We start from the raw sequence: 72,089 nt of genomic DNA, 5'->3' as shown, positions 1-72,089 counted from the left end.
TTTAAAGTATGATAAAGAATTAGCTAGTGTAACATCTTTTGGCAGACTGTTCCAGAGCCTAGCAGCTCTCACAGAAAAAGCTTGATCACCTTTAGATTTTAACCTCTCCGGAACAGTCTGGCTTTGTTCAATGATCTCAGACGCCGGTCTGTGTAAAGAATTAGAAGGTCAGATATATAATCTGGCGCCAGACCATGTTTTGCCAGATTATTCATGCCATGGTACAGTGCACAATAAAATAAAAAGACAGGAGGGAAAAGATTTCAGTCACTTGACCATGATCGGTGCTTCTGCTTACAGTGAAAAATGTTCAACAATATATAGAGGACAAAGACATCTCGATGTCTTTGTTGAACATTTTTTGATTTTGATTTTTTCACATCAGCCCTTTTTTTATACTTTTGCACTGTACCATGGCATGCATTGTTCTGATGTCCTGAATAAAGGGACTTTTTTTCTTTGCCAGATCTCAGCCTTGTGATGTTTTTTGGGGGGGATGGCTTGTTAGCTCCAAGTATGTGCGGGTGTCCTTTGACCCAGTTGTGTAACTTTACCCCTGACACCAAGGCACCCAACACAAACTTTTGCTCATGTTGCCTATATATGCCTGGAGTCATTGGCACAGTATCATCATAATTGGAAGCCAATGAAGGGAGGCTAAGATAGGGGTTATATGACTTCTCTTGGTTTAAATGCTGAATTTTAAATTAATTGTATGTGTGAGACATGGCTGTATAAAGAGAGTTGCAGTAATCAAGCCGTGATTAATTAAAAGCATGAATTACTATCTCTAGATCATTAGATGAAGAGAATGATCTGATTTTTGAAAGGTTTCTAAGTTGGACAGCAGGCTCTATAGACCCAAAACCAAGTACTGAACAGTAAATAGAAACCAGGAGAGTGACATGAGGCTAAAGTTGGAAGAAGCAAGATTGTATTAGGCTACTTGCATGTGCAGTGCTCATGTGCAGCACGCATGGACCGTCCCACCGACCGAGCGAGCTATAGACCAGCTGGTCTCAGCTAAAAATTACTCCAAGATTTCTAGAAGCAAATTTCACATTGAAATGTCAGCGGTTTGCAGCCAAATCAGGGATTCATTGTAGTATGATACTGTATTATGTAGCTACTGGACATTGGGTTTTTGCCTTGCTCTTCATTCCGAGAGACGTTCGTTCTATCTAGAGTGCATTGTTCATAGTGCATGCTCGGCTAAAGAACATGGAAATCCAAAGCACTGCTGTGTGAAGCTTTGCAGAGCTGGATTTCATTCGCCTGTGCTATTCAGGAATACTCATTCCATCTCAAGTGCAAGCCTCAAAGTACCCGAACTAGGCCTACAGCAGCGGAAGTCGAGAGCTCAGCAGTAAAATCTACAAATGATCCCCACAGACTCCTCACCTCAGGGCATGACTTAGCTTCCACACGGTTGGACATATTTAACACATAAAATAAGCAAGCCTCTGTATCTCAGGTCTGCATCTCTGTATCTCTGTTTCCCATTTTCCTCTGACACTGTTGGCCTGACAGCATTCATATTTGCCATGGATACCGGCAGGGGTCCGAACCAGATGGTGACAGGGCCGGATTTTTTTATTAGGTAGGCTAATTAGGGCTGCCTAAATGGCAAATTAGTGATAATTAGTCATAGCACTACCCACAGCAGCCAGCAGGTGGCACGCAATGTGCGCACGTATGCACGGGCACACACATACACACACACGGTACACAGTAGATTGTAAAGGGGACAGCTATTATGCACACACATCGACAACACTGTGCACAGGAGAGCCCTCTTCCCCCTCCAGGGCCCTGGTGTGTCCTGCGAAAGGATATTTGAGAGACAGTTGTTCCATGCTGCCAAAAGAGTTAGGCTCGCCAGCTGACTGGGGATTCCTGCTGAGTCGTATAAATCCCATTACCCACCATCTGTCGGTCCTGCCATCTTTAAAGTTACCCTCGCCTGGCAGGGACAGACACTCACCATCGATGCACTCATCGATTCAGCCGGCAATGACAACTTCATAGATGCTCACCTATCCTGCAAAGCGGCTCTCCCTCTCACCACGCTGGAATCCCCTCTCGCCAGTTCAGCCTGCGTCCCATTACACACCGCACCAAACCTATCACCCTCACTATCTCAGGAAATTGGAGGTGTTCCAATTCCTCGTACTCAAGTCTCCCAACGCCCCTCTCATTCTGGGTCAACCATGGCTGGAGTTCCAAGTCCCACACATCACCTACGGCCTGTCACGCACGGTGCCTCCGCGCTGCCCAAATGCCCTCTCTCCCAGACCAGACAGCTCCTGCGCCCCCTGACCTGTCCACTGTACCAGCGCTCTACCATGACCTGCGTGAAGCCTTCAGCAAGAAGCGCACCTACACTCTCCCTCCACACCGTCCCTACGATTGTGCCATCAAGCTCCATTCCAGTCCATGCCGTTTGGCCTCACCTGAACGACATCCTCCGGGACATGTTGGACCTCTTTGTGGTGCTCTACCTCGACGACATCCTGGTGTTCTCCAGGAGCACTGAGGAACACATCCAGCATGTCCGTCTCATCATCCAGCGTCTCCTGGAAAACCACCTCTTCATCAATTCCAAGAAGTCCACCTTTCACGCTCCCTCCATGGAGTTCCTAGGACTCATTGTGGAGGGGTGGGCAGACTCGGCCTGACCCTAAGAAGATCCAGGATGTCGTCAAGTGGGCTCAACCCACCAGCCGGAAGCTGCTTCAGAGTTTCCTCGGTTTTGCAAAGTTTTACCAAAGGTTCATCCAGGACTATAGCTGAGTGGCTGCTCCGCTCACCGCTCTCACATCCTCTCAGTGCCTTTTCACATGGACACCTGCAGCCTGACCTCAAGAGGTGCTTCACTTCCGTGCCGGTCCTGCTCCATCCCGACCTCTCGAGGCCCTTCACCATGGAGGTGGACGCCTCAGACACAGGCGTCGGTGGAGTCCCCTCACAGCAGTCAGTACCTGATCAGAGGATGCACCCATGCACCTTCTTCTCTTGCCATTTCATGCCGGTAGAGGCCAACTATGACATTGGCAACAGGGAGCTGCTGGCTGTTGTGGAGGCTTTCCAGGAGTGGCGGCACTGGCTGGATAGCGCAGAGCTCCCCATCACTGACGGGTTAGATCACAAAGCCCTGACAAGCCCTGTACATCAGGTCGGCCAGGCGGCTGAATTCCCGACGTTCTTCAAACGGTTCAACTTCCACCTCACATTCCATCCGGGGTCCAAGAACACCAAGGCTGACACATTGTCTCGACTCCACTCAGCAGAGAAGGACCCGTTCATTCTGGACACCATTCTCACCGCCTCCCAAGTGATCGGGGTGATCACCATGAAGTCGAGGCAGTGGTCAGGATGGCCCAGCGCAGTCAACCCGATCCAAGAACCAGACCAACCAACCGCCTCTTCGTCCCGGAAGCGGTCCGGTCCAGGGTTGTTCAGTGGTGCCATGCCAGCTGCTTCACCTGTCACCCAGGGGTACACCATACCCTCTCCTTCCTGTGCCGGCGGTTTTGGTGGCCCACCATGGCAGCAGACATCAGGGAGTTTATCACCGCCTGCACAGTCTGCACCCACATTAAGACTTACCACCAGCCACCGGCTAGCCTACTGCAACTTTTTCCCGTGCCTAGCCACCCTTGGTCGCACGTCACCCTTGACTTTGCAACCAGTCTCCCCCCTTCTCATGGCAACACCATCATCCTCACCATCGTGGACCGGTTCTGAAAGGCCATGCACCTTGGGGCCCTCCCCAAGCTCCCCTACTCGGCTGAAACTCCAGATCTCCTCACCCAGCACGTCTGCCTCCATGGCCTGCCCCAGGATATCGCGTCTGACCGTGGACCCCAATTCACGTCCCAGGTCTGGAGGGTATTCTGTGCCGGGATCGGGGCCACCGTCAGCCTCTCCTCGGGTTACCACCCTCAGACTAATGGTCAGGCAGAGAGGGCCTACCAGAGTCTGGAGTCGGCTCTCCACTGTGCCTCTTCCCTCCACCCGTCCTCCTGGAGCAGGGACCTGCCTTGGACAGAATACTCATTGAACGTTGGTACCAGCGCTTCCAATGGCAAGTCGTCCTTCTAGTGCGGCCAACTCCACCAGTGCCGCCCATTAGGGCTGCACAATTAATCGTGAATTAATCGAAATCGTTATGACCTCCGCAATTAACTAATCGCAAAAGGCCGCAATTAATGTGATTAATAATTTTGCTTTGAATTGAGTGTGCTAGGACTGCATGGACGAATCACAGGCGCTTATGCTGTCTGACTAATCACATGCGTTCCCGCTGAGTGCGCTGTGCATAGCAATTTCACTGAGAAGAAGACAGATAGCAATAGGTCAAGACAAGTGTCACAAGAGTACCTGCAGCCATGAGTAGTGAAAAAATGAGCGAAAACGAGGTCAGTGAGTTAGTAGCAAGAAAGGGATTAACGTCTGTGATTTGGGAGCATTTTGGTTATTATATATTAATATTATATATTAAATATTAATCACAATTATTCATCGCAATTACCATTTTGAAGCAAATAATCGCAATTATTATCTTTTGTCATAATCGTGCAGCCCTACCGCCCGTGCACTCCGCTCTGCTCTGCGCCAACGAGCGCACGAGCCGCGGTGCCAACGGCAGACGCACTCCAGCCCCGGCGTATCAGCCCGGACAACAGGTATGGCCCTCTTCCACCAACCTGCCTCTCAACATCACCTCCGGGAAGCTGGCGTCACGTTTCATCGGACGGTCTCGATGATCATACTAGTCTCCTTTGACCTTTCGTGTTTCAGTGTTACTCATGACGTTTTTTACGTTAATCCTCCAGACCCAGTGCAGTCCCTGGCTTGTCTGCCTAGCTACCTCTGGACTGATACTTGGACTCCCTGACCCCTCTTCTGGACCTCAACTATACAACCTTGGATTACGGATTGTTTGGACTGTGTTTGTTGATCACCTGACCCCTTTTTGATGATAGACTCTGATTTGGATTACAGACTTTGTTGCCTGGTTGCCTTGTTCACATTAAATCGCCCTTTGGGCATTTGCATTTTTCTTCTGTCTCCTGTGTCCTTGGGTCCTAATCAACACAGTCATAACAAGAGGTGGCCAATTAGTGATTGCATTCTCCACTGGGTATCAGAACTAGTACTGTACAGTCTATGACCTAACCATACTCTGATCCTCTATCTAGCATGAAAATATCTGATCTGTGTTGTAAAATATGAAACGGTCTACAAAGTATAATATGTAAAACTATTCTCAAACACTATTTACATTTTTCATAAGGAGTGTGTTTTATGGTTCAGGCCACTATTTTGTGGTAACTTTATAGAAATTAAATCTGATGTGGTGGAATCATCATCAAATTAGAACTCCTAATGCCGTCTAATTTATATCTACTGTATCACATTAAAGTCAGTTAGAAACATTTGTATTTTATTGTCAGTGGATTACACAGATGCCTGGTATATCATGTGAAATATGTGTAGGTTAATTATTAAAGTATCAAGTCAGTTTTATTTGTCCCTTACACATCATACAGATATAATATGCATTGAAATGTAATAGTACAGTTAAGTACATGCTATCAGTAAACCTAAAGCATTTTTGTTACCCATGAAGGTTGGAATAACTGTATGACTCAATAGGAACTTACTGTACTATACCATCTATACAGCAGGCATAGGCCCATTCAATTTTAGTATGGTCGGAACGTAGGCTAACCAGTTAATCAAAACTAAGTAGTGAAATAAAATTAATAAAAAATTCAAGCCATTATAAGTTTCAATAGTAAAAAAAAAATCCTTAACTTCGCCACTGACAGAAAAAGGCCCTAAAATAAAATGTCATGATAATATTTGCCCACTGTACTGATTATGTTGCTATTAGCAGATTGGTTACGAGTTGTTTGTCGACACCAATGCTTAAGTTAGTATATAACAATAAAATAAAACAAGACCAATACATGTTTTGTCTCTTGATGATGCTGTCATGTCGCCTTCATGTTGTGATGTGTCCAGGTCATGTACTCTAGTAGCTCCTTCAGAGTCCTCCTGAGTTGTGTGATGTCCTCACAGGGGGGTTGGTTTCAGATCGGTTGCCCCTTGGCTTCCTAGAGGTTCGGTGAGGGGGGTGGCTTTGTTGAATTTCTGACCCTGAGTTCCAGATACTGACTTGCAAAAGTACTTTTTGGCTCCGGCTTTAGCCGACTACAATAAGCCAGATTGATGTGAGTTATTGTCAACGTGATAATTAAAAAACGCAGTGATGGACATGGCTAGGATAGGGGCCAGGACAAGGGCGTTACTTTAAATCCTCTTTGAAACTGGGGCTGTATGTTTGCATACAACTTCAACTCAGAGACTTGCATGCCTTTATTATATAAGCCTTCCTAAGAATTGGAAACATGGACACATCCTGACGGACTTGTGGAGACAGTGTAGAGAACCACACAGCTTGGCCACAGTTGACTTCAAGCCAATCCCAGGTCCATTTAGCTGAGTGTGCTGGACCAGGCTAACCCCCTTCCCACCCCAAACCCGCCCCCCAAAACCCCATTGCTGTGTCTCCAGGGGTGTGACAGCAGTATGTGGGTCAGAGCTGCTCCCTGAGGCCGACGGCCCCCGGGGCCCCCTGCAGGCCGGCCACAATAGCGCCCCCCCGGGGCGGGTGCCATAGCTGGGATTCCCTGGCGTAACCGGGACACCCCTCGCCCAGGGCACAGACACACTGGCAGCAGCCGCACAATCAACTCATCAATCTGTGAGGGGGAGTGGCGATGACAGCGAGCAGAAAGACCATAACAGCCACTGCCCCCCCCACCACCACACACACACACCTCCATGGATTGGACAGGCCCACCCACCAGCGCTGATGGTCTCCAGCTAATCTGACCAAGACCAGAACTCAGGCTCCATGGTTGTCCATAGGGAATGCCGGCATCACAGTAGACTAGGCAGATTACTCGGTAGATTTGCACCATCACTAATACAGGACCAGAGGTACTGGTAACTCACTGGAGATTGAATATCGCTCATATGGACTGACACCTGTCCAGTACTGTTTAAGAGTACTGGAAGCACTTAGTCTACAGCAAATGGTTATTTCTGTGTTATATATTCCAATAATACACCCATAACTTTAAATAAAATTCAAAATGAAGAGTAGAGTATTGCATTAATCTGACTGTGCTATACTCAAATGTTATGGAAACTTCATAGACCTATATTGTAAGTTTTTCTGTATTAAAATATACACTCTTTCTAGGTCTTTGTGATATATCTGGAATAATCTTTATAATTTTGTTCAAATCTGAATGTGTAAAAAAAAAAAAACTCAAAAGTTCATCTAACAGAGGAAGCTCAAACCAAAGCCCAACATATGTCTCCCCCTGCTGGGCACCTGAGGGTATGGCACACGGTCAATAAATAGAGACTGATGATTAGATTAAATAGATGATATTGGAAGAGATCATAGATAGATGTAGTGGTACATTAATGGATAGCAACTCTCTGAGTCAAAACTATTGAATTGGATGAATAGCATTGTGAAATCTTCAAAAACCTGCCCCACATTTTGCATAGCCCATTAATAATTCGCAAATGATTTGTAAAGAATGAGTTATATCGGGGTGGCATTTGGCTCGGGAGGTTAAGTGGCCGGCTGGGGATAGAAAGGTCCAGAACTTTTACTGTTGTAAATCATTGCATAACATGGAACTCAGTGGTATAACTCAAAACTGGTAGAACTGTTGTTTTGTTTTCAACCACAAATATCGTGATTCAAATTATTTAGATTAAGATGTCTGATTAAGAAAAATCTTTAAAAAAAGTATAATAAATTATTATTATTAATATTATTGTTATTATTATTGATGTGCTTTAGGATTTTATTATATATTTATACTAATACTAATACTACTATTATATGATTGTGTGTGTGTGTGTGTGTGTACGCGTGCGTGTGCATACGTGCGTGCGTGTATCGCCCTAAATTGGCCCATGCTACACCCTTCATCGAGTTTCATGAAAAGAAGACTGGTAGTTTTTGCATAATCCTAGTCCAAAAAATGAATGGAGGTGACTGGCCATCCAGGCCATGTTTAGGCGCCTCGTGTTAGCAGGATTGCCTCGTACCTCGCGGGGGCGGAGGTAAAAATGACTGGAGGTGAATGGGTGGCTGTATGCTTTGGCTGTATGCTCGGATGACAGCCGGCGGGGGGCAATGCGGTGCACTCCGTGCTCTTCCCCCGCACACCCCAGTCCAAACCCCGTGTCTCTAGCACCCCCACACAGGGAACTGGCTTCATTCTAATTTTGTTTTCATTTGTGGATTCGGATCCATTCCTAAATTTAAAGGATTGTAAGTTGGTTCATGCTACACCCCTTTACCAAGTTTCATGAAAATTGGTGAGGTAGTTTTTGCATAATCCTGGTTCAAAAAATGAATGGAGGTGAATGGCCGGCCGTGTGTGGGCAGCCCATGGACCCTCCCCGTGCTATGGATCCGCTCCAAAATCGAATGGGTTCTAAGTTGGAACATTCTACCTGTACACCCTTCCACCATGTTTCGTGAAAATCGGTCCAGTAGTTTTTGCATAATCCTGCTAACAGACAAACATGAACACAAATTCACACACACCCACACACACACGCCAACGAAAACATTACCTCTCACCCTGCACTGTCGCTAGGGTGGAGGTAATGAGAATGAATGTCAATGATAATATCATATGAAATACAGATCTCGACCATGTCCCCACTCACTTCACAACGTCTCACCTGAGGACCGGTGATGGATAAGCTCAGTGAGATAAGTCATGTTGAGTTCAACCACATGGTGATCCTTCTCTTTCAGCAGGAGTATACAGACAGACAGACAGACAGAGAAGACAAATGGCACAACCATTTAACTTGACTTGTATCTATAATGTCCACTATATGATCACGGTACATGATTTTCACTCAGAGAGAGTAGCCGGCAGCTTGACTGGAGAGTCCATGACGGCAGCCATGTTGTTGTTCTTATCTTCCTCCTGGTGTTAAGTGCTTGAGAGCTTCAGCCTGGTGCACAGCTTCTGACGGCACACCAGATGTGTCTATAATGACCTCCATGTTGACCTCTTCAGTGGCATTGATCACGTCCTTGATGACTTTGATGGCCTCCTCAGTGATTTTGGTGGCCTCTTCGGTAGTCTGTGGCTCCAGTGCCAATTCATGCTCCTTCTCCTGGACCATCTCACTGTTTGGATAGAGTTACAGGCTGAGGTGCTGCAATCCATGGATATGATGTTCTCAAGGTTCTTGCCTCTGCGGGTCAAAGGTCAATCAAGGTCCACACAAGTTCTCAGGTGACATCCAGAGGTCTTGTTTCTCCAAGGTCAATTCCAGATTAAATGGCCTCTTGAAGACTATAACTGTAGTAAGAAGTAAGCACATGGACTCGGCCGGGGACTCGGGTAATGGCTAGGAAACCCTCCGATCATCTGGATGGAGTTGCTCAAACTGAGGATCCTGATCTACTGTATGATCAGCCTCAACATGGTCACCACGACGACAGGTTCCTGAGCACAGGCTCAGCATAAGCAGTTTCATGTTACAACCAGCAGAGGGCAGGCAGCTGCTGGTCATGATCCCAGGGATCTTGGTAGGTTAACAGATTTGATCCTCTTGAGGCATCAGAGAAACTTATGAAGACACTGGGCATGTCCTCATCTTCAGTCACCTGGACCCATGTGAAGAGATCTAGGAGCTTCAACAACATCTTCATATAGGGGACTGATCTTTGTTGATGTCCATGTTGTTGAACGTTTGACCGATCCAGAACAGGGATCAGCATCCTCTTAGTAGTGGCGTCTTGCCTTCTTGGTCACTGGTGAGTTCCTTCCATGTTGAGCTCTCTCTGAAAGATGGGTTCAAACTGTCTCAGATTCACTGGGTCAAAGTCAATGTTAGGTTTACAGTGAGGGAAATAATTATTTGATCCCCTGCTGATTTTGTTAGTTTGCCCACTGACAGAGAAATTATCAGTCTAAAATTTTAATTATAGGTTTATTTAGACAATGAGAGACAGAATAACAAAAAAGAAAAACACACCACAAAGTTGTAAATTGATTTGCATTTTAATGAGTGAAATAAGTATTTGACCCCTTCGCAAAACATGACTTAGTACTTGGTGGCAAATCCCTTGTTGGCAATCACAGAGGTCAGACATTTCTTGTAGTTGGCCACCATGTTTGCACACATCGCAGGAGGGATTCTGTCCCACTCCTCTTTGCAGATCCTCTCCAATTCTTTAAGGTTTCGAGGCTGACGTTTGGCAACTCGAAGCTTGAGCTCCCTCCACAGATTTTCTGTGGGATTAAGGTCTGGAGACCGGCTAGGCCACTCCAGGACCTTAATGTGCTTCTTCTTGAGCCACTCCTTTGTTGCCTTGGCCATGTGTTTTGGGTTATTGTCATGGTGGAATACCCATCCACTACCAATTTTCAGTGCCCTGGCTGAGCACTTAACCAAGATTTGATGGTACATGGTCCCGTCCATCTTCTCTTTGATGTGGTGAAGTTGTCCTGTCCACTTAGCAGAAAATCGCCCCCAAAGCATAATGTTTCCACCACCATGTTTGACTGTGGGGATGGTGTTCTTGGGGTCATAGTCATCATTCCTCCTCCTCCAAACACAGCGAGTTGAGTTGATGACAAAGAGCTCGATTTGTGTCTCATCTGACCACAACACTTTCACCCAGTCCTCCTCTGAATCATTCAGATGCTCATTGGCAAACTTCAGACGGGCCTGTACATGTGCTTTCTTGAGCAGGGGGACTTTGCGGGCGCTGCAGAATTTCAGTCCATTACGGCGTAGTGTGTTACCAATTGTTTTCTTGGTTTCTATGGTCCCAGCTGCCTTGAGATCATTGACAAGATCCTCCCGTGTAGTTCTGGGCTGATTCTGCGTTGTCATGATCATTGAAACTCCACGAGGCGAGATCGATGGTTACGTATTGTAACCCTAGTTCTATGAGTGGAGCGGAGCCCCACAGGGCTAGCTCCTATTGGCTAGCGAAACCCAGCTAGCTACATTGACTGAAGAAAAAAACATACACGCACCTGTGTCCAACCAGGTCCGGTGCACCACTGTATAAGCGGGCTACGCCCGCACATCTGCTCCTAACCGAAATTTTCAGCGAGCAGACTGCGGGGCAGCAAGTCTGTTCCCTGTGGGGCTCCGCTCCACTCATAGAACTAGGGTTACAATACGTAACCATCGTTCTATTTCGTGGAGCTCCGCCCCACAGGGCTAGCTCCTATTGGCATAAGCGGAGCTACACGACCGCACCATACACTCTTGCTGGCCCCAGTAAGGGAAACCAGTCAGGACACAAGCCAGGGCTCCAAGGCGAGACCATACTAACAGTTGATCCGACCCAAGCACTGGCCCCACCCCGCCACACTCAGTCTATCACAGCCGAGGGCAAGGAGAGGTACGTGGGGCGAGAGCTGGACCAAAGCGGTTACTCCGTAACAAGCCCGTCCCAGCCTCACACATAAACAGGAACGGAACGTCACTAGACGGGCCCGCTCCTACCTTAGCTGAACCGGTGAGACCTGAGTGAGTCACGTCTGCTTTCCTAGCAGGAAAAGACCCCGCGGCTCAAACCGGTTCTCCAGTAGCGGCGAGACCTGCCATGGTCAATTCTGACTCTTTCACAGAAGACCCGGCGACTCGAGCCGAACACCTACATGAAAAACCCTGTCTAACGCTGGCTCGCACCGGCGGCTGTGTTTAGCACAGATGACGCCACAGAGACAGAGGACATGGATAAAAGGTAATAACGGACAAAAGGAGACGGGGACGACCAAGTCGCCGCCGCACAGATGTCCTCCACTGACACACCATTGAACAGGGCAACTGACGTGGCCACACCCCTTGTGGAGTGTGCCCGAACAGCACCAGGCAGAGGACGACCCGCAGTCACGTAAGACTGGGCGATGCCCTCACAGATCCAATGGGAGAGACGCTGTTTCGACAACGGAGAACCCACCTTCCCTGGGCCGTGGCAAACCAACAACTGGGGGGTGGTGCGGACCGCAGCCGTGCGCTGGACGTAACACATCAACGCACGCACAGGACACAACAAATGCAGGCGGGCCTCTTCCTCGCTCGCATGAGGTGGAGGATAGAAGGCTCCCAGCTCCAAATCCCGTGCCCTATAGGCGCCCCGGACCACCTTCGGAACGAAAGATGGATCCGTGCGCAACACAGCTTTGCTCCCATCACCCGTGATGAGAAAAACTGTCAACGCCCTCAGATCACTGACCCGCTTGCCCGACGTCAGAGCAAGGAGCAGCGCGGTCTTAATCGACAGCCACTTGAGAGATATCCGCTCCATTGGTTCGAACGGCGCTTTACATAGCGCATCCAGAACCAAGAGCAAATCCCAAGGCGGCGCCGCAGCCTTACGCACAGGGCGAAGACGGCGCGTGCCGGCCAGGAAGCGTTTAACCAGGGGATGCCCGAAAACCGTAGTTTTGGCGAACCCCTCATGGCATGCGGAAATAGCACACGCATACACCTTGATAGTGGATGCTGCCAAACCGCCACCATGACCCATCAGGTGCTGAAGGAATTCCAAAATCGCCTCGACCGAGCATGACTCGGGAGCGAAGTCCCTTTCCTCACACCAACGCGCAAAAGCAGCCCATTTGCCAGAGTAAACCAAGGCAGTGGAAGCCGCGCGCGCGCTCTGAATTGTACAGATCACGGCCGGAGAGAGTCCCCTATCAGACAATCTCCGCCGTTCAAGAGCCAGGCCACCAGCGGCCGTCCCAAGACTGGAGGTGCGCAAATTGAGCCCTCCGCCTGGGACAGAGCGTTCGGCCAATGAGGGATGTGCCACGGTTCTACAGTAGTCATGGCCATCACTTCTGCATACCATCTCGCCCAGTGGCGGTCCGGCGCTATCAGTATCACTGATGCACCCTCCGACCGCACCCTGGCCAACAATGGTAAAATCAGCCCCATCGGCGGGAAAGCATACAGCAGCGCCCCCGGCCAGGGGGCATGCGCGAACGCATCCACGCCCAGCGGAGGCTGGTCCTGCTGTCTCAGAGAGAACCAGAGGGGACACTTCGCGTTCTCTCTCGAAGCAAAGAGATCCACCCCTGCTCTGCCGAACCGGGTCCAGAGCTGAGCCACTACCTGAGGATGTAGGCTCCACTCGTCCGGGTGAGGCCCGCCCCGAGACATCAGGTCCGCCCCGACGTTCAGACGGCCGGCAATGTGCCGCGCTGTCAGTGACCGGAGATTGACATGAGCCCATCGCCACAGCGTTACCGCCAGACGGTGAAGCGCTGGCGAGCGGACTCCCCCTTGTCGGTTGACGTAAGCTACTGTGGTCTGGTTGTCTGACCGCACCAGCACATCGCGCCCCTGTACCAGGTGTACAAAGTGGCGCAATGTCAGTAGCACCGTCTCCAACTCCAGGAGGTTGATGTGGCGCCGTTCTCCGACGGCCCACAAACCACCTACGGCCTGGGACAGACATGTACCACCCCAGCCGCTTAGAGACGCGTCTGTGAAGACAGCGACGTGAGCCGACACCCTGCCTATTGGAACACCGTGCGCTATTACGCGCCGGTCCCTCCAATAGTCGAGGTCTGCTGACAACGACCCCGGCATCCGCACAAGGCGCCGTCTGTGCCTCACAGGGTCCAGACGAAGCCGCGCGAACCATCTCTGCACGCACCTCATGTGAAGAAGGCCCAGTGACACTACCACATGGGCGGCTGCCATGAGACCCAGAAGGCGCATGATCGACAGAACCGCGATCTTTCGAGAAGGACGGCAAACACTGAGACTCTTCTCCAGTGTTCCCCTCCTTGAATCGGATAGCCGTGCTCTCATGGCGCTCGTGTCCAGATTGATACCTAGGTAAACAATCTGACGGGCCGGCCACAGAGCACTCTTCTCCCAGTTGATTGCAAACCCCAGGTCGGTGAGATGCCGCACCACCGTGGCGGTATGCATCAGAGCCAACAAAGGCGACGGAGCCAGTACCAGCAGGTCGTCCAGGTACGCCAGGATCCTGATGCCCTGCCGGCGCAGTGGCCTCAACGCCGCCTCCACACAATTGGAGAAGGTTCTGGGGGCGAGCGCATATCCAAACGGGAGTCTGGTATATTCGTACGCCACACCCAGGTAGGCGAAACGCAAAAACTTCCGATGCCGATGAGCTATCGGTATGTGGAAGTAAGCGTCCTTGAGGTCTATGCTGGTGCAAAAATCGCCGGGAAGGAATGCCTCCAGCATTTGTCGCACCGTAAGCATATGGAACTTCAGATTCGCCACCGTTTTGTTGAAAAGGCGGAGGTCCAAAATTGGCCTCACGCCCCCCGTCTTCTTTGGCACGAGGAAGTAGCGGGAATAAAATCCCTCGTCCCTCTGGCCTGACGGGACCACAGTTACCGCTCCCTTCGCCATCAGTTCTGCAATCTCTGCTGACAGAGCGGCAGCCTGAGCGGGACGCGGTATCACTGTCTCCACTACGCCCATGAAGGGCGGTGGGGGGCAACAAAACTGAATGAGATACCCTTCCCGTAGAACACGCTGCAACCAGCTGTCCAGGAGACATCTCTCCTGCCAGACTGTGAAGCGGTTGGAAAGAGGTTGTGCCGGAGATCGCGGGAACAGATCGAGGAACCTGCCATAGTTCAATTTGGCCCTGACCGCCACCGGACAGCTGAGAAACTCTGCTGTCCTGGCCCAAGGCGGGCCACCCTCGAAAGGGAGATGAAAAATCCCCATTGGGAGTTCCATGTCCCTGAACAGCGCGAGAATGAATGGCATTCCTGTCAAGAAGCACTTCATTCACAAAAAGAGGAAGTGAGCCGACACCGTCCGCATTGCTAACAAGCCGCCGTCGCTCATCCCATTGAGAGAAAACGGCGGAGTGTTGCAACGCGGGAAGCCCCGCCTTCTCATTTGCATGATCTGGCAAGGTGCCGTCTTTCGCAGACCGACTAGACGGGACATGAGAGGCGGGCAGTGTTAAATAGCCAGCCGAGGCAGTAAACACGGAAGTATTCTCACTGACCGGTGAGCGTGAAAACTCTCTACCTGTCGAACACACAGGGAGAGGCTCGAACGCTCGGCCCGAATGAACGAACGCCGTCTGGGGGTCTAGCGCATCTTTTTCGCCGCTAAACCCCGCCAGCGGTCGGTCCCGAGAAAACTTCGAACAGGGCAGTACAGCCATAGCACTTGGCCTGGGCGCACACATCCCCTCTGTTAAAAACCCAACCGGTCTGTTTAGAACAGGGGCGGCGAGACCTGCCGTGGTCAAATCTGACTTTCTCACAGAGGACCCGGCTGCTCTAGCCGAATATATTACATTCGCTGAACCGGCGAGAGCTGCGCGCGTCACGTCTGCTCTCTTTGCAGGAAAAGACTCCGCGGCTCGAGTCGGTTTACCAGCTGCGGCGAGACCTGCCATGGTCAATTCCGACTTTTTCACGGAAGACCCGGTGGCTCTAGCCGAATACATCACATCAGCTGAGCCGGCGAGCCCCGCGTGAGTCACGTCTGCTTTAGCAGGAAAAGACTCCGCGGCTCGAGCCGGTCTCCCAGCTGCGGCGAGACCTGCCGTGGTCAATTCTGACTCTTTCACAGAAGACCCAGCGGCTCTAGCCGAGAACATTACAGTAGTTGAAAAGGGAGGAGATGCGGACTGCACATTACAACCAGCTTGATAACGTTGCATCGTGTTTGTTTTATTGAACAGGGAAACTTGCTCACCGCCGCTCTTAACAGAGCGTGGTGTGGGCAGAACACAGTCACGCATCTTCACGCACCGTCAATAGGTGCGCCTCTTCCTACCCCAAGCCGGAGGCGGAGCGGTGGGCGCGCTTGAAGACGCCGGACCGGTCCCGGCACCCTGGGCGGGGTAGGCAGGGGGAGGTCGCGGGGGAGGAGCCGCGTGCGCAGTCCAGGAGCCCGGGCGAGCCGGTCCATGGGCCGTAGCGGGGCGGGACCCCGTGGCAGGTTGTTTAGTCTTGTGTGTCCGCCGGCGCTTGCTCCCAGTCGCGGCAGCATCAGCCGGAGCACGCGGACGTGCCGGCACACTGCGCTCCCCCGGAGCCGCGAGGTGGCGAGCGAGGAGGAGCCGGTCCTGCTCCTGGCTGCGACACTGCTCCAGGATTTTAGACACAGCTGCCCCAAACAACCCCTCCCTACTGACCGGTGAGTTGAGGAGGACACTCTTGCTTTCCTCGCGCAGACGAGTCAGGGAGAGCCATAGGTGGCGCTGCTGCACCACCGACGTGGCCATCACTCCACCCAGACAGGAGGCGGAGATTCTCACAAGCTGAGCCACGGCTCCGGCGGCTTCGGCCATCTCCGCTCTCCTGTCTTCATCCATAGAGGGGGGGGTTTGCTCCGTAGCTAGCTGGCCGATGTAAATGGCCAGCATAGCAATGGAGGAGGAGGCAGCCACGGCCTGCGCGGCCAGAGAGAAACCTTTGTCGGCCAAGGACAGGGTTGTCTTGTCTTTGACGTCCGGCATGAGAGGCTTCCTGGCCGAGCCCCAGGCGGAGGAACCAGGCACCAGGACCGCTGCAATGTCGGGTTCCAGAGGAGGAGAGCCGATAGCTGCTACGTCAGTCCAGCCGGTTACCCTCGTAGCTCTGCTGAACTGGCGAAGCGGACCTCTGATGGCCAACGGCCGCTCCCATTCAGCCTCGACGAACGCCTCCAGGTCAGGCATAGCCGGCAGGAGACGAGGAGCAGGCTGAGAGGGACGCCCGTAGCAGACGGAGCTCCACAGTGGGAGCCCCGTAGTCGCAGCAACCTCCGGGACGGAGATACCGAGGTGATGCGCGGCTCTCTCCAGCAGCCGGGGCAGGTCGCGATCGAAGGAACCCCGCCCCGGGAAGGAGGCGCCACTAGCCGTAGTGGCTTCCGACGCAGAGAGAACCTCGTCTTCCCCGGAGAGCTCATCCTCATCATCCGTAGGCGCGAGGGAGGTAATCGGGGCCGCCGGTTGTTGCGGGGGCGCGCCGATGTCCTCGCCGACCAGCTGGACCAGACCCTCAGTCTCCAGCGGCGGCGGAGCGAAGAAATGCGCCCGGAGCATCCTCTCCATGGGGTCCAGGAGGGCGCAGATCTCGCAGGCGGGGGACGGAGCCAGACCCGCTCTGGCGTGCTGCGGCCCCAGACAGCGGAAGCAGAGGTGGTGTCCCACGTCGCTGTAGCGGGAGCCGCAGACACAGAAACGATCCGGCGGATCCATCGGCACCGGCAGGGGGTCATCTAGGGACGCCGCCAGGTCCGCTTGGGTCCGCTGTGTAGACATCTTCTGATCTTCTCCAGTAGCAATGCGAGCTGAAAATTTCGAAGGAGCAGATGTGCGGGCGTAGCCCGCTTATACAGTGGTGCACCGGACCTGGTTGGACACAGGTGCGTGTATGTTTTTTTCTTCAGTCAATGTAGCTAGCTGGGTTTCGCTAGCCAATAGGAGCTAGCCCTGTGGGGCGGAGCTCCACGAAATAGAACTTGTGTGGAGCCCCAGACCAAGGGAGATTTACAGTTATTTTGTGTTTCTTCCATTTGCGAATAATCACACCAACTGTTGTCACCTTCTCACCAAGCTGCTTGGTGATGGTCTTGTAGCCCATTCCAGCCTTGTGCAGGTCTACAATCTTGTCCCTGACATCCTTGGACAGCTCTTTGGTCTTGGCCATGTGGAGAGTTTGGAATCTGATTCATTGCTTCTGTGGACGGGTGTCTTTTATACAAGTAACGAGCTGAGATTAGGAGCACTCTCTTAAATGGAGAGGACTAATTTGTGTGCCTCATGGACATAACCAGTCTGTGGGAGCCAGACATCTTGCTGGTTGATAGGGGATCAAATACTTATTTCACTCCATCAAATGCAAATCAATTTATAACTTTTTAAAATGTTTTTCTGGATCTTTTTGTCATTCTGTCTCTCACTGTTAAAATAAACCTACCCTTAAAATTATAGAATTCTAAGATATGATCATTTCTTTGTCAGTGGGCAAACGTACAAAATCAGCAGAGGATCAAATAATTATTAATTCACTGTAAGTGTATAGCCTGTCAATATATAGGCCTATGTTTGTTTTTTCAGACTTTTCATGGTATGACGTTTGATGCCTCTTCTCGCCATGCCTTGGAAGGAAATCGTCACCCATGGATCTGCCGTTCATTTGGACCAATGAGAACACTTTTTTAAAAAGCCGTATTGCTAAATTAATTTCCAATTGTGAATCAAGTGAAATCCACATTAGCCCATTAAAAAATGAACATGCCTGAAGAATGCTTCGCTGGTCTTTTTATCGAAGAGCAAATAACGTAAAGGGATAGGAGTTTTTCCACCATGGATATGCATATAAAAAACGAACTCTGACGTTGTCAATAAACTTGAATCATCATACACTTAACACTTATCAGCAGCCCATATATTGATAGCCCACCAGTTGTTGTACAATATGTCCCATGTTATGCTTCCAACATAATACTTATGATTACGAATGTTAGGGCCTATAGGCTATTATTTGTCTGTTTTGTCCCTGGTTCCAATCACGAAAAGAGGCACGTTTTTAGCACAGCGTGATTTTGTCCTCGAGAAATAATGCAATGTTAAATATTCACCAGAGGCAATTATCTATCTTTCTAAGTTGATTCCCTGTCAGTGCTCCATGCGAAGGAATGTCAAACAGCTCTGCGCTCATTCTCTCAAATTAAGCATGTTCTTGTTTGGGATGGGGTCATAAGTCACTTGACCGATTGACAATGTGCCCATTGTGGCAGGCTGGTCCATGCGCATCAAAGAGGTGATTAACCAGTTGACATGGCTGGAGTACAATCATGCTCTTTACTGGAAAACAGTACTGCCAGTCAGTCCCCCGTCGCTCACCACGGATCGCTGCTTCACAATGCAGTGACCATGGGCCAGAAATAGCTGTAAATACGACAGCGATGCCAAGTAATGTTCTCATGGACGAGAGTATAGCCTATATTTTAAGCAAACCTGAATTGATTTGTTGAAGCATTATTCATAAAAGCACGTAGCCTAGGCCTAATATACGTAGCCTAAATCAAAATAATGTAGACTATCTGCCATCCAATTTACGAAATAAATAGACTAGTTATATTCTCATATTATTGACAAATGTATAGCCTATACATGACAACGTTCACTTCTGCTGTTATACTTAAATCTTGTTTCTTTTCCAGTGGTGTAGTCTACTTTATGGTTAACCGACAGGGATTTGTGAAATAAATTATGTAAATTTAAGACGGAAAAAGATCTGATTGGCCAATGACGTGGTTCACCACTCGGGAACGAGAGCCGCGCGTAAAAGGCAGCAACTCCATGCACTGACTGTTTCCCAACTCGGAATTGACGCGCCTCATCAACTGTCATCGTCTCACATGGTGAACATATCTTATCTCAGAACATATCTCAGAGAATTTCTTTGTATTTTTGCTTCATTTTCATTGTGAGTATAAGCGAGTCAGTTGAGAGATCCTGAAGTTGAAAGACAACCATCACCTGTTGAAACGTGAGACCGTCTATCGAATCCGGTGATCGATGTTGATGTATTGAAATCATAAATTGGATATAGTCCTATCTTTTTTTAATCTATTTTGAACGAAGAGTTGGTGTTCTTCGGGATAACAGCAAACTGATATGATCACGTTTATTTAACCGGTATCGACTTCAGCATGGACCGTTGGCAGGTGCCCGTGCTGTGCTTTTTATTTCTAGCATGTTTCCGGCCAACGTCGACTCAAACACATGAAGGTAGGTTCTTTATGAATCCTACAACTCTCTCAGTATCAAAGTCCAACAATCGAAACAGCAAAGAAGCCCATCGACTAAGCGCATGCCCCCTTTGTGATCTCTACAATGTGTCTATGATGATTATGCTAAATAACCTGATGAATACATGCGGAGCTTTAGGCCAGATGCAAATGTAATGGAGAGTTGTTACTATTCTCTCTCTCTCTCTCTCTCTCTCTCTCTCTCCCCTCTGTCTCTCTCTCTCTCTCTCACACACACACACAAACACACACTTTCTCACTCTCTCACACACTCATTCTCTATCTCTCTCCCTTTCTCTCATTACACACACGCACACACAGAGACGCACACACCCTTTATGTACACAGTACATCCTGGGTATTTCCTCGTACACCTTTATGTACTCTGAATATTTCCTTGATCGTTTCCCAGTAGTTTGCCTTCCTGTACCACAACAGACCTTGGTCCTTCAGTTTTACAGTCCTACTGTTTCACCTTAGGGAGTGTCTCCCATGTGCCACCTCCCAGTGGATGTTATGTGCAGGAATCACCTGTTGACTCTGACTCACGCTGGGCTGGGCTGTACAGAACACCAAAGCCTGTGGCCCTATCAATTTACTAGCTGCAGTTGCTAGATTAGCTAGAGCTAGATTTCCTTTCCATTTAGGTCTTAAGACTTTTGTCTATGCTCAAAACATGATACACTGGGCCTGTCCTAACTACCTCCTGAGCGCGAGAAGGTAACGGACAGTATCTCACAGTTGCCGAGAGAGACCTGGACTCGTCTCATTAATCTTGGTCTCGGCCTGTTCAGGTGACTGAGCCACAATGATTAACTAGGACATTCTTTCCCTTTCTTCCAGAGCATAGGTACGCCCTATGTTCTTCTCCAGGAGAACTTTGCTACACATATTATGGGCTGTAATCAGGCTCACTTGATTGCAGTAATATATCAGCCATGCAGTCGCCAGTGGCTATGTGCCACATCACCGATATCCTGTGTAGGAACACATTTGACCTGGAGGGATGGCAATAAATGCCCGCCTGTCGTAAAACGCCACTTAGACATTCTCCCTCTTCAGACTGGCAGATAGGGGTAGCATTGTTAACTAAGGAGATTCTTCAAAGTGATTTTATGGGTGTTATGAGTGGATATTGGATTGGAGCTCAGAGTCCAGCTTTGGTCAGTACTTCTCACTGAACATTGCATTGGAGTTGAAATTAGTGTTACCACGTAAGAATAAGTCATAGCAAACCTGATAGAGATAGAAATAAGATAATTGTATCTGTCTGTTTTTGTGTATGAAGGCCTGCATGCTCAGATGTATGTCTCCAATATACTGTTTGGACTTGTTTTTTTCCCCCTCAATTTTCCAGCCAGTCCACACCCAGCTATGTTTACAGTGTTCAAACTGGCCTTTGAGTGAGAATCAGTGTGCTCTGCTAGATCTTTGCTTTGTGTGTTCTCTTTACAACTTCCACTCCTCTCCAATACCAATATTTGTTCAAGAGTACTGTGTGTTAGTGAATGAGCGCATGGAGGTATGGTTTACCTATATAGTGTGAGTGTGTTTGTGTGTGTGTGTGCCGTTTAGAGCTTTTTTTCCATTTAAAGAGTCATCCATGTCAACATACAGCACTCTAGCCTATATAACTGAGTCTTACTAATGCCCCTCACAGTTAAGTGCTAAGAGAACTGACTGAAGTTTCCCAGTGCTGATAAGGTGTTCCCATTAGAACAGCATAGGAGAGGTGACACACTGAACTGCAAACTCTAATTGTTGAGAGTCCACAGTCACAATCTGCTCTGTTCTCCTCTCTCTGTTTGAGATTTAAAGAATATTTTCGTTTTGGGTCAGTTGTCTGTACAAGCAGCTAAAGAAACCTAAATTGCATTGAGTGTTGCATTCAGACATAGCGTGATGATACAGCAGGGAAGTGTTGCTGTTTAAAAAGGGGTCAATAAGGAATGGTGTGGATATCTTCTTCCTGTCGTTCTCCTCTCCTCCACAGTAGAACCCTCACACACAGCCCATTGTTCCTCTTGCTATGATCTCAGAATATTAGGCCCCACACACACACACACACACACACATGGACACACATGCACACATACACACAAATGCACACATACACACACACGAATGCACACACACATGCACACACACACACACACACACACACACACACACCACACACATAAACATACACACACATGCACACACAAATGTACACGCACACACATCATTGCATGCACACACCGGAATACATGCAAACACACACACACACACTTGTACGCATGCACACACTTGTACTCGGGCACACACACACACACACACACGCACACACACAGACACACACACACACACACACACACACACACACACACACACGCACACAGAAGCACTGTCTGACACCGCATCACTCTTACTGGGACACACTGTCTACATTTATGGCTGCACCACAATGCAGGACTTTGTCTGAATGCCCGGTCCCCACAGCCTCTCCTCCAGCAGTCTGAGACCTCAGGCCTGGTCCTCTACATGCTGAGAGGTGACGGGTTGCCCTGCATCAAACACAGCAGCAGACACAACATCAGACACTGCAACAGACACAACATCAAACACTACAATGGACACAACATCCAACATAGCAACAGACACAACATCAAACACTGCAACGGACACAACATCAAACATAGAAACAGACACAACATCAAACATAGCAACAGACCAAGCAGCAGACACAGCAACAAACACAACACCACAGTGCATACAGTACATACATACATACATACATACATACATACATAGCAAGAGACTCAAAACAACATCAGACACAGCAACAGACACATCAAACAACATCAAACACAGCAACAGACGCGGCAACAGACACATCAAACATGCATACATACATACATACATACATACATACATACATACATACATACATACATACATACATACATACATACATACATACATACATACATACATACATACATACATACATACATACATAATACATAGCAAGAGACTCAAAACAACATCAAACACAATAACAGACGCAGCAACAGACACATCAAAAATGCATACACACATACATGCATAGCAAGAGACTCAAAACAACATTAAACACAGCAACTGACATAGCAAGAGACACAAATAACATACAACAGACACAACACCAAGCACAGCTGAAGACACAACATCAAAGACAGCAACAGACCTACAGTAGCAAAAGACACGCAACATTAAATAAACTGTCAGACATAGGAACAAAGCACAGCAAAAACTTAAATCAACAGACACAATATCCAACACAGTAGATACAGCAATAAAGAACATCAAAAACAATCGTGAACTGATTCTTATCCCCTTATCACCACTGCGGCAAACGTGCCCTCTCTGGATTTGAGATGGGATGAGATCAAACGTCATCAATCAAAATTGGTTTGTCAACAGTAGTCCCCGAGCAAGTTTTTCTTTTGAAAATGAGTGTGTTTGACATGTCCACCCTCTCCTCCCCCCTGCCAAGTGGTCTGTCCGGGTACTCAGAACGGCCTGAGCTCCACAGGCTCCCAGGAGAATCAGTACAAGCTGATCAAGGACCGCTACGCCGGGTGTGAGATCATCATGGGCAACCTGGAGATCACCCAGATAGAGAGGGACTGGGACTTCTCCTTCCTCAGGGTGAGAACATACACACACACGTAGTGTATGTAAGATCTGTGCATTTTATAAAATATCCTAATGTTGTATTTTGTTGATATTGCTTTTACGATGTAGGTAATGTTAGTAATGTTTATGCATGTTGTTATGTATGTGCTGAGACCAAGGACCACAACGGAAATAAATCTTTGGGGCGCTTTGTAGCTCAAGAGGTAGAGTGGGTCATCCAGATCATAAGGTCGGGGGTTCGAATCCCGGCTCCTTCTGACAACATGCCGAAGTGTCCTTGGACATGTAGAAGTGTCCTTGGACAAGACATTGAACCCCAAATTGCTACCAATGAACAGGCTAGCACCTTGCATGGCAGCTGCTGCCATTGGTGTGTGTGTGTGTGTGTGTGTGTGTGTGTATAGTATGTGTGTGAATGAGAGGCCTTCATTGTAAAGCGCTTTGGATAAAAGGGCTTTATTAAGTGCAGTCAATTTACCATTTGCTTTTTGTGCCTCCTTGACATTTTTATGATGCATGAATGTCTAGCACTATCATGCATTTTAAATATTGTCTAATAAACTAAACTTACAGTAACTGAAGGGTTGCATCATGCGCAAACACACACACACACACACACACATACACACACACACACACACACAAATAGGGACGCACGCACAACACACACACACACACACACACACACATACAGTATGTGCATGGATGCGTACACGCTCATACACACACATACAGACATTATACTCACATGATGCACACACTGATTGACACTCTGGCCCTGACGGAATCAGAACCAGGGTGCTCAAGGAGTGTGTGAGGCAGCTAGCTGGCATATTCCATCACCTATTCAATCTCTCCCTGAGGCTGAAAAAGGTGCCACTGCTGTGAAAGACCTCCTGCATCATTCCAGTACCCAAAAAAGCACGTCCGAGTACTCTCAACGACTACAGGCCAGTGGCACTGACATCTCATGTCATGAAGGTATTTGAGAGACTGGTTCTACAGGACTTGAGCGACTTCCTGGACTCCCTGCAGTTTGCGTACCAGGCCCGAATCAGCGTGGATGACGCCAACATCTACCTGCTCCACAGAGCCTATTCACACCTGGAGAGGCCAGGAAGTTCAGTGAGTCATGTTCTTTAACTTCTCCAGTGCTTTCAACACCATCCTCACCCTCCAGCTCGCGGATAAGCTCCCAGCCATGCAGGTACAGTAGACCATGTCTCGGTGGCCTGGATCATAGACTACCTCACTGGCAGGCCACAGTATGTCCGTCTGCAGGGCTGCCTGTCCAACGTGGTGATTAGTACCACGGGTGCCCCCTAAGGAACAGTCCTGTCTCTTCTGTTCACCCTCTACATCTACAACTTCAGCCACAACTCTGGAGCGTGCCAACTCCAGAAGTTCTTGGACGACTCCTCTATTGTGGGCTGCATTAGGGCAGACGATGAGGAGGAGTACAGGGATGTGGTCAGGAGATTTGTGGAATGGTCTGAGGAGAACCGGCTCCAACTCAACATCAGCAAGACCAAGGAACTGGTGGTGAACTTCAGAAAGAACTGGAGGCCGCCAACCCCCATCACCATCAAGAGGGAGGAAGTTGAGATGGTGGACTTATACAAGTTCCTTGGAGTGCACCTGAACAACAAACTGGACTGGACTGACAACACTGAGGCCCTCTACAGGAAAGGACAGAGAAGACTGTTCTTCCTCAGGAGGCTCAGGTCCTTCGATGTGTATAGCAGGCTACTGAGGATGTTCTACCAGTCTGTCGTAGCCAGCGCACTGTTCTTTGCTGTCGCCTGCTGGGGCAATCTGTGGCAGATGGGGAGTACTTTCAGCCACAGACTCATCCCACGCAGGAGCAATACGGAACGGACATTCCTTTGTGCCAGTAGCCATCAATGCCCGAGCGTTCCGTGTGTTTTTATTATACCTTTATTTAACCAGGTTAAAGACTCATTGAGATTAAAATCTCTTTTACAAGAGAATCCTGGTCAAGAAATGCAGCAACACAGTTTCCTGAAAACAAGACATAAAGGTTACGATACACAACTAAACATAAAGGTTACGATACACAATGACAACCAAAAACAACAATAACAACCGCGACAAAAATCAGTAATAGTTCATAGTATGACGATCAGTTAAAACAATTACAACTACCAATATATATTTGGTTTCTATAGCCATATTATAGAGGTGTGTTATAGAGGTGTGCACGTACTGTATGTATGTATACATGTGTATTACTAGATATACCCAGACAGCCTGGATGTATGTATGTACACTCCTTGACTCATATACTTGTATAGTTATATATATTTATACAGACTGCATGCAGGTACATATACAGTATATATTGTACATATATACAAAGATACACATACATATTGTGTGCTCCAAGACTTATATATACTTGTATAGTTATATGTATATATATATGTGTGTGTATATATATACAGACTGAATGTATGCAGGTACATATATATCTTATTCTCTCCTATACTGCACAGTTACTGTACATATGGATGCATATAGCCCCTGATATCCCTTTTTTATGCTGCTACTCGCCCCAACCCCCCCTTAACTTGTGTCTCTTTCCTTTTTGCTCATCTGTATCTAGTGTTTCTCTCCTTTCCAACCCTTCTGTAATGTTCAACTGCTGAAATGCTAAATTTCCCACTGGGGGGGATCAATAAAATCGTATCTTATTACCATTCGGGGACAGGGGGGGAAAACGTGGTGTATTTCTTTAAACCAATCACAATCGTCTTGGGCGGAGCGGTTGCTAGGTTGCTGTTGTCTCACGTAGTCTGGATTGAATCTGCTCAGGCCAGGAATCAGATCCGTCGCTCTTATTGGGCATTAATAAACCAATGACAAGGCGTATCCCCAAAACCTACATCCGCTGAGTCAGACTAAACATGTCATAACCCCGCCTCTCCCTGCAGACCATCAGGGAGGTGACTGGCTACATCCTGATCGCCATGAACCACTTCCGGCGTCTGCCCCTGGATCAGCTGCGCGTGGTCCGGGGGAACACCCTCTACGACCGCCGCTTCGCCCTCGCCGTCCTCTTCAACTACCCCAAGGAGGGCTCCAACGGCCTGGAGCACCTGGGGCTCACACACCTGACCGGTGAGAGGAGGGACGGGGGAAGGGAGAGGGAGAAGGGGGCTGTGTAGTGGGTAGGGAGGGAGGAAGGGAGGGAGCGAGAGAAGGAGAGAGAGAGAGAGAGAGAGAGAGTGGAATTGAACTCTGGAGGGATTGAGGAGAAGAGATAGAGGGGGGAGAGAGAGGAGAGGGTCTAGAGAGCTGGACAAAAATTGGGAAGGGAAGACCCGTAGGAGGCAGCAGATGGTTGGGAAAGCGGAGGGACTGTAAGATAGAGGGGAGATTGTTGAATCGCTAGGGGAGACGGGGTGTAGGGAGAGAGGGGGAGACAGGGGGTCTAGGGAGAGAGGGGGGAGGGGATAGCCGGTGGACAGGGGAGAGAGGGAGTGGTATTTCTTGACTAAAGACTGTACTATGAAAGCGCTGCTGCCAGGCGTTCAGGGGGAGAGCAGGTTCGCTCAGCGTGCTGCAGCACGCCTAATTCACTGTTTGATAGGAATGTATGACTGTCTCTCTCTCTCTCTGTATGTCTGTCACATCTATTATTTTCCACAGAGATTCTGGAGGGCGGGGTTCAGATCATCAACAACAGGTTCCTGAGTCACGGCCCGTGGGTGAACTGGCATGACGTGGTGAGGGATGCCAGTGCCCCCATAGACATCCAGAACAACGCAGAGAGAGGTGGGCGTGGCTACAGGACAGACGGGGACTCATGTTATGGAATGAATTGTTATGAAGTAGTAGTAGTTCTGATGAAGCGTGACGTTCGTGTCTCTGGGTCAGGCTCTGGCTTGATGCACACCACAGTAACTGTGCAACTGGCCTGTCTCAGCGCAACTGGCAACTGGCACTGTGTCTAATTGAAATTAAAATAGAATTCATGTATACGCTTTATTGGGATGACTGTAGTTATTGCCAAAGCAGTTGCCAATTCATTCTCTCTCTCTCTCTCTCTCTCTCTCTCTCTCTCTCTCTCTCTCTCTCAGGACTGTGCCACCCCTCCTGTGGAGAGTACTGCTGGGGACCTAATAAAGACCAATGTCAGACCTGTGAGTATTCCTTTTCCTCTTCTTCTGACCCTTGTCATGTTTTCCCTCCCTTTCTCTCCCTCTCCTTCTCCTTCTCTCTCTCTCCCTCTGTTTCACCCACCTCTCATTTTCAGTTCTAATTCATTGTGCTTTATTGGCATGAATGTTCCAAAGTGACAAGATAGGAACCGCTATGATACAGCTATGAATAGGAGAATAAATGCATGAAAAAATAAATTACTGTAATATTTATATTACTCTCTCTCTCTCCTGTGTGCATGTTGTGTGTGTGTGTGTGTGCGTGTGTGTGTGTGTGTGTGTGTGTGTTTCTCAGTGACTAAGACAGTGTGTGCTCCTCAATGTAATGGTCGCTGTTTTGGGACCAGCCCCAGAGATTGCTGTCACATCGAGTGTGCAGGGGGCTGCACCGGACCACGGAACATAGACTGCTTTGTGAGTGTGTCCCCCCTCCCCCCTCTCTCTCTCTCCCCCTGTCTCTCCCCCTCTCTCTCTCTCTCTCTCTCTCCCTCTGTCTCTTTCTGTTTCTATCTCTGTCTCTCACTCTCTGTCCCCCCCCCCCTCTCTCTCTCTCCCCCTACCTCTCTCTGTTTCTCTCTCTGTCTCTCACTCTGTCTCCCCCGCCTCTCTCTCTGTCTCTCTCTCTCTGTCTCCCCCCCCCCTCTCTCTCTCTATCTCTCTCCCTCTGTCTCTCTCTGTTTCTCCCTCTGTCTCTCACTCTCTGCCCCCCCCCCTCTCTCTCTCCCTCTCTCTCTCTCTGTTTCTCCCTCTGTCTCTCACTCTTTGTCTCTCCCCCTCCCTCTCTCTCTGTCTCTCTCTCTCTGTGTCTCTCTCTAGGAATAGGTTGGGTTTAGTTGGATGAAGGCTAACAGAGAGGCAATAATCGATGAGTCATGACACCTATGTTTGTGTATGTTTGTGTCTGTGTGTCTGTGTGTCTGTGTGTCTGTGTGTCTGTGTGTCTATGTATTTGTGTGTCTGTGTGTCTGTGCAGGCGTGTGGTCACTTCAACGATACTGGGGCCTGTGTGCCTCACTGTCCCCAGACTCTGATATACAACCAGCAATCCTACCAGATGGAGACCAACCCAGATGCCAAGTACCAGTACGGCTCCATCTGTGTGTCACGCTGTCCCGGTGAGTGTGGGTGTGTGTGTGTGTGTGTGTGTGTGTGTTTGTTTGTTTGTTTGTTCTGTCACCTTCTTGAACAGGTCCCTAACAATGGTAACACACTTAAATTGCTTCACAATAAGGGTCTGAATTGGTGCTTCTCTCTCTCTTTCCACTCCTCTCTCTCTCTCTCTCTCTCTCTCTCTCTCTCCCTCTCTCTCCATCTCTCTCTCCATATCATCTCTCTCCATCTCTCTCTTTCCACCTCTTTCCATCTCTCTCCATCCCCCTCTCCATATCATCTCTCTCTCTCTCTCTCTCTCTCTCTCCTCCTCTAGTCCACTTCGTGGTGGACGGTAGCTCGTGTGTGAGCGGTTGTCCCCATGGAAAGAAGGAGGTTGAGCGGAACGGCCAGAGGCAATGTGAACCCTGCTCAGGACTGTGTCCCAAAGGTAACACACACACACACACACACACACACACAGGCAGTATCAAGAAGCGCGTGTGGGAGAAGCAGATGCAGTACGCGGCGGGGCAGGCGAAGAAGGTTCAGCGGGTTGACACTGAGTTGACTGAGAATTTGACTGGCGTTAAAGTTAAACTGAGACAAGCAACATGAACAGAGGCACCAAGGCAGGGAACAAACAACGTCCCTGGTAGCTGGGCCATGGATGTATGTAAGAGAACTGGACTCACCCAGCGCACAACGCCCAAAAGCTTTCCACGCTGCCTACTCCTGCCGCCCACAGTGCAGGCGCAGTAGTGTTTTACTTGGCCTCGCCGATCCCTCTTTCCCATAGGCCAGTGCAGCGCTGCCATAGACGTACATGTGGACAGAAACAGCTGTAAACTCCGGCTCTTGGTGGCTTTTAAAGAAAAATGGACTCAATAATTCAAAGGGTCGTTTTTGACTTTGATACCCAGTTTTGTTTTGTTTTTTGTTCCCCAGTCGTTTCATTGGCGTGTATGTCTGTGGGATATAGTCTTTTTGGGCGGTGTGGCATCACGTGACTTACAACACCGAGCTCGTTCCCGGGGGCTTGAGCTGGGCAGGACGGGACAGATGGGCATATTTTGGTGCGGTTTCAGTTTGTGGTGCCTGTTTGATTCTGTAATATACACCACTCTGCAAGATAACCAGATATGATTGGCTGTCCTCTAGCCTGCGAAGGCACAGGAGGGGAGCACAGGCAGACGGTCGACTCCAGTAACATCGACAGCTTCGTCAACTGCACCAAGATCCAGGGCAGCCTGCACTTCCTGATCACAGGGATTCTTGGGTAAAGGAGTTCATTGCAGACCGGGGGGGGGGGGGGTATTGTAGTTTCATGATTTGTGGACGTGACACTATGATGTGTTTTTCTAGAGATGAATTTAAAAACATCCCGCCTCTGGACCCTAAGAAGCTGGAGGTCTTCCGCACGGTCAGAGAAATAACAGGTATTGTTTGTGTGTGTGTGTGTGTGTGTGCGCGCATGCATGTGTGTGTAGGTTCGCTTTAACATGTTTGCTGTTTGATCACCAGATATCTTGAACATCCAGTCGTGGCCTAAAGAGTTGCCTGATCTGTCAGTCTTCTCTAGCCTCACCACAATACAGGGCAGATCCCTCTACAAGTAAGGCTTGTGCGTGTGTGTGTGTGTGTGTGTGTCTGTGTCTGTGTGTGTTTGCGTGCGTGCGTGCGTGCGTGTGTGGGCAATGCATGTCTACATGTGTTGTGTATGTGCGTGCGTGTGTGTGTATGTTTCTCGGAGCACACTAATTCATGCGTAACGTAATATACATCACATGACTTCATCGTTAACCTAAATGTCACTGCTTACACTCTGTCCACCCTGTTGGTCGTCTAACATCAGAAGCTGCTTTCTGTGTCAACAGCCCCCGGCAGCCCCTCTGTGTATGCATGTCACTGGTGTGTGTAACCTCTCTCTCTCTCTGTCTCACCGTGCCACCCCCCTGCCCCTCCCTCCCCTCCCGATGTCCCCTGTACAGCGCAAAGAGGTATGACCTGTGTGTGTGTGTGTGTGTGTGTGTGTAATCCCGTACTTATAGCACCAGCATGGCTTCATACATGTCAGTAGTGTGAACACGTGTAGCGTGTGTTAGGAGTCATACCCGTGGCAGTACGGCATTGTTTGACTACAGTGCTATAACGGCCGACTAGGACGCTGGTAGGGGTTTAACAATATATCGTGCCACAATATATCGCGATACAGAAACATCACAATATCGTCAAGGTGAAAATAATATTGTGATATGTTTATTGTGTATCAGTGAAAACTGGCTACACAACGCTGGTAACAAACACGTCTTTTGTCTCTAGGCCTACTGTATCCATGATATTACAACAGTTAAGCTCTAAATTCGCAGTGTATTGGAGTAGAGATGTGGAGAAATGCACTATTGGTGTGAACAGCAGCGCTACTGCAACGCTTCACACCTGCCCTTAGTGTATCGTATCGTGTTGTTATCGTCAACCCAATATCGTGTATCGTATCGTATCTTGAGATTAGTGTATCGTTACACCCCTAGACGCTGGACATGTTATGATCATTCTTCCTGGGCTGAAGCTACAAACATGTATCCTCTCCTCACCCCCTCCATCCACCCCCCCAGGCGCTTCTCTCTGATGGTGATGCGCGTGCCCACCCTCACCTCTCTGGGGCTGAGCTCCCTGCGAGAGATCAGCGACGGCAGCGTGTACCTCAGCCAGAACGACAACCTCTGCTACCAGCACACCGTCAACTGGACACGCCTCTTTGGCGGGCGCAGCACCAGGCTCAACGACATCAAACTCAACAGGCCCCTGGAGGAGTGCGGTGAGCTTGCCTGAGGGGAGGAGGGGGGGGGGGGTCAAGGGAGGGGATTGGCTGGGAGGGAGGGAGGGAGGGAGGGTGGGGGGGGGGGGGTGATGGGAGATGTAGTCAGAGAGGTGCTAGATGACTACAACAGGGATTCAGCTGCTCACTGTAGACAGAAACGGAACGTGATTTAAAAACAAACAAAAATACAGACATGTTTCGGCCAAAGCACTTATAGGTCAAAGGTGGTGATGTGAGCTAGCGAGGGGTTAGTGGTTCACTCTGAGTGGAAGGTCTGACTGAGACATGTAGTCAGAGAGGCTGCCTGTTGCTGATTGCAGATGTTGGGTAAAGTTGAATCTGAACAGTTGGAACACGTATTTGGCAATTATTCCCTAATTCACCTGGATTTGCCTATTTAGTAGCCTTGGGTGTCTGGAGAGAGTGGAAAATTACCTTACTCAGTTGAACTTGGGTTAGCACGTACGGAGCTACAGTGTCCTACTGTACGTGTAGTGTGCTGATGTTTTGTTGTTGTTGTTGTTGTTGTTTACAGTGGTGGAGGGCCACGTGTGTGACCCGCTGTGTTCAGACTCTGGCTGTTGGGGTCCGGGACCGGACCAGTGTCTCTCCTGCCGGAACCACAGCCGCCATGGAACCTGTGTGGCCAACTGCAACTTCTACACTGGGTCCGTGTGTGTGTGTATGTGTGTGTGTGTATGTGTGTGTGTGTGCTTGTGTGTGTGTGTGTGTGTTTGTGTGTGTGTGTGTGTGTTAATGTGTGTGTGTGTGTGTGTGTGTCAAGGTTATAATAGTTTTTCATTTTTCACTAGTTTTAATTTTTCATCATTTTAACTTTTAGTTTTCAATTTCAATTTAGTTTAAATTAGTTTTTAAAGTGGGTTTGCTAGTCTAGTTTTTATTTTCGGAAAATGCTTCGTTTTAGTTATGTTTTTATTAGTTTCAATATTATTATTTTTTTCTTCTGTGCTAGCCTCGTGAGACCATCCTGATCTCGCAAGCTCACATTGTTTCACTCCTTGTGAAACAAACCATCTGGTGCATGTTAGATTACTTCTGCACAGGGGCACAGCTAAAAAAAAAAAAGTATATATTTCATATCCACCCAAAATAGTAAGCTGATGTAACACATTTTCTGTATAATTTTAGTTTATTTTAGTTAGTTTTGTAAAAACACAATACAGTTTACGTTACGTTTTTTGTAAAGCGTTTTCATTTTTATTTCAGTTGACTAAAATAATTTTTCACACCTAGTTTTAGTTCGTTTTTACTTAGTTTTCGTTAACTATAATAACCTTGGTGTGTGTGTGTGTGTGTGTGTGTGTGTGTGTGTGTGTGTGTGTGTGTGTGTTGTAACCATCCCTCTGTGGTTTGTTTAACCCAGTGAGTCCAGGGAGTTTGCTGGGTCCCAGGGAGAGTGTGTAGCATGTCACCCAGAGTGTCAACGGATGGATGGAAGACCCAGCTGCATCGGACAGGTACTGCATCTGTCTGTCTCTCTTTCTTAATCTCTCTGTTTCTCTCTCTCTGTTTCTCTCTCTCTATCTCTCTCTCTCTCTTTCTACAGTATCTGTATCATTTTCTCTCTATTTCTGTATGTCTCTCTACTACCCTCTTGCTCTCTCTCTCTCTCTCTCTCTCTCTCACACACACACACACACACACACACACACACACACACACACACACACACACACAAGCACACACACATTTTATGTCCCCCTCTCTCTCTCTCTGTCCCTTTTTCTCTCTCTATTTTTTCCTTTTAAAAATGTTCATTCATTTTCCACAAACAAAACAAGAAATGAAATAAAAAGAACATGGACACATGGGGCTACGCTCTAAAAGAAAACAACACTACATAAACACAACGGGACACAAAAACACTACAAACGGGACATAAGCAAAGTAAAACAAAAGACACAGGGGGAGGTGGGGGGGGGGGGGGGGGCACCTGAAACCCACTACTGCATAGTGTAGCAGGCTGGATGGTCATTGCATGTTCAGTAGGACCATATCCCCCAGCCAAGAGTCCTCAGAGAAACATGTTGGTTTCTGCTCCTTCCAATTCATGAGGATTAGCCTGACAGACAGGCAGCCCAGACTCCACAACTGCCCGACAGTAGCTCCAACACCATCTGGCTTTAGACACATGTTAAGGAGCATACAGAAGGGTAACATTAAAAAGTTCGGACATCACTGATATTGCTACTGTCCAGAGTTTTTTTTTTTTACAGCTGGGCAGTCCCAGAGCAGACAGCATCGTGAGCCTCTATTATGCCAACATAAATCTTTAAGTTTGTCATCCACCTTTGATACTGTATACTGACAGAGGTAATATATGCTCTATTGTCTATTCAATATTTTATACTGTATGATCCTGAATCTAACACACTTGGATGAACTTAGAGCTGATCTCCAAACTGTATGATCCTGAATCTAACACACTTGGATGAACTTAGAGCTGATCTCCAAACTGCGTCCCACCGTGCAGCAGACAAGGGTGCAGTCAGTTCATGCTCTTTCCACGGACGAGGCTCCCTTCCCGAAGCACAGCTCCGGTTTTTGGATGATTATGAAAAACTGGAGCTGTGCTTCTGGAAGGGAACCTCTTCTGTGGCAAATTTCACCTGCCAAGCTTGAGAGAGAAGGTTTCCAGCGTCAAGATACTCCTTTATGCCTGAGCTGTATTGAAATGGTAACCTACTGTATTAATACTGTAGAACGGGTTATTTTGGTTAAAGCATTGCTGAAAAGGAATATATTTTTGTAATGTATTGGATTAATTCACTGCAATTGTCTTATAATCAGTGTTTTATAAGATCATGTGGGTTGGGCATGTGCATGACATGGAAATAAAAAAAAACAATCAAATCAATCAAATTTTTCTCTATTTCTGTCTCTCTCTTTCTCTCTTTCTCTCTATTTCTGTCTATCTCTCTCTCTCTCTCTCACACACACACACACACGTTCTCTCAAAAGCACATACCATCTCTCCCTTCACATGGTCTCCCTGTGTTTTGTTACTGTTATTGTTTATTGAGAGCACAAGTCTATGCCTGATCAGACAACGGTCACAAACTCCCATCAACTGTTCTCTTCTCCTCCCTTGGCACCTGGTCCTCTGATTCCTGAGTTTCGTTTTCCACTCACGCTATCAGATACACACACATTCACCAAATCCATCTTCCCACACACGCACACATACACACACACATGCACACACACATACACACATTCCTTTTTGTACCTGTTTGAGTTAGTTTAGGAAAATAAAGCCCCCCCCCCCCACACACAAACACAGACACACCTCACTAACACAGTATACACATACGCACACACTGCTCTTTTGAGTTTCGTTCTTAATCCACTCTTACTCTATTGTGCAAGCGGTATCGGGCAATTGGTGTTTGCTTACTAGTGGCTTATCTGCAGATCCCTAATCTCATGATTACGTTTTTCTAATTTGTTACACACACACACGCCTCTCCCCATGCCCTGGCTGTGATGTAATTTACTGTAATTCAATGTGAGTATACCGCCAACAACGCCAAGCAAACAGGCTGGGCTGGTTCTGTCTCTCCCCTGGCCTGTCTAAGAATGGACAAATTAGTATCAGAAATAGCCACGTTCATATTATTTTACTTTCAATCAGTCTAATTTCTCCCTCTCCCCTTATCTCACTCCCTCCCTCCCTCCCTCTCTACATCTCACTCTCTCCCTCTGTCTCCATCTCTCTCTCCCTCCCTCTTTCTCTCTCTGTCTCTCTCTCTCCATCTTTCTCTCTCTGTCTTTCACTCTTTCTATCTCTCTCCATTTCTCAATTCTCTCTCTCTCTCTCTCTCTCTCTTTCTCTTAGGAAGCGAATGAGTGTGTGGAGTGTTCCAGCCTGACGGACGGCCCCTACTGCGTGTCTTCCTGTCCCAGCGGGGTGAACGACGGAGAGAGGGGGCTTCTCTTTAAGTACCCCAACAAAGAGGGCAGCTGTGAACCGTGCCACGCCAACTGTACCCAGGGGTGAGTGTGTGCGTGTGTGTGCGTGAGTGTGCGTGTGTGTGCGTGTTTGTGTGTGTGTGTGTGTGTGTTGAATGAAACGTTAGGCTCATGCTTTGAGGCCGTGCCTCTTGGTTGCAGGTGCTCAGGCCCGGGTTTGAATGACTGTTTGGAAACAGACAGAGCAATAAGCAGGTGAGTGTCTCCCCCTGCTGGTGAATATTATAAACTGCACTGCAATACCTTCAACACACACACACAAACACATACACACAAACACACTCGTCCCCATCCCAAACTAACCCCCCTCCAGTCGGCAGGTCACAGCGATAGCCCTGGGGGTCCCGGCGGGGCTGATCGTGTGCCTGGCCCTGGTCGCTCTGGGGATGCTGTACCACCGAGGCCTGGCCATCCGCCGTAAGAGAACCATGAGGAGGTACCTGGAGAGTGGAGAGGTGAGGGGATGACAGTAGGGAGGCTGGGGTGTGTTTCAGACCTGGGTCCAAATGCTAATGTACCATTTGTTCTTGTCTGACACAATGGACACCAATGCCCCCCCCCCCCCCAAAAAAAAAGAAAGAAACCACCCACCACCCCCAGGCAGACTCGAGCAAACGCTAGTCGGCTTGACTCATTGAAAGGATTTCGACCCAGGTCTGGTGTCGAAAATAGGAAGTCTAGAAAGCATATAGTCAGTACCATTGGCTTCAAGAATGGTAGGAGTGAACTACCAGTGAGCTCACTTCAACCACATCCTCTTTTTAAGGCAAATTACCTTAAGAGAAATGATAGACAAATTGTAGTTAATGTGGTGTGTGTGTGTGCGTTCGTGCGTGTGTGTGTGTGTGTGTGGACAGAGTTTCGAGCCGCTGGGTCCAGGGGAGAAGGGCTCTAAGGTCCACGCCCGCATCCTGAGAGTGTCAGAGCTGAGGAAGGTCAAAGCCCTGGGGTCCGGGGTGTTCGGCACTGTGCACAAGGTAGGACCGCCTCGCAGGTCGTCACATCACCTCATCGTTTCATTCCTGACTCTTGAAGTCCCATTTTGAACACGCAAGCCGCACTAGATCCTAAATCTTTTTGTTATAATATATTTGTCATAAAGAATACTGAAATTTCACTTGTCCTGGGTGCGTTTCAAGCTATTCTGTTTCAATCAGATTCCATTTGCTCCTCTTCATAGTTTTTATATCCAGTATGAATCCAATCTGAGGCCATAGGAGATGCTAACCACAGTAGATGCTAACTGCTAACTAAACCCATAGGAGGCCATAGGAGATGCTAACCATAGGACATGCTAATTTAACACGCCGTGTTTCAGGGTCTGTGGATCCCTGAGGGAGATTCAGTGAAGATCCCCGTGGCCATCAAGACCATTCAGGACCGAACAGGACGACAGACCTTCACTGAGATCACTGATGTGAGAACAACTACCGTGATACTCTCCCTCCCCCCCCCCAACACACACACACACACACACACACACACAGAGGCAGGATCAGGGTTCAGGGTTCTATACCTTATGAGACCATAGACTGCCAAATAGTACAATGTCATTATTGACAGAATACTGTAAACATTAGTCATTTTATAGCCATGTAGGGTCATCCACTGTCTTAATTGTCTGTCTGTCTGTCTGTCTGTGTGCTGAGCAGCACATGCTGTCCATGGGCAGTCTGGACCACCTGTACATCGTGAGGATCCTGGGGATCTGCCCGGGGGCCAGTCTGCAGCTGGTCACCCAGCTCAGCCCCCAGGGGTCCTTACTGGACCACATCAGGCAGCACAAGGACAGCCTCGACCCCCAGCGTCTGCTCAACTGGTGCGTGCAGATCGCCAAGGTGAGCCCTCCTCCCTTCTCTAACCCTGACCCTGACTGTACTGTATATATGCTGGAGCAGAAGAGAGGCACGAAGGAATTGGAAATGTATGTTTGTGTATTAACGCCAAGGGCTGGTCTCCCAAACGCAGATTAAATCTAGTCTGAATAACGTCAGCAGATATTTAGCGTACTGGGATTAACACATCGGTTGGTAACGATTTATATTAAGGTCCTCTTATAAAGCATTAGTTAATAGGTAATAAGATCCTTATAAGATGCTTATTAACATTAACATGTGTTAATAAGACATTTATCCGTCTTAATAATAGCATTATAAATAATACATTTGTTAGATTAAGATTAGTGCATAATTAACGGCTAATATGTTAATGAGCATCTTATAAGGACCTTATTACCTATTAACTAATGCTTAATAAGAGGACTTTAATATAAAGTGTTACCCATTGGTTTTATTAAATAACAGCAGACTTAGAGAGTTGTTTTACTTAATTATTGAGACTAACACATCAGGCAAGATTGACCCTGCACAGATAAGTATTTGAATTGAAATGATCTCAGGTAGTATTTTGACCCAGGTCTGGTCTGGTCTGGTCTCTCTCCCAGGGCATGTTCTACCTGGAGGAGCACTGCATGGTCCACAGGAACCTGGCAGCCCGCAACGTCCTCCTGAAGAGCGACTACATCGTCCAGATCTCCGACTACGGAGTGGCCGACCTCCTCTACCCCGATGACAAGAAATATGTCTACAGCGACGCCAAGGTAACAGTAATGATGATGATGATGATGATGATGACTCGTCCTTGATTTATCGGTGACCCTGGACACCAGATGTCTCACGGACCACGCTAGATTTACTCAATCGTGTTCTTTTGTCCCTCAGACTCCCATAAAATGGATGGCTTTGGAGAGCATCTTGTTCCGGAGATATTCCCATCAGAGTGATGTCTGGAGTTACGGTCAGAAAGATTTACCAGAACATTCTCTCGGTGTTTGTGCTTGTGATGTGATGCATTGGGATTTCTTTGGTGGGGGATGCAAGTTACATTTCCTCAATGAGGTAGAGTAACTGATTGGATGTGTGTCTTATCACCTGTCTGGGTGTTCTGCGTCACATACCTCCACTCCCCCATGCAGGTGTCACGGTGTGGGAGATGATGTCACAGGGGGCGGAGCCTTACACATCCATGCAGCCACAGGAAGTGCCGGGTCTGCTGGAGAAGGGCGAGCGCCTGGCTCAGCCCCACATCTGCACCATAGACGTCTACATGGTCATGGTCAAGTGTGAGTCACACACACACACACACACACACACACACACACATACATATACAGCGGCACACTCATGCATATCATGACACACAGGCACAGGCACGTATACACACACACACACACACACACACACAAACACACACACACACTCACAACTCAATTAAAATATTTTTTTCTTATGGCAGGTTGGATGATCGACGAGAACGTCCGTCCCACCTTCAAGGAACTGGCCAATGACTTCACTCGCATGGCTAGAGACCCGCCCCGCTACCTTGTCATCAAGGTAAAGCAGAGATGTCAATCATTACAATAACCCTGAGCTAAGGAGCCCATTGGTCAATGGTTTTGTTACTGACACACCCCTCTTTGGTTTATTTACACAGGCAGAGAGAGGGGAGGCGGGGTCAGAAGAGACCAACCAACGAGAGTCAGAGTTGGGTCACCTGGAGGCGGCGCTGAATGACTCGGATGAAGAGGGATTGGAGAATGGCTTGGCCACGCCTCCTCTGCACCTGTCCCCATCCAGGAGTCTGTCTCGTCTTAGAATGAACTCTTACAGGGTAAACCTAGTCACTCACTGAGGTTAAACCTACAGTCACTCATTGAAGTACTCATGCCAGTAAGAGGACTTCACTATTCTCTTTCTTTCTCTCTCTCTCTCTCTCTCTCTCTCTCTCAGAGTGGTGTCTCTCAGGCTGGACCAGTGGGCTACCTACCCATGACCCCCAGCCCAGGAGACAATGCCCGCCAGGTCAGATGCTATTACACACACACACACACACACACACACACACACACACACAGCACATGCACACAAAAACCTCAAATGGCTGAGACAGACAGATATATTTAGCTATTCCAGTCTAGAGAGATGAGCAGTTCCCCTTTCCTCAGCATGGCTTTGACTCAGCTTCAGTGTTGCGGCTGAAGCTTTGACTCAGCTTCAGTATTACAGCTAAGGCTTTGACTCAGCTTCAGTAAGAATTTAGACATACAAATAATTAATGATGATGACAATGGTGATTTCTCAAATTCTCCTGTCGGACACTCCCAGCGTTTTCGTCTCGATTCGGCGCGGACGCTGTCCGAGGGGTCGGAGGGCAGGGGGAGCGGCCTGGACGCGGAGCTGACGGAGCGGGCGTCGCTGATGGGGAGTCTACGCCGGGCCGGGCATGTCACAGGGGAGCGCCGCGGCACCCACACGTCCGCCAGTGTACATAGGAGTGCGTCCGAGGCCTCTGAGGCGGCCGCCTCCCTCAGGGCAGAGGAGGGGGGGGAGGAGGAGGAGGATCGTTACGGTTACGTGCTGCCCGGATCGTCGGGGACTGCAGAGAGAGGTGACTGTCTGCTAGACTTGTGTGGGCTGCACACACCGTACACCTGTGGATGTGAGATGTGAGAGGTGTCAGCTGTGTTTTTTGTATCTGTGTCTGTGTTTTTCTCCACTGCCACCGTTCTTTACTGGCGTTGTGATTTTAGCTCACACGGCCCATTTTGGGATGGTCTTAGACAGGACAGCTCTTCAGTAGTCTCTCTCCAGACTCAAATGTTATGTTGAATCGCTGCGGTCCGCATACTACAGTTGTGCCACTTCGTGTGCAAGTTGGTGCTCTGAGGGCGTATCGACAGGTCAAAGTTGAAAGAGTGACAGGTTGTAGCCCAGGTTAGATGGTCAGGGCCTATCTATGGTGGGGGGGGGGCGCCTGATCATGAAAGTTGTCGCCGGGATTCCAGCGCTGCCAATGAAATGCCAGGATTTGAACACCAGATTTTTGCATGAAGTGTCCCAGACCCATAGAGAGATCTGCAGCCTTCAGTAACGTAGCTAGCGTAGCTTACGTACTGTATCAGCGAACGAACTCTCATGGGTCTGACGTTGAGACTAACTCCTGAAGTAAATCAACAGTAGCCAGAAGTTAACAGACTCCTCTTCTCTCTCGTAGATTCTTTCCTGTGTCGCCAAGTCTCCAGAACCAGCCACCCAGGTGGGAGGGGCTCACGGCCCTTCAGAAGCCCACTGTCTCCGCTGGCAACCGCAGCGGACCCCGCCCAGGAGTACGAGCTCATGACCAAACAGCCCTCCCCTCTGCCCCGCTCCCCCAGAAGCCCCTCCTCCCTCCAGATAGACGGTCCGTCGGCGGCGATTTGGAAGAAAGCCTCGCCTTTGCCCTCCCCAACCTACAGTACGCCACCCTCACCACTAGAGGGCGATAAACTGAGTACAGACTTCCGGGTGAAGTCCTCCACCACCGGTAGGGGAGACTGGGGGTCAGTGGAGGGCTCTGAGGCACCAGCCAGGGACTCCGCTGCTGAGCCCCGGCCAGCTAAGGAGCCCGTGAGCGGGGCCGGGTCTGCGTCCGCTGGGGCCCTGAGTCCGCTGGGACCGGTGGAGTACGAGTACATGGACATCAGGAGTTCCGACCCCGGGGAGAGACCAGTCTGGGAGAGACGGGAGAACGCAGGAGCGGAACAGAAGACGACAGCACCAGCGGAGAGAGAGAGAACCGAACAGAGCCAGCCGAAGGAGAAGGAGGAAGGAGAGGAGGAGGAGTACCAGTACACTAATCAGCAGCCCAGACTGAGAGAGTCCCTGAGCTGCAGGGTAGGAGACACCAGGCCAGACGCGTCCACAGCAGGGCCAGCAGAGGGGGAGGAGGAGTACGAGGAGATGGACGGCTTCGGTGGGCGGGGCTCGCGCGCAGCGGGGCAGGCGGAGTACCAGAACTTCCCAGGGAAGGGGAGGGCAGGTGGGGACGCGCTGGGAGGGCTGGGGGGTTACATCAAAGTGTGTGCAGGCGTCGTCGGGGAGCCCGGTGGCAACGCATCGTTTGACAACCCCGACTACTGGCACAGCAGACTGTTCCTCAAGCCAGATGCCGTGCGCACGTAATTAGATGGCTCGGGAACGCGGCCGCGTGAAGCTCTACCGGCGATCAGATACACCACCAAAGCAACATCATGATGTGTTCAATGGATTTCATTGTGACTCTCAGTTTAACTGTTGTATGTGACATTCAACTTTTATCACGAAGACTGATAGGCCTACATCATGCCGTCCATACATGCATTGAATGCAGATCGTGTCAAGTAAATTCCCTGTGTTTTGCTCTTGATTCGATGGCCAGTTCTGTGAAGCAGTTGACAACCTCTCAATCGTGTTATTTGCCATAATTGTAATGTGTATCTACAGTAAGTGACATGAAGTATTCCCAATGGACAGCAAACTAAGGCTGAAAGCCAAATTTTAACTTCTGTATAACCCTAATGTGAAATGAATTTGCTTGTTCTGAAATAAATTTGTATTGCTTTTCCATTTTTGCGTTCTATGAATTACAGAGGAAACATTTAATGGGTTTGAATCAAGCCCCCAGGATTCGAAATCTAAAGTGAAGGCCTATTGAACCGCGCCATCTTGGCTAGATTTGTAGTCATTTGGCTATTTCCGGTGACTTTTGTACTTGCGCAGTTGAGCTTTTCTGTCCGACGCGCGTCCACGAAAAAGTTCACCTTTATGTGAAATGTAGACGCATGTTCTCGGCTCTCCCCGCTTTGATTTAGCAATGAAAACCGGCTTGCATATTAAACTGTTTTTGTCAAATATATCCATTGGAGAAATTATTTTTTCATCCAGGCATCTTAGTTTTAACAGGTTAAATATAACTGAACATGTTTTGTTTGCTAGTAGATGGTATTCATTCCGTTCGCGATAACGTTATTGCAGCCAGGCTAAATTCCTCCAGGGAGCCAGTGACCGGCGAGTTGAAGAGCTTCACTCCCCGCCAGCAGGAGCTTTGGCCGCGGCTACCGCATCTCGGATAACCCGCTGAGTTCGTGGCTGCTATTTCACACTCGCCCTTGATCAATCCGGCTCATGTTATGACCAGTTCATGGGAAATGAAAAGCTTTGTCCTGCAGACGCGGCCTCTTTTCGAGGCACACACTGGCCTCAACATAGCTGAGGTACTGAGGGCGGCTCTTTTGGAGTGGGAGCCAGGGTTGCCAGATTGGTGTGATGTTTTCCAGCCCAATGAGTGCTCAAAATCCGCCGAATGTGATAAAAAACCGCCCAAATATTATAGTATATAATATATAGCAGTGCATGCTAAGAAAAATGCCTTTCAGTTGAAATACCGAAAATAATAATAACTCGTGGTAAACTGCAACACACGCCTACACATATGTCACACACACAGCCTACGACAGAGAGAAAGTTGCGTAATCCCATCAAATAGTCAAAGAAATGATAATGCAGGCAACAAATTATAACACATGAGAAGCATGGCTATATCATGAACAGAGGAACGGCGGTGCTGCGGTCATAGACAAGAGAGCAACTCAAGATGACAAGCTAGATAACAAGCTTTAGTGGTGACAAGAAACCGCAGAATGTGACAAGTGGACTAGGCTACACAACTTCCAATGGTAGGCAGGTATAACCACCTGTATAACCACCCATGAATAGCCTGCCTGCTCGCCTACAATAACCGAGTCAGGAGTGTGACACTCAGGCAGTCAAGCAGGCAGAGACACAAGTAATGCATCACTCAATGATGCGACATCCAGAAACACCTGCTGTATAGTATTAAGTAAAAATGTCTTACCGTCACGCCGAACAGGCCAGGAGTCCATTCCAACTTCTAACGTAACTCGTCAATGTAAAACTATGTACATGTGGTGAACTTGCTAATTAGCAAGTATTAATAGATGGTTGAGTCAAAGCTCCCCAACAACTGTCGGGGAGGGTGGAACGTTGCAGACGTCAAACCGCTCCGTTAGACCGAGCGCACGCCCATGCGAGCAGAAAGCAGCGGTAATCCCATGCGATTTCTGCCATCATCTTTAGCGTCACTTGGGAAAATTCTCTCTCCACATGAGCATTTGATATGGGCAGAGTGAGCAATATGATTGCGCCAAGTGCCACATCCTGAAATCACAGATTTCCTCCGGCATCTTTAAAAGCCTCTACCTCCAGCCAAAAGGCATCGATGCGGTGATCATGATAGAAACCTGCTGATCCCACATCCCCAAATTGGCATCTTTAGGTTTCTTCGGGGGTAGCTAGCTAGATTTGACTCCGACCTCGACCTTCTCCTTGACCGTGTGAATCAAATGCATTGAACAGGGAGAGCTCCCTCGCCCCTATTGGACAGGTGCACATCTCCCACCCTATTAACATAATTGGATAAAATTGAACCGTCTGTCCCGCCAGTTTTTTTTTTTTTTTTTTTTTTAAACGCCCGCCCAATGCTATTTTTTCCAGCCCAACCGCCCAATGCTATTTTTTCCGGCCAAACGTGATCAAAAGAAGCCCAATTGGGCGTGAACCCGCCCAATCTGGCAACACTGGTGGGAGCTCGATCAGAATAATAACCACGACGACATCCCTATCATCACAGACAACGCACGAAACATGGATGTGGCGGTCAGAGAAGCCGGGCTGTCCCCACACATAAAGTGTTTTGCACACACATTAAACCTCGCATCACAAGTAGGTTTAAAGGTCGGTCGCGTCAGCCGTCTCTTTGGCCGAGTGAGGCGTATAGCAGCTTTTTTCCACCGCAGCTCAACAGCCACTGCAGTGCTAGCCTCTAAACAAAGATTACTAAACTTGCCCGTACACAAACTAATCATGGATGTGTCCACTCGATGGAACAGCTCACTCGACATGTTGGAGCGTTATCTCGAACAACAACAAGCCGTGGCTGCAGCGCTCCTGAGTGAGGATGTGAAGCACAACGCACGTGAAATCAACAATATGGACACAGCAGACCTCGTAGACGCCGAAGACATGGTAAAACTTCTCAAACCGCTGAAAAAAGCAACCACAGTGCTGTGTGAAGAGTCCCGGCCTACAATCTCTCTCATTGTGCTCCTCAAACATATGATAGAGCAGAGCATGGCACAGTGTGACGAGGACTCCGCTACCGTTGCTCAAATGAAGACGGCCATACTGAATGACTTGACATGCCAATACGAAGGGGGACAAAACTTGTTTCTGCAAGAAAGTACTGCGTTGGACCCCCGGTTCCGGAGCTTGCGCCAGCTAAATGACAGAGAGAGGGACGACGTTTTCAACAGGCTGAAGCAGAAAGCAACCCAGAGACAGAGCCAGGTAGGCTATTTATTTACATAGTCTCAGTGGCTGTGTGTGTGTGTGTGTGTGTGTGTGTGTGTGTGTGTGTGTGTGTGTGTGTGTGTGTGTGAGAGAGAGAGAGAGAGAGCTGTTCATGTAACTTGTAATTATGTGAAAGAGGGAGGGAGAAGGGAGCGTGTGTGAGAGAGAGAGAGAGAGAGAGACACACCCGTTTGTGTAACTTGTAAGTTGTGTGAAAGAGGGAGGGAGAAAGGGAGCGTGTGTGTGACCGAGTAGGCTAACCTATGTTGTATATGAGAGAGGGAACGGGAGAGTGTGTGAGCGTGTTCGTGTGTATGTGCTGGGCTTGTTGCTTTTCTGAGTATAAACAAGATGTGATATTTAGAAATTTTTTTCTACCTCTGCTTCCCTCTATAGAGCCCAAGTAACGAAACAAAAGCCAAGAGAGTAGTGCCAGGCAGCCTCACACACGACACAGCTAGACAGCCAGGGCCTGGAGCACACACAGCAGGTAGAGCAGAGAAGGATGGATCTCCACTCACCAAAAAATCTGCTCTCGAAGATCTCCTTGGAGATTCCATCACTGAAGACAGTGCAAAGCTCAATACTGGGAATGAGGCCGAAATTGAACTGTACTGCAAAGAGGCCTCTACTTTACTCTCTGACTGTCCTCTCAAGTGGTGGAGAGACAATGAACGGTATTACCCACTCCGGTCATCCATGGCCAAAGCCTATCTCTCTGTACCAGCAACCTCTGTACCGAGTGAGAGAGTTTTTTCTACAGCGGGGGATATTGTAAGCGCACAAAGATCCCAGATTCAACCTGAAAATGTGGATATGCTCATCTTCCTAAAGAAAAACCTGTCTGCTGAGTGAGGTGTGCGCGCGCGTGTGTGTGTGTGTGCTTGTGAGTGTGAGTAGACCCACTTTTTAAAAACACCATTAATGTAAAAACTAACATTTCTGCTCAAGTTAAGCCTACCACTGTCACCACTACATCTTTGGCTAGGCCCATCGCCTAGCCAGCGCATTCCTACTATCAATGCTTGAGCAACATTGTTGCCCATTTTGAACAAGTTCATATGTGGTAGGCATATTGTGTAGTGAGTGAGTGCAGTTAAGATCTGTTCAGGAGGAACTAGACGAGAAGACGGTTGTCTGTAGCTCGTGTATTTATAGTTGGCCACACATAATTTTATGTGTGTGTGTGTGTGTGTGTGTGTGTGTGTGTGTGTTTGTGTGTGTGTGTGTGTGAGAGATTTTGAGTTACAAGTTTCAGGTTAAAACGTACTATGTTCAACTGTTTTGTTTACAAAATGCACTTACAACTAAGATGTGCTGCGAGATTAAAAGAATATTTAATAAAAAATAAAAATAAATCAATCATAATTGTTCTTTTTTTCCCTTTTAAATACCGTGATGTATATCGTACCGTAGACTTTGTATCGTGATACTATTGTATCGTCAGTTTTTGGTATCGTTACATCCCTAGTTGTTACTATACTTTTATACCGCTGGAACGCCTGTTTATTTCCCTTATAAATGGTGCCCCATTTGAAAGGAACATGCATTTGTGGGATGAGCAGCACAGCTGAGTATGTGGGGTGCCCCGCATGAAAAATGTAAAATCTTCTCTGCCAATGCCAAACAGCTTATTCTGCTGTTGCTATTGACTCTTGTTTGGTGGATTGGATGATTGAAGTAACAAGGAAGAAAGTAGACATATTGGCAATTTTAATTTACAATTTATTCATTTAATATACAGAAAAATATTTATTTCAGTACAACAAATGCAGTGAAGAGTAATGAAAAGGAATGTATGAGAAAAGCCTAGCACATTTAGATCAAGGTCCAGGTCAAATTACTTTAAAACCTGAGGTCATTCTTTTGATGGTACGTTGTGCCAGCAAGTGTGCTTCATGTTCTGCTGGAGTGTTACCCAGGATGGTGGGATGTTTTCCAGAGTTCGAGACCTCTGTGTGGAGAGCTGTCCTTCTGGTTCCTGGTTGAAGGAAGGTTCTCAAGGGTTCTAGACTTCTGTGTAAAGAGCTGATCTTCTGGATCCTGGTTGAAAGTAGATTCTCCAGGGTTCTAGACTTCTGTGTGGAGAGCTGTTCTCCTGTCATCGTTCACATCCGTGCTACTCTCTGGTTGGGTCGTACATCAGCACCTCTAATCTCTCCAGCAGTAACATTGACCCTCTACTGACCTCACTGGACATGCTGAGGAGATCAATTAAAGGATAATGCTCGTTTTTGACAACCTGACAACCCTCTGTAATATGATCTTTAGAAACGTCTTTCGAAACAAAATAGCTTCCTCGCACAGCGCGCAATCGTTGCTCCAGCACGCTGTGCGCATGCGTGCTGGAGCAAGTGAGGAAGCTATTTCGTTTCGAAAGAAGTTTCTAAAGATCAAATTACAGAGGCATGTGAAAAACCACCACATGATTATGCTCTATGTAAGCACAACTAGCGATTCATGAAAACAACCGCTTCGCGGCAGGAAATAGATTTTTAGAAACTGCATTCTAAGTGCCCCGACCACCGACATTACATGGATATACTTGGCTCGCGCTGGATTTTAAATTTCTTCTACATGCCTCCGAACTACACCAAAGTGATCTCGGTGAGTCAAACGTCTTATAATATGTCGTAAATAAGGTCCAGGTTGTCAAAAACGAGCATTGTCCTTTAAAGCAGCGTTGACCTCTGAGAAACACGTCCACATTCCCCACGAACACATTCCCCAGGTGTCCTGTTTCCTCTGTCAGACAGTGCAGACGTTTCCCAGCCTGTGAAAGGACTGGGAGACTCAGAAAACATTTGTTGAACAGCTCTGTACCAAAAGTTTGAGCCGACACCAGAGGCCGACACCTACATCAAGAGCCGTATGCTGAATGAAGCCATAATAAAAAGACATACACCCGCGGTACATAACTGTTCACCAAATGTTTTACCACTATGAATGCCACCCAGTGTCTGAGCCACCCAGTCCTTTCACAGGCTGGGACACATCTACACTGTCTGACAGGACGCCTGGACAACGTGGACGTGTTCCTCAGAGGTCAACACTGCTTTCAGTGGACTCTTCTACATGCCCAGTGGACAGTGGAGGGTCAATGTTACTGCTGGAGAGATTAGTGGTGCTGATGTACGACCCAACCAGAGAGTAGGACGGACGTGAATGATGCCAGGAGAACAGCTCTCCACACAGTAGTTTAGAACCCTGGAGAACCTACCTTCAAACAGGAACCAGAAGAAGAGCCCTTCACACAGAAGTCTAGAACCCTTGAGAACCTACTTTCAACCAGGAACCAGAAGGACAGCTCTCCACACAGAAGTCTGGAGCTCTGGAAAACATTCCACCAACTCGGGTAACATTCCAGCAGAACATGAAGCACACTTGGTAGCGCAGTGTACTAGCAAAATAATGACCTCAGGTTTTAAAGTAATTTGACTTGAACCTTGATCTAAATGTGCTATGTTAGAAATGTCTAGTGTCAAAGCTAACATGAGAATACAAATGTTTGTATGTGTGTGTGTGTATGTGTGCACGTGTATGTTGTTGTTCTGTGTGTGTGTGTGTGTGTGTGTGTGTGTGTGTGTGTCTGTGGGGGGGGGGGGGGTGCAGTTGTTCTGTGTGTGTGTGTGTGTGTGTGTGTGTGTGTGTGTGTGTGTGTAGTTCTGTGTGTGTGTGTGTGTGTGTGTGTGTGTGTGTGTGTGTGTGTGTGTGTGTGTGTGTGTGCACTGTCCGCACAGGCAGGCGAATATCCAAAACTGGATCTGTCAAATCTGTCAAAACAGACAATAGTAAGATTTTCAGTGCATTATCCTCACTGACAGTGTAATTCAGCCCAGAACATATATATCAGATAGATAAATTGATAGATCGATAGACAGACAGACAGACAGATAGATAGACAGATAGATAGATAGATATATAGATAGATAGACTTTACCAGCTTTTTCTCGTTAATAAGGATGTTGATGTCCTTCAGACCTGAAATCACAATAGTGAAGCTCGAGCTCACTGATGCAGGGTTCAGCTGGACGTTAATGTCCGTCAGATCTGAAATCACAAAATTAATATTGTTTAACCTGCAAAATGGAGAGCATGAAAAAACAAATGGCTGTCCAGGCTGTTTTGACCTCACCCCATTCCTGTCTATGAGTAGGTCGTCCCGAGCCTTTCAGAGCACGGGTGGAGGAGCAGGAGTGTCGTGTCTGTCTCTCCGACCTCAGAGGCTTGTCCTCCTCCTTCAGCGCCAGGCCCATCGGTGGAGTTGAGGCAGCTGGGGCGACACTCTCCCTGAGGTGAGAGAGGCTCAGCTTGGCCTCCAGCTGCAGCGCTAGGTCGTTGACCTCCTCCTCGATTGTTAGGGAGGCCATCAGAGGTGGAGTGGGTTTACTGGCACCAATGGTGTGAAGCGTTGTGCTGGCAGGTCCACTGGCAGGAGGAGGGTTAGCCCCAGCCTGCTCCCTGACCAGAGGGTTAGCTCCAGCTTGCTCCCTGACAAGAGGGCGGCTCAACACAAGCTTGGTCTCCAGCTGAGGTGTCAAGTCGACTTCAGCCTCGAGTGTTGGAGAGGCCATCACAGGTGAAGCGGGCTTAAGGGCACTCACAGGAGCACGGATGTAGGAGCAGGAGTGCCCTGTCTGTCTGTCCTTCCTCAGAGGCCTGCCCTCTGCCTCTAGTGCCAGGCCAATTGTTGCAGTGGATGTAGGGGCAACACAAGGCCAAAAACCTGTCTTCCCACTCTCCCTGAGGCGAGGGGGGCTCAGCTTGGCCTCCAGCTGAAGTGCCAAGTCGTTGACCACCTCCTCGAGTGTTGGAGAGGCCATCACAGGGGGAGCAAGCTTAAAGGCACTCACAGGAGCACGGATGTAGGAGCAGGAGTGCCCTGTCTCTCTGTCCTTCCTCAGAGGCCTGCCCTCTGCCTCTAGTGCCAGGCCAGTAGGTGGAGTTGGTGCAGGGGCAACACAAGGCCAAAATCCCATCTTCCCACTCTCCCTTGGGCGAGGGGGGCTCAGCTTGGCCTCCAGCTGCAGCGCTAGGTCGTTGACCTCATCCTCAATTGTTGTAGAGATCATCTGAGGTGGAGTTTTCTGTTTCAATGAAAAGAAAGTCACTGAAGCTAATCCAATAATTTATTTGCTCATTGCTCATGGTATGTAAGTAAATCATGAGCTTGAGGTTCTCCCTCTTAAGCTCAGCTATAGAAATTGAGTATGGATATTGAGAAATGACAAGATCCTGAGAACCTTTATAGTGGCCTGGCATTAAAGAGTTGTCTGGTCTCAATAGAGAGTGGGTCTAGGTCCAGGACTGTACAAAACCAGATAAAGTTGACTGACCATGCTTACATGGTATATGAAATATAAACCTTTAGGGGGGTTACTTACCTTTTGGTAACCCGACATGGTCCCGTGTGGGCTGGACCAAGGCTCCATGTTGTGTTCTTGAGGGGAAAATTGGACGGTTAATTTAAATTAACTGGGGGCACAGGCTTTACAAGGGCTTTAAGTGTGGGTCAGGCAATTGGCAGTGAACCAGACAATTAACAGTGAACAGTCAACCAGACCACTACACTGACCCAGCATCTGCTTCCGCTGCTGTGGTGGAGTGGCAGCCAGAATGGAGGTCGTCCGAGACCTCCATTCTCTCGCACGCTCCCGAATGCCCAGCGGGTAGACAGCAGGACGAGCAGGAGCTGTAGGAGCCGAGGTTGGACGAGGGCCCATGGTCTGGGCGGAGACACACTGGATGGACGTGTGAGGGATGGCAGCCATGGAGGATCCAGAGGGCTGTGCAGGGGGGTTACTTACCTTTTGGTAACCCGACATGGTCCCGTGTGGGCTGGACCAAGGCTCCATGTTGTGTTCTTGAGGGGAAAATTGGACGGTTAATTTAAATTAACTGGGGGCACAGGCTTTACAAGGGCTTTAAGTGTGGGTCAGGCAATTGGCAGTGAACCAGACAATTAACAGTGAACAGTCAACCAGACCACTACACTGACCCAGCATCTGCTTCCGCTGCTGTGGTGGAGTGGCAGCCAGAATGGAGGTCGTCTGAGACCTCCATTCTCTCGCACGCTCCCGAATGCCCAGCGGGTAGACAGCAGGACGAGCAGGAGCTGTAGGAGCCGAGGTTGGACGAGGGCCCATGGTCTGGGCGGAGACACACTGGATGGACGTGTGAGGGATGGCAGCCATGGAGGATCCAGAGGGCTGTGCAGGCAGTTTGATCTCCATGCTGGGCATGGCACGCCTGACGGCCATTCGCTGCCTGTATCTGTTGGTTAGATACACCCGTGGCTGTTTCTTGGGCCGGGCCAGGGCCACATACAGGGGCTTGGTGGCCAGGATGCGTCCGTTCAGCGCTGCAATGGCCCGGGAGGCCTCCTCAGGGGAGGACAGACACACAAACCCAAAGCCCTTGCTGCGGCCGCGCTCCATCACGACTTTGGCACTAATGATGGTACCAAAGGGAGAGAACTCCTTCCTCAGTCGCATCTCATCAATCTCTTCCTTCAAGTTCTTTATGTAGAGACTGATGCCGGTACACTGTTGGATTTGGTCGCCCAGCTCGGCCTCTCGTACATTTCTGGATTTGAAAGGGCCAGCAAACACCTTTTTACCGTTGAGGAGCATGCCATTGATCCTCTTGATGGCCCTCTCAGCGTCCTCCGGAGCCTCAAAGTGCACAAAGCCGTAGCCCTTGGAGCCGTTCTCGTCACTCTCCACTTTACAGGAGAGGATGGTGCCGAAGGCGGAGAAGGTGTCATACAGGGCCTGGCTGTCGATGGACTTCTCCAAACCCTTCAGGAAGATGTTCCCAATTCCGTTGTCCCTCAGGGTGCGGTCGCGTTGAGACCACGTGATCCGGAGCTGTCGGCCCATGACTGTTTCATAGCTCAAGGTGTCAAGAGCGCGTTTGGCGTCAGCTGGCTGCTGGAAGTTGACATATGCGTATCTTGAGGAGCGCCTGGTGATCCTGTCTCTACAGACCCGGATAGAATGGAGTGTCCCCATGGGGCTAAATAAATCATACAGCATGGCCTCTGTCACGTCGGGGTGCAGATCCCCAATGTACAGGGAGGCCATGGAGAAGTTAGGAGCACTGGATTGCATTGCATACACCAACCACTTCAAAATGTCACTGACCACTGACAGAGAAAAATGTAACTATGAACTAGAATGTGGCTGTCATAGTATCATTGTGTTCAACTATGATGTCATATCATTGTGAGACAATCTGTTACAGTATGGCCAAACTTCTAATTCTAGAATTGCCATGACTGACTCAAGTCAAGGAAGAAGTATTAATTATTTATATAGTTAGGTTAATTAAGTTTCTTATTATGGCCTGTGCAAAAAAAATAATAAAAATAACAAAATTAATATGACTAAGGCAACAAACTCATTTTGTCCTGATTCCCCTCCTTGAATAGAGTGTGTAATTCCGATTATATCAAATGCTATACTATACTAACGCTGGCTTACAGCCACGCACAAAAACACATAGACAAATGTAGGCTATATTGTTGAAAATATTTATTTCAGTACAACAAATGCAGTGTGTAGTTATGTAAAGGAATGTATGAGAAAAGCCTAGCACATTAAGATCAAGGTCCAGGTCAAATTACTTTAAAACCTGAGGTCATTCTTTTGCTAGTACGTTGTGCCAGCAAGTGTGCTTCATGTTCTGCTAGAGTGTTACCCAGGATGGTGGGATGTTTTCCAGAGTTCAAGACCTCTGTGTGGAGAGCTGTCCTTCTGGTTCCTGGTTGAAGGAAGGTTCTCAAGGGTTCTAGACTTCTGTGTAAAGAGCTGATCTTCTGGATCCTGGTTGAAAGTAGATTCTCCAGGGTTCTAGACTTCTGTGTGGAGAGCTGTTCTCCTGTCATCGTTCACATCCGTGCTATTCTCTGGTTGGGTCGTACATCAGCACCTCTAATCTCTCCAGCAGTAACATTGACCCTCTACTGACCTCACTGGACATGCTGAGGAGATCAATTAAAGGATAATGCTCGTTTTTGACAACCTGACAACCCTCTGTAATATGATCTTTAGAAACGTCTTTCGAAACGAAATAGCTTCCTCGCACAGCGCGCAATCGTTGCTCCAGCACGCTGTGCGCATGCGTGCTGGAGCAAGTGAGGAAGCTATTTCGTTTCGAAAGACGTTTCTAAAGATCAAATTACAGAGGCATTTGAAAAACCACCACATGATTATGCTATATGTAAGCACAACTAGCGATTCATGAAGACAGATTGATGAAAACAACCGCTTCGCGGCAGGAAATAGATTTTTTGAAACTGCATTCTAAGTGCCCCGACCACCGACATTACATGGATATACTTGGCTCGCGCTGGATTTTAAATTTCTTCTACATGCCTCCGAACTACACCAAAGTGATCTCGGTGAGTCAAACGTCTTATAATATGTCGTAAATAAGGTCCAGGTTGTCAAAAACGAGCATTGTCCTTTAAAGCAGCGTTGACCTGAGAATCACGTCCACATTCCCCAGGTGTCCTGTTGCCTCTGTCAGACAGTGCAGACGTTTCCCAGCCTGTGAAAGGACTGGGAGACTCAGAAAACATTTGTTGAACAGCTCTGTACCAAAAGTTTGAGCCGACACCAGAGGCCGACACCTACATCAGGAGCCGTATGCTGAATGAAGCCATAATAAAAAGACATAGACCCGCGGTACATAACTGTTCACCAAATGTTTTACCACTATGAATGCCACCCAGTGTCTGAGCCACCCAGACCTTTCACAGGCTGGGACACATCTACACTGTCTGACAGGACGCCTGGACAATGTGGACGTGTTCCTCAGAGGTCAACACTGCTTTCAGTGGACTCTTCTACATGCCCAGTGGACAGTGGAGGGTCAATGTTACTGCTGGAGAGATTAGTGGTGCTGATGTACGACCCAACCAGAGAGTAGCACGGACGTGAATGATGCCAGGAGAACAGCTCTCCACACAGTAGTTTAGAACCCTGAAGAACCTACCTTCAAACAGGAACCAGAAGAAGAGCCCTTCACACAGAAGTCTAGAACCCTTGAGAACCTACTTTCAACCAGGAACCAGAAGGACAGCTCTCCACACAGAAGTCTGGAGCTCTGGAAAACATTCCACCAACTCGGGTAACATTCCAGCAGAACATGAAGCACACTTGGTAGCGCAGTGTACTAGCAAAATAATGACCTCAGGTTTTAAAGTAATTTGACTTGAACCTTGATCTAAATGTGCTATGTTAGAAATGTCTAGTGTCAAAGCTAACATGAGAATACAAATGTTTGTATGTGTGTGTGTGTATGTGTGCACGTGTATGTTGTTGTTCTGTGTGTGTGTGTGTGTGTGTGTGTCTGTGGAGGGGGGGGGTGCAGTTGTTCTGTGTGTGTGTGTGTGTGTGTGTGTGTGTGTGTGTGTGTGTGTGTGTGTGTGTGTGTGTGTGTGTGTGTGTGTGCACTGTCCGCACAGGCAGGCGAATATCCAAAACTGGATCTGTCAAATCTGTCAAAACAGACAATAGTAAGATTTTCAGTGCATTATCCTCACTGACAGTGTAATTCAGCCCAGAACATATATATCAGATAGATAAATTGATAGATCGATAGACAGACAGACAGACAGATAGATAGACAGATAGATAGATAGATATATAGATAGATAGACTTTACCAGCTTTTTCTCGTTAATAAGGACGTTGATGTCCTTCAGACCTGAAATCACAATAGTGAAGCTCGAGCTCACTGATGCAGGGTTCAGCTGGACGTTAATGTCCGTCAGATCTGAAATCACAAAATTAATATTGTTTAACCTGCAAAATGGAGAGCATGAAAAAACAAATGGCTGTCCAGGCTGTTTTGACCTCACCCCATTCCTGTCTACGAGTAGGTCGTCCCGAGCCTTTCAGAGCATGGGTGGAGGAGCAGGAGTGTCGTGTCTGTCTCTCCGACCTCAGAGGCTTGTCCTCCTCCTTCAGCGCCAGGCCCATCGGTGGAGTTGAGGCAGCTGGGGCGACACTCTCCCTGAGGTGAGAGAGGCTCAGCTTGGCCTCCAGCTGCAGCGCTAGGTCGTTGACCTCCTCCTCGATTGTTAGGGAGGCCATCAGAGGTGGAGTGGGTTTACTGGCACCAATGGTGTGAAGCGTTGTGCTGGCAGGTCCACTGGCAGGAGGAGGGTTAGCCCCAGCCTGCTCCCTGACCAGAGGGTTAGCTCCAGCTTGCTCCCTGACAAGAGGGCGGCTCAACACAAGCTTGGTCTCCAGCTGAGGTGTCAAGTCGACTTCAGCCTCGAGTGTTGGAGAGGCCATCACAGGTGAAGCGGGCTTAAGGGCACTCACAGGAGCACGGATGTAGGAGCAGGAGTGCCCTGTCTGTCTGTCCTTCCTCAGAGGCCTGCCCTCTGCCTCTAGTGCCAGGCCAATTGTTGCAGTGGATGTAGGGGCAACACAAGGCCAAAAACCTGTCTTCCCACTCTCCCTGAGGCGAGGGGGGCTCAGCTTGGCCTCCAGCTGAAGTGCCAAGTCGTTGACCACCTCCTCGAGTGTTGGAGAGGCCATCACAGGGGGAGCAAGCTTAAAGGCACTCACAGGAGCACGGATGTAGGAGCAGGAGTGCCCTGTCTCTCTGTCCTTCCTCAGAGGCCTGCCCTCTGCCTCTAGTGCCAGGCCAGTAGGTGGAGTTGGTGCAGGGGCAACACAAGGCCAAAATCCCATCTTCCCACTCTCCCTTGGGCGAGGGGGGCTCAGCTTGGCCTCCAGCTGCAGCGCTAGGTCGTTGACCTCATCCTCAATTGTTGTAGAGATCATCTGAGGTGGAGTTTTCTGTTTCAATGAAAAGAAAGTCACTGAAGCTAATCCAATAATTTATTTGCTCATTGCTCATGGTATGTAAGTAAATCATGAGCTTGAGGTTCTCCCTCTTAAGCTCAGCTATAGAAATTGAGTATGGATATTGAGAAATGACAAGATCCTGAGAACCTTTATAGTGGCCTGGCATTAAAGAGTTATCTGGTCTCAATAGAGAGTGGGTCTAGGTCCAGGACTGTACAAAACCAGATAAAGTTGACTGACCATGCTTACATGGTATATGAAATATAAACCTTTAGGGGGGTTACTTACCTTTTGGTAACCCGACATGGTCCCGTGTGGGCTGGACCAAGGCTCCATGTTGTGTTCTTGAGGGGAAAATTGGACGGTTAATTTAAATTAACTGGGGGCACAGGCTTTACAAGGGCTTTAAGTGTGGGTCAGGCAATTGGCAGTGAACCAGACAATTAACAGTGAACAGTCAACCAGACCACTACACTGACCCAGCATCTGCTTCCGCTGCTGTGGTGGAGTGGCAGCCAGAATGGAGGTCGTCCGAGACCTCCATTCTCTCGCACGCTCCCGAATGCCCAGCGGGTAGACAGCAGGACGAGCAGGAGCTGTAGGAGCCGAGGTTGGACGAGGGCCCATGGTCTGGGCGGAGACACACTGGATGGACGTGTGAGGGATGGCAGCCATGGAGGATCCAGAGGGCTGTGCAGGGGGGTTACTTACCTTTTGGTAACCCGACATGGTCCCGTGTGGGCTGGACCAAGGCTCCATGTTGTGTTCTTGAGGGGAAAATTGGACGGTTAATTTAAATTAACTGGGGGCACAGGCTTTACAAGGGCTTTAAGTGTGGGTCAGGCAATTGGCAGTGAACCAGACAATTAACAGTGAACAGTCAACCAGACCACTACACTGACCCAGCATCTGCTTCCGCTGCTGTGGTGGAGTGGCAGCCAGAATGGAGGTCGTCCGAGACCTCCATTCTCTCGCACGCTCCCGAATGCCCAGCGGGTAGACAGCAGGACGAGCAGGAGCTGTAGGAGCCGAGGTTGGACGAGGGCCCATGGTCTGGGCGGAGACACACTGGATGGACGTGTGAGGGATGGCAGCCATGGAGGATCCAGAGGGCTGTGCAGGCAGTTTGATCTCCATGCTGGGCATGGCACGCCTGACGGCCATTCGCTGCCTGTATCTGTTGGTTAGATACACCCGTGGCTGTTTCTTGGGCCGGGCCAGGGCCACATACAGGGGCTTGGTGGCCAGGATGCGTCCGTTAAGCGCTGCAATGGCCCGGGAGGCCTCCTCAGGGGAGGACAGACACACAAACCCAAAGCCCTTGCTGCGGCCGCGCTCCATCACGACTTTGGCACTAATGATGGTACCAAAGGGAGAGAACTCCTTCCTCAGTCGCATCTCATCAATCTCTTCCTTCAAGTTCTTTATGTAGAGACTGATGCCGGTACACTGTTGGATTTGGTCGCCCAGCTCGGCCTCTCGTACATTTCTGGATTTGAAAGGGCCAGCAAACACCTTTTTACCGTTGAGGAGCATGCCATTGATCCTCTTGATGGCCCTCTCAGCGTCCTCCGGAGCCTCAAAGTGCACAAAGCCGTAGCCCTTGGAGCCGTTCTCGTCACTCTCCACTTTACAGGAGAGGATGGTGCCGAAGGCGGAGAAGGTGTCATACAGGGCCTGGCTGTCGATGGACTTCTCCAAACCCTTCAGGAAGATGTTCCCAATTCCGTTGTCCCTCAGGGTGCGGTCGCGTTGAGACCACGTGATCCGGAGCTGTCGGCCCATGACTGTTTCATAGCTCAAGGTGTCAAGAGCGCGTTTGGCGTCAGCTGGCTGCTGGAAGTTGACATATGCGTATCTTGAGGAGCGCCTGGTGATCCTGTCTCTACAGACCCGGATAGAATGGAGTGTCCCCATGGGGCTAAATAAATCATACAGCATGGCCTCTGTCACGTCGGGGTGCAGATCCCCAATGTACAGGGAGGCCATGGAGAAGTTAGGAGCACTGGATTGCATTGCATACACCAACCACTTCAAAATGTCACTGACCACTGACAGAGAAAAATGTAACTATGAACTAGAATGTGGCTGTCATAGTATCATTGTGTTCAACTATGATGTCATATCATTGTGAGACAATCTGTTACAGTATGGCCAAACTTCTAATTCTAGAATTGCCATGACTGACTCAAGTCAAGGAAGAAGTATTAATTATTTATATAGTTAGGTTAATTAAGTTTCTTATTATGGCCTGTGCAAAAAAATAATAAAAATAACAAAATTAATATGACTAAGGCAACAAACTCATTTTGTCCTGATTCCCCTCCTTGAATAGAGTGTGTAATTCCGATTATATCAAATGCTATACTATACTAACGCTGGCTTACAGCCACGCACAAAAACACATAGACAAATGTAGGCTATATTGTTGAAAATATTTATTTCAGTACAACAAATGCAGTGTGTAGTTATGTAAAGGAATGTATGAGAAAAGCCTAGCACATTAAGATCAAGGTCCAGGTCAAATTACTTTAAAACCTGAGGTCATTCTTTTGCTAGTACGTTGTGCCAGCAAGTGTGCTTCATGTTCTGCTAGAGTGTTACCCAGGATGGTGGGATGTTTTCCAGAGTTCAAGACCTCTGTGTGGAGAGCTGTCCTTCTGGTTCCTGGTTGAAGGAAGGTTCTCAAGGGTTCTAGACTTCTGTGTAAAGAGCTGATCTTCTGGATCCTGGTTGAAAGTAGATTCTCCAGGGTTCTAGACTTCTGTGTGGAGAGCTGTTCTCCTGTCATCGTTCACATCCGTGCTACTCTCTGGTTGGGTCGTACATCAGCACCTCTAATCTCTCCAGCAGTAACATTGACCCTCTACTGACCTCACTGGACATGCTGAGGAGATCAATTAAAGGATAATGCTCGTTTTTGACAACCTGACAACCCTCTGTAATATGATCTTTAGAAACGTCTTTCGAAACGAAATAGCTTCCTCGCACAGCGCGCAATCGTTGCTCCAGCACGCTGTGCGCATGCGTGCTGGAGCAAGTGAGGAAGCTATTTCGTTTCGAAAGACGTTTCTAAAGATCAAATTACAGAGGCATGTGAAAAACCACCACATGATTATGCTATATGTAAGCACAACTAGCGATTCATGAAGACAGATTGATGAAAACAACCGCTTCGCGGCAGGAAATAGATTTTTAGAAACTGCATTCTAAGTGCCCCGACCACCGACATTACATGGATATACTTGGCTCGCGCTGGATTTTAAATTTCTTCTACATGCCTCCGAACTACACCAAAGTGATCTCGGTGAGTCAAACGTCTTATAATATGTCGTAAATAAGGTCCAGGTTGTCAAAAACGAGCATTGTCCTTTAAAGCAGCGTTGACCTCTGAGAATCACGTCCACATTCCCCAGGTGTCCTGTTTCCTCTGTCAGACAGTGCAGACGTTTCCCAGCCTGTGAAAGGACTGGGAGACTCAGAAAACATTTGTTGAACAGCTCTGTACCAAAAGTTTGAGCCGACACCAGAGGCCGACACCTACATCAGGAGCCGTATGCTGAATGAAGCCATAATAAAAAGACATAGACCCGCGGTACATAACTGTTCACCAAATGTTTTACCACTATGAATGCCACCCAGTGTCTGAGCCACCCAGACCTTTCACAGGCTGGGACACATCTACACTGTCTGACAGGACGCCTGGACAACGTGGACGTGTTCCTCAGAGGTCAACACTGCTTTCAGTGGACTCTTCTACATGCCCAGTGGACAGTGGAGGGTCAATGTTACTGCTGGAGAGATTAGTGGTGCTGATGTACGACCCAACCAGAGAGTAGGACGGACGTGAATGATGCCAGGAGAACAGCTCTCCACACAGTAGTTTAGAACCCTGGAGAACCTACCTTCAAACAGGAACCAGAAGAAGAGCCCTTCACACAGAAGTCTAGAACCCTTGAGAACCTACTTTCAACCAGGAACCAGAAGGACAGCTCTCCACACAGAAGTCTGGAGCTCTGGAAAACATTCCACCAACTCGGGTAACATTCCAGCAGAACATGAAGCACACTTGGTAGCGCAGTGTACTAGCAAAATAATGACCTCAGGTTTTAAAGTAATTTGACTTGAACCTTGATCTAAATGTGCTATGTTAGAAATGTCTAGTGTCAAAGCTAACATGAGAATACAAATGTTTGTATGTGTGTGTGTGTATGTGTGCACGTGTATGTTGTTGTTCTGTGTGTGTGTGTGTGTGTGTGTGTGTGTGTGTGTGTCTGTGGGGGGGGGGGGTGCAGTTGTTCTGTGTGTGTGTGTGTGTGTGTGTGTGTGTGTGTGTGTGTGTGTAGTTCTGTGTGTGTGTGTGTGTGTGTGTGTGTGTGTGTGTGTGTGTGTGTGTGTGTGCACTGTCCGCACAGGCAGGCGAATATCCAAAACTGGATCTGTCAAATCTGTCAAAACAGACAATAGTAAGATTTTCAGTGCATTATCCTCACTGACAGTGTAATTCAGCCCAGAACATATATATCAGATAGATAAATTGATAGATCGATAGATCGATAGACAGACAGACAGACAGATAGATAGATATATAGATAGATAGACTTTACCAGCTTTTTCTCGTTAATAAGGACGTTGATGTCCTTCAGACCTGAAATCACAATAGTGAAGCTCGAGCTCACTGATGCAGGGTTCAGCTGGACGTTAATGTCCGTCAGATCTGAAATCACAAAATTAATATTGTTTAACCTGCAAAATGGAGAGCATGAAAAAACAAATGGCTGTCCAGGCTGTTTTGACCTCACCCCATTCCTGTCTACGAGTAGGTCGTCCCGAGCCTTTCAGAGCACGGGTGGAGGAGCAGGAGTGTCGTGTCTGTCTCTCCGACCTCAGAGGCTTGTCCTCCTCCTTCAGCGCCAGGCCCATCGGTGGAGTTGAGGCAGCTGGGGCGACACTCTCCCTGAGGTGAGAGAGGCTCAGCTTGGCCTCCAGCTGCAGCGCTAGGTCGTTGACCTCCTCCTCGATTGTTAGGGAGGCCATCAGAGGTGGAGTGGGTTTACTGGCACCAATGGTGTGAAGCGTTGTGCTGGCAGGTCCACTGGCAGGAGGAGGGTTAGCCCCAGCCTGCTCCCTGACCAGAGGGTTAGCTCCAGCTTGCTCCCTGACAAGAGGGCGGCTCAACACAAGCTTGGTCTCCAGCTGAGGTGTCAAGTCGACTTCAGCCTCGAGTGTTGGAGAGGCCATCACAGGTGAAGCGGGCTTAAGGGCACTCACAGGAGCACGGATGTAGGAGCAGGAGTGCCCTGTCTGTCTGTCCTTCCTCAGAGGCCTGCCCTCTGCCTCTAGTGCCAGGCCAATTGTTGCAGTGGATGTAGGGGCAACACAAGGCCAAAAACCTGTCTTCCCACTCTCCCTGAGGCGAGGGGGGCTCAGCTTGGCCTCCAGCTGAAGTGCCAAGTCGTTGACCACCTCCTCGAGTGTTGGAGAGGCCATCACAGGGGGAGCAAGCTTAAAGGCACTCACAGGAGCACGGATGTAGGAGCAGGAGTGCCCTGTCTCTCTGTCCTTCCTCAGAGGCCTGCCCTCTGCCTCTAGTGCCAGGCCAGTAGGTGGAGTTGGTGCAGGGGCAACACAAGGCCAAAATCCCATCTTCCCACTCTCCCTTGGGCGAGGGGGGCTCAGCTTGGCCTCCAGCTGCAGCGCTAGGTCGTTGACCTCATCCTCAATTGTTGTAGAGATCATCTGAGGTGGAGTTTTCTGTTTCAATGAAAAGAAAGTCACTGAAGCTAATCCAATAATTTATTTGCTCATTGCTCATGGTATGTAAGTAAATCATGAGCTTGAGATTCTCCCTCTTAAGCTCAGCTATAGAAATTGAGTATGGATATTGAGAAATGACAAGATCCTGAGAACCTTTATAGTGGCCTGGCATTAAAGAGTTGTCTGGTCTCAATAGAGAGTGGGTCTAGGTCCAGGACTGTACAAAACCAGATAAAGTTGACTGACCATGCTTACATGGTATATGAAATATAAACCTTTAGGGGGGTTACTTACCTTTTGGTAACCCGACATGGTCCCGTGTGGGCTGGACCAAGGCTCCATGTTGTGTTCTTGAGGGGAAAATTGGACGGTTAATTTAAATTAACTGGGGGCACAGGCTTTACAAGGGCTTTAAGTGTGGGTCAGGCAATTGGCAGTGAACCAGACAATTAACAGTGAACAGTCAACCAGACCACTACACTGACCCAGCATCTGCTTCCGCTGCTGTGGTGGAGTGGCAGCCAGAATGGAGGTCGTCCGAGACCTCCATTCTCTCGCACGCTCCCGAATGCCCAGCGGGTAGACAGCAGGATGAGCAGGAGCTGTAGGAGCCGAGGTTGGACGAGGGCCCATGGTCTGGGCGGAGACACACTGGATGGACGTGTGAGGGATGGCAGCCATGGAGGATCCAGAGGGCTGTGCAGGGGGGTTACTTACCTTTTGGTAACCCGACATGGTCCCGTGTGGGCTGGACCAAGGCTCCATGTTGTGTTCTTGAGGGGAAAATTGGACGGTTAATTTAAATTAACTGGGGGCACAGGCTTTACAAGGGCTTTAAGTGTGGGTCAGGCAATTGGCAGTGAACCAGACAATTAACAGTGAACAGTCAACCAGACCACTACACTGACCCAGCATCTGCTTCCGCTGCTGTGGTGGAGTGGCAGCCAGAATGGAGGTCGTCCGAGACCTCCATTCTCTCGCACGCTCCCGAATGCCCAGCGGGTAGACAGCAGGACGAGCAGGAGCTGTAGGAGCCGAGGTTGGACGAGGGCCCATGGTCTGGGCGGAGACACACTGGATGGACGTGTGAGGGATGGCAGCCATGGAGGATCCAGAGGGCTGTGCAGGCAGTTTGATCTCCATGCTGGGCATGGCACGCCTGACGGCCATTCGCTGCCTGTATCTGTTGGTTAGATACACCCGTGGCTGTTTCTTGGGCCGGGCCAGGGCCACATACAGGGGCTTGGTGGCCAGGATGCGTCCGTTAAGCGCTGCAATGGCCCGGGAGGCCTCCTCAGGGGAGGACAGACACACAAACCCAAAGCCCTTGCTGCGGCCGCGCTCCATCACGACTTTGGCACTAATGATGGTACCAAAGGGAGAGAACTCCTTCCTCAGTCGCATCTCATCAATCTCTTCCTTCAAGTTCTTTATGTAGAGACTGATGCCGGTACACTGTTGGATTTGGTCGCCCAGCTCGGCCTCTCGTACATTTCTGGATTTGAAAGGGCCAGCAAACACCTTTTTACCGTTGAGGAGCATGCCATTGATCCTCTTGATGGCCCTCTCAGCGTCCTCCGGAGCCTCAAAGTGCACAAAGCCGTAGCCCTTGGAGCCGTTCTCGTCACTCTCCACTTTACAGGAGAGGATGGTGCCGAAGGCGGAGAAGGTGTCATACAGGGCCTGGCTGTCGATGGACTTCTCCAAACCCTTCAGGAAGATGTTCCCAATTCCGTTGTCCCTCAGGGTGCGGTCGCGTTGAGACCACGTGATCCGGAGCTGTCGGCCCATGACTGTTTCATAGCTCAAGGTGTCAAGAGCGCGTTTGGCGTCAGCTGGCTGCTGGAAGTTGACATATGCGTATCTTGAGGAGCGCCTGGTGATCCTGTCTCTACAGACCCGGATAGAATGGAGTGTCCCCATGGGGCTAAATAAATCATACAGCATGGCCTCTGTCACGTCGGGGTGCAGATCCCCAATGTACAGGGAGGCCATGGAGAAGTTAGGAGCACTGGATTGCATTGCATACACCAACCACTTCAAAATGTCACTGACCACTGACAGAGAAAAATGTAACTATGAACTAGAATGTGGCTGTCATAGTATCATTGTGTTCAACTATGATGTCATATCATTGTGAGACAATCTGTTACAGTATGGCCAAACTTCTAATTCTAGAATTGCCATGACTGACTCAAGTCAAGGAAGAAGTATTAATTATTTATATAGTTAGGTTAATTAAGTTTCTTATTATGGCCTGTGCAAAAAAATAATAAAAATAACAAAATTAATATGACTAAGGCAACAAACTCATTTTGTCCTGATTCCCCTCCTTGAATAGAGTGTGTAATTCCGATTATATCAAATGCTATACTATACTAACGCTGGCTTACAGCCACGCACAAAAACACATAGACAAATGTAGGCTATATTGTTGAAAATATTTATTTCAGTACAACAAATGCAGTGTGTAGTTATGTAAAGGAATGTATGAGAAAAGCCTAGCACATTAAGATCAAGGTCCAGGTCAAATTACTTTAAAACCTGAGGTCATTCTTTTGCTAGTACGTTGTGCCAGCAAGTGTGCTTCATGTTCTGCTAGAGTGTTACCCAGGATGGTGGGATGTTTTCCAGAGTTCAAGACCTCTGTGTGGAGAGCTGTCCTTCTGGTTCCTGGTTGAAGGAAGGTTCTCAAGGGTTCTAGACTTCTGTGTAAAGAGCTGATCTTCTGGATCCTGGTTGAAAGTAGATTCTCCAGGGTTCTAGACTTCTGTGTGGAGAGCTGTTCTCCTGTCATCGTTCACATCCGTGCTACTCTCTGGTTGGGTCGTACATCAGCACCTCTAATCTCTCCAGCAGTAACATTGACCCTCTACTGACCTCACTGGACATGCTGAGGAGATCAATTAAAGGATAATGCTCGTTTTTGACAACCTGACAACCCTCTGTAATATGATCTTTAGAAACGTCTTTCGAAACGAAATAGCTTCCTCGCACAGCGCGCAATCGTTGCTCCAGCACGCTGTGCGCATGCGTGCTGGAGCAAGTGAGGAAGCTATTTCGTTTCGAAAGACGTTTCTAAAGATCAAATTACAGAGGCATGTGAAAAACCACCACATGATTATGCTATATGTAAGCACAACTAGCGATTCATGAAGACAGATTGATGAAAACAACCGCTTCGCGGCAGGAAATAGATTTTTAGAAACTGCATTCTAAGTGCCCCGACCACCGACATTACATGGATATACTTGGCTCGCGCTGGATTTTAAATTTCTTCTACATGCCTCCGAACTACACCAAAGTGATCTCGGTGAGTCAAACGTCTTATAATATGTCGTAAATAAGGTCCAGGTTGTCAAAAACGAGCATTGTCCTTTAAAGCAGCGTTGACCTCTGAGAATCACGTCCACATTCCCCAGGTGTCCTGTTTCCTCTGTCAGACAGTGCAGACGTTTCCCAGCCTGTGAAAGGACTGGGAGACTCAGAAAACATTTGTTGAACAGCTCTGTACCAAAAGTTTGAGCCGACACCAGAGGCCGACACCTACATCAGGAGCCGTATGCTGAATGAAGCCATAATAAAAAGACATAGACCCGCGGTACATAACTGTTCACCAAATGTTTTACCACTATGAATGCCACCCAGTGTCTGAGCCACCCAGACCTTTCACAGGCTGGGACACATCTACACTGTCTGACAGGACGCCTGGACAACGTGGACGTGTTCCTCAGAGGTCAACACTGCTTTCAGTGGACTCTTCTACATGCCCAGTGGACAGTGGAGGGTCAATGTTACTGCTGGAGAGATTAGTGGTGCTGATGTACGACCCAACCAGAGAGTAGGACGGACGTGAATGATGCCAGGAGAACAGCTCTCCACACAGTAGTTTAGAACCCTGGAGAACCTACCTTCAAACAGGAACCAGAAGAAGAGCCCTTCACACAGAAGTCTAGAACCCTTGAGAACCTACTTTCAACCAGGAACCAGAAGGACAGCTCTCCACACAGAAGTCTGGAGCTCTGGAAAACATTCCACCAACTCGGGTAACATTCCAGCAGAACATGAAGCACACTTGGTAGCGCAGTGTACTAGCAAAATAATGACCTCAGGTTTTAAAGTAATTTGACTTGAACCTTGATCTAAATGTGCTATGTTAGAAATGTCTAGTGTCAAAGCTAACATGAGAATACAAATGTTTGTATGTGTGTGTGTGTATGTGTGCACGTGTATGTTGTTGTTCTGTGTGTGTGTGTGTGTGTGTGTGTGTGTCTGTGGGGGGGGGGGGGGGTGCAGTTGTTCTGTGTGTGTGTGTGTGTGTGTGTGTGTGTGTGTGTAGTTCTGTCTGTGTGTGTGTGTGTGTGTGTGTGTGTGTGTGTGTGTGTGTGTGTGTGTGTGCACTGTCCGCACAGGCAGGCGAATATCCAAAACTGGATCTGTCAAATCTGTCAAAACAGACAATAGTAAGATTTTCAGTGCATTATCCTCACTGACAGTGTAATTCAGCCCAGAACATATATATCAGATAGATAAATTGATAGATCGATAGACAGACAGACAGATAGATAGACAGATAGATAGATAGATATATAGATAGATAGACTACCAGCTTTTTCTCGTTAATAAGGACGTTGATGTCCTTCAGACCTGAAATCACAATAGTGAAGCTCGAGCTCACTGATGCAGGGTTCAGCTGGACGTTAATGTCCGTCAGATCTGAAATCACAAAATTAATATTGTTTAACCTGCAAAATGGAGAGCATGAAAAAACAAATGGCTGTCCAGGCTGTTTTGACCTCACCCCATTCCTGTCTACGAGTAGGTCGTCCCGAGCCTTTCAGAGCACGGGTGGAGGAGCAGGAGTGTCGTGTCTGTCTCTCCGACCTCAGAGGCTTGTCCTCCTCCTTCAGCGCCAGGCCCATCGGTGGAGTTGAGGCAGCTGGGGCGACACTCTCCCTGAGGTGAGAGAGGCTCAGCTTGGCCTCCAGCTGCAGCGCTAGGTCGTTGACCTCCTCCTCGATTGTTAGGGAGGCCATCAGAGGTGGAGTGGGTTTACTGGCACCAATGGTGTGAAGCGTTGTGCTGGCAGGTCCACTGGCAGGAGGAGGGTTAGCCCCAGCCTGCTCCCTGACCAGAGGGTTAGCTCCAGCTTGCTCCCTGACAAGAGGGCGGCTCAACACAAGCTTGGTCTCCAGCTGAGGTGTCAAGTCGACTTCAGCCTCGAGTGTTGGAGAGGCCATCACAGGTGAAGCGGGCTTAAGGGCACTCACAGGAGCACGGATGTAGGAGCAGGAGTGCCCTGTCTGTCTGTCCTTCCTCAGAGGCCTGCCCTCTGCCTCTAGTGCCAGGCCAATTGTTGCAGTTGATGTAGGGGCAACACAAGGCCAAAAACCTGTCTTCCCACTCTCCCTGAGGCGAGGGGGGCTCAGCTTGGCCTCCAGCTGAAGTGCCAAGTCGTTGACCACCTCCTCGAGTGTTGGAGAGGCCATCACAGGGGGAGCAAGCTTAAAGGCACTCACAGGAGCACGGATGTAGGAGCAGGAGTGCCCTGTCTCTCTGTCCTTCCTCAGAGGCCTGCCCTCTGCCTCTAGTGCCAGGCCAGTAGGTGGAGTTGGTGCAGGGGCAACACAAGGCCAAAATCCCATCTTCCCACTCTCCCTTGGGCGAGGGGGGCTCAGCTTGGCCTCCAGCTGCAGCGCTAGGTCGTTGACCTCATCCTCAATTGTTGTAGAGATCATCTGAGGTGGAGTTTTCTGTTTCAATGAAAAGAAAGTCACTGAAGCTAATCCAATAATTTATTTGCTCATTGCTCATGGTATGTAAGTAAATCATGAGCTTGAGGTTCTCCCTCTTAAGCTCAGCTATAGAAATTGAGTATGGATATTGAGAAATGACAAGATCCTGAGAACCTTTATAGTGGCCTGGCATTAAAGAGTTGTCTGGTCTCAATAGAGAGTGGGTCTAGGTCCAGGACTGTACAAAACCAGATAAAGTTGACTGACCATGCTTACATGGTATATGAAATATAAACCTTTAGGGGGGTTACTTACCTTTTGGTAACCCGACATGGTCCCGTGTGGGCTGGACCAAGGCTCCATGTTGTGTTCTTGAGGGGAAAATTGGACGGTTAATTTAAATTAACTGGGGGCACAGGCTTTACAAGGGCTTTAAGTGTGGGTCAGGCAATTGGCAGTGAACCAGACAATTAACAGTGAACAGTCAACCAGACCACTACACTGACCCAGCATCTGCTTCCGCTGCTGTGGTGGAGTGGCAGCCAGAATGGAGGTCGTCCGAGACCTCCATTCTCTCGCACGCTCCCGAATGCCCAGCGGGTAGACAGCAGGACGAGCAGGAGCTGTAGGAGCCGAGGTTGGACGAGGGCCCATGGTCTGGGCGGAGACACACTGGATGGACGTGTGAGGGATGGCAGCCATGGAGGATCCAGAGGGCTGTGCAGGCAGTTTGATCTCCATGCTGGGCATGGCACGCCTGACGGCCATTCGCTGCCTGTATCTGTTGGTTAGATACACCCGTGGCTGTTTCTTGGGCCGGGCCAGGGCCACATACAGGGGCTTGGTGGCCAGGATGCGTCCGTTCAGCGCTGCAATGGCCCGGGAGGCCTCCTCAGGGGAGGACAGACACACAAACCCAAAGCCCTTGCTGCGGCCGCGCTCCATCACGACTTTGGCACTAATGATGGTACCAAAGGGAGAGAACTCCTTCCTCAGTCGCATCTCATCAATCTCTTCCTTCAAGTTCTTTATGTAGAGACTGATGCCGGTACACTGTTGGATTTGGTCGCCCAGCTCGGCCTCTCGTACATTTCTGGATTTGAAAGGGCCAGCAAACACCTTTTTACCGTTGAGGAGCATGCCATTGATCCTCTTGATGGCCCTCTCAGCGTCCTCCGGAGCCTCAAAGTGCACAAAGCCGTAGCCCTTGGAGCCGTTCTCGTCACTCTCCACTTTACAGGAGAGGATGGTGCCGAAGGCGGAGAAGGTGTCATACAGGGCCTGGCTGTCGATGGACTTCTCCAAACCCTTCAGGAAGATGTTCCCAATTCCGTTGTCCCTCAGGGTGCGGTCGCGTTGAGACCACGTGATCCGGAGCTGTCGGCCCATGACTGTTTCATAGCTCAAGGTGTCAAGAGCGCGTTTGGCGTCAGCTGGCTGCTGGAAGTTGACATATGCGTATCTTGAGGAGCGCCTGGTGATCCTGTCTCTACAGACCCGGATAGAATGGAGTGTCCCCATGGGGCTAAATAAATCATACAGCATGGCCTCTGTCACGTCGGGGTGCAGATCCCCAATGTACAGGGAGGCCATGGAGAAGTTAGGAGCACTGGATTGCATTGCATACACCAACCACTTCAAAATGTCACTGACCACTGACAGAGAAAAATGTAACTATGAACTAGAATGTGGCTGTCATAGTATCATTGTGTTCAACTATGATGTCATATCATTGTGAGACAATCTGTTACAGTATGGCCAAACTTCTAATTCTAGAATTGCCATGACTGACTCAAGTCAAGGAAGAAGTATTAATTATTTATATAGTTAGGTTAATTAAGTTTCTTATTATGGCCTGTGCAAAAAAAATAATAAAAATAACAAAATTAATATGACTAAGGCAACAAACTCATTTTGTCCTGATTGCCCTCCTTGAATAGAGTGTGTAATTCCGATTATATCCACTGGGTGGCAATGCTGTAAAATGGGCATGGGGAGTAGAGTGTCAAAATAACGCTCGTTTGGAATTCCCTTCAACATCATTTTCAGGGCTGTCGCATGTCAACAGCTTGTCACAAACTATGGCTAACCATAACCATTGTTAATGAATGAATCGTATATTAACTGAAGCTAAGCTTTCGGACAGGGAAAGAGATGTGTCCCGATCTCGGACGGTGTGGCAGGCCGGTTGTTTTGGAGTTTTGGTTTTACACGTGCATGTTTCGTTTGCAGTGAGAGTGCAGTTATATTATTTTGCAGTGCAGTTTACATTATTTTGCAGTGAGAGTGCAGTGTTATAATTTAAGCCTGGGGCGTCTGGGGGGGCGGGCAGCTATAGGGGGTTTGGGGAGCGTCCCGAGCCATGCTGATGTGTGCATTTGAAATGAAATGATTAATAAAGCCATGTCCTTTTTCTAACGCCTGTGTGGTGTGTGTGTGTGTGTGTTCCATGGATGTATTAATAGAACTGGATACAGCCACTCCATTCACTGACCGCTATCAACAATGAAGCCCTATTGAACCGCGCCATCTTGGCAAATTTGTAGTCATTTGACTATTTCCGGTGACTTTTGTACTTGTGCAGTTGTGCTTTTCTGGCCTTCCGGTGACTTTTGTACTTGCGCAGTTGAGCTTTTCTGTCCGACGCGCGTCCACGAAAAAGTTCACCTTTATGTGAAATGTAGACGCACGTTCCCGGCTCTCTCGGCTCTCCCCGCTTTGATTTAGCAATGAAAACCGGCTTGCATATTAACCTGTTTTTGTCAAATATATCCATTGGAGAAATTAATTTTTCATCCAGGCATCTTAGTTTTAACAGGTTAAATATAACTGAACATGTTTTGTTTGCTAGTAGATGGTATTCATTCCGTTCGCGATAACGTTATTGCAGCCAGGCTAAATTCCTCCAGGGAGCCAGTGACCGGCGAGTTGAAGAGCTTCACTCCCCGCCAGCAGGAGCTTTGGCCGCGGCTACCACATCTCGGATAACCCGCTGAGTTCGTGGCTGCTATTTCACATTCGCCCTTGATCAATCGAATCTTATCTCCGTATAAATACACATTAAGCCTATATCGCCTTATTCACCACAAAATATGTTTCAATCTGAGGTTATTTTCATAGATAGATTTTGCCTAATTTTTGATAATTTACTGCCATGCAGGCCGTCTGCGCTGTCCCCAGCACCACCTTAACAGAGGAAGTTTGAAATGTCTAAATATTCCCAAGCATGTATTTCCATTCGTAAATCACATTAGCTGACCTGCCCGGACAACTGCATCTCATCCGATAAACATAGCCTATGAACAATACATCCATGATGGCAAGCCAGAAACGCAGACACAAGTTCAAGTACCACAAATAAAGGTAGCCTATTAATTCTAACATCAACGGGGTCCCGGCTAAAGTCTTTTAATACCATCCATCGTCATCCGCTTATCCGGGGTCGGGTCGCGGAGGCAGCAGTTCCAGCAGGGAGCCCCAGACATCCCTTTCCCTAGCAGCATCAACCAGTTCTGCCTGGGGAATCTTTAGCTGTTCATAGGCCAGTGCGGATGTTTAATCAAATGTGTTAATGAAAATGACCACAAAAAAGGAGAGTAGTCAAAGCACACCGCTCAAAAAGGGCTTAATACATACAACAAACTGATCAGGCTAATCATTTTTTAATGAAAATGACCACAAGACAACCTCTTGTGCATAGTTGAAATGGTAGTGGGATACGGTGATAAACTGGAGTGATCATTTGACAGCAATTATTAGCCTTTTCCAGGAATGGACAGAAATGGGATATTTTTAGAATAACAGTAATTTATTCACATACAATGGAAAGGAGTTGATGTGTAGGCATAAAGATGAAACGATACACTGAGTTTGGGTGTTTTCAGTCAACGTTGGCGTTGACCGCTTCTAGCTATCGAATGGCCGACTGGTGTAAAATGGATAGCCTAACGTTAGAGAGATAAATGTAGGCTATGGTTATGTTAATAAAGCTAACAATGATGTTGTAACATGCATGCAGCACTGCCGATCTGAACGATTGATTCATTATTACCATGGATCGGTATTGGGATTGATCAAGGGCGAGTGTGAAATAGCAGCCACGAACTCAGCGGGTTATCCGAGATGCGGCAGCAGCGGCCAAAGCTCCTGCTGGCGGGGAGTGAAGCTCTTCAACTCGCCGGTCACTGGCTCCCTGGAGGAATTTAGCCTGGCTGCAATAACGTTATCGAGAACGGAATGAATACCATCTACTAGCAAACAAAACATGTTCAGTTATATTTAACCTGTTAAAACTAAGATGCCTGGATGAAAAAATAATTTCTCCAATGGATATATTTGACAAAAACAGTTTAATATGCAAGCCGGTTTTCATTGCTAAATCAAAGCGGGGAGAGCCGAGAACATGCGTCTACATTTCACATAAAGGTGAACTTTTTCGTGAACGCGCGTCGGACAGAAAAGCTCAACTGCGCAAGTACAAAAGTCACCGGAAATAGCCAAATGACTACAAATCTAGCCAAGATGGCGCGGTTCAATAGGCCTTCACTTTAGATTTCGAATCCTGGGGGCTTGTAGCGGTCAGTGAATGGAGTGGCTGTATCCAGTTCTATTAATACATCCATGGTTTGAATAGCTGAAATGCAGTGACACAGACCATGTCTGACCTCTAGTGGCAGGTTTCCTGCAGTGCTGCAGGAGGCCAAACATACTGTAGCTACAGCACTCACTCAATAGCCACCTGCACACTAAGGCATTTTCATATTACACCTCTTGGAAAAACCAAACCAAAACATGCCCTTAGTGTGGGAAGATAAGGGACACCGTATGTTTAATAGGCTCCTAATCAAGTCAACACCTACGGTATGAAACAAGATATCATCATGAATTCAAGAATTTACTCTTCTTCATTCATGATGGGTTGGAGCATAGCCTACCCGAATT

The 72,089-nt window shown here is 48.5% G+C and overlaps 3 protein-coding genes across 3 annotated transcripts; 1 reads left to right on the top strand and 2 right to left on the bottom strand.

Annotated features, from left to right (window-relative positions):
* Nucleotides 1–21,373: 21,373 nt before the first annotated feature.
* Nucleotides 21,374–41,603, top strand: erbb3b (erb-b2 receptor tyrosine kinase 3b; the record flags this gene model as incomplete). The annotated part of the gene is made up of 29 exons (XM_084435969.1): nucleotides 21,374–21,379; nucleotides 22,339–22,561; nucleotides 23,375–23,529; nucleotides 26,472–26,658; nucleotides 27,190–27,315; nucleotides 27,621–27,683; nucleotides 27,997–28,115; nucleotides 28,675–28,816; nucleotides 29,128–29,241; nucleotides 29,952–30,069; nucleotides 30,156–30,229; nucleotides 30,315–30,405; nucleotides 31,406–31,608; nucleotides 32,147–32,283; nucleotides 33,000–33,089; nucleotides 35,471–35,628; nucleotides 35,746–35,799; nucleotides 35,918–36,059; nucleotides 36,462–36,581; nucleotides 36,923–37,021; nucleotides 37,257–37,442; nucleotides 38,048–38,203; nucleotides 38,325–38,400; nucleotides 38,579–38,725; nucleotides 38,899–38,996; nucleotides 39,097–39,273; nucleotides 39,393–39,464; nucleotides 39,768–40,050; nucleotides 40,678–41,603. The coding sequence occupies 29 exons, from the start codon at nucleotides 21,374–21,376 to the stop codon at nucleotides 41,601–41,603; spliced, it is 4,542 nt and encodes a 1,513-aa protein (XP_084292095.1).
* Nucleotides 41,604–44,369: 2,766 nt separating this feature from the next.
* On the bottom strand, nucleotides 44,370–63,435 carry LOC311307168 (polyadenylate-binding protein 4-like; the record flags this gene model as incomplete). Its single annotated transcript, XM_084435968.1, has 3 exons — nucleotides 44,370–44,522; nucleotides 56,776–57,645; nucleotides 62,890–63,435. The coding sequence occupies 3 exons, from the start codon at nucleotides 63,433–63,435 to the stop codon at nucleotides 44,370–44,372; spliced, it is 1,569 nt and encodes a 522-aa protein (XP_084292094.1).
* A 2,417-nt stretch (nucleotides 63,436–65,852) lies between these two features.
* Nucleotides 65,853–68,741, bottom strand: LOC311307167 (polyadenylate-binding protein 1-like 2; the record flags this gene model as incomplete). Its single annotated transcript, XM_084435967.1, has 3 exons — nucleotides 65,853–65,858; nucleotides 66,020–66,129; nucleotides 68,276–68,741. The coding sequence occupies 3 exons, from the start codon at nucleotides 68,739–68,741 to the stop codon at nucleotides 65,853–65,855; spliced, it is 582 nt and encodes a 193-aa protein (XP_084292093.1).
* Nucleotides 68,742–72,089: the final 3,348 nt, after the last annotated feature.

The sequence above is a fragment of the Borostomias antarcticus genome (assembly GCF_949987555.1).
Source record: "Borostomias antarcticus genome assembly, chromosome: 3".
Classification (NCBI taxonomy): Eukaryota; Metazoa; Chordata; class Actinopteri; order Stomiiformes; family Stomiidae; genus Borostomias; species Borostomias antarcticus.
The sequence above is the reverse complement of the archived record's forward strand: the minus strand, read 5'-3'. Positions and strand labels throughout refer to the sequence as shown.